The sequence below is a fragment of the Dendrobates tinctorius genome, unplaced genomic scaffold, assembly GCF_039654945.1.
Source record: "Dendrobates tinctorius isolate UK_male_01 unplaced genomic scaffold, ASM3965494v1 ptg000017l, whole genome shotgun sequence".
NCBI classification, from domain to species: domain Eukaryota; kingdom Metazoa; phylum Chordata; class Amphibia; order Anura; family Dendrobatidae; genus Dendrobates; species Dendrobates tinctorius.
The window spans coordinates 11,783,957-11,856,045 of record NW_027361685.1 but is presented as its reverse complement, the minus strand read 5'-3'; the positions used below and the strand labels follow the sequence as shown (position 1 = coordinate 11,856,045).

The 72,089-nt window shown below is 48.3% G+C and overlaps 1 protein-coding gene across 1 annotated transcript; it reads left to right on the top strand.

The window, feature by feature from the left end:
- The first annotated feature begins 51,413 nt into the window (after positions 1-51,413).
- LOC141082341 (uncharacterized) lies at positions 51,414-57,504 on the top strand. The gene is made up of 4 exons (XM_073566288.1): positions 51,414-51,546; positions 51,630-51,727; positions 51,926-52,016; positions 56,359-57,504. The coding sequence occupies exons 1-4, from the start codon at positions 51,414-51,416 to the stop codon at positions 57,498-57,500; spliced, it is 1,464 nt and encodes a 487-aa protein (XP_073422389.1). The 3' UTR covers positions 57,501-57,504.
- Positions 57,505-72,089: the final 14,585 nt, after the last annotated feature.

Below are 72,089 nucleotides of genomic sequence, written 5' to 3'. Positions count from 1 at the left end.
TATGGGGGTGCATAATACCCCTATGGGTTATATTATACCCCAATGGGGGTGCATTATACTGCTATATATGACTATGGGATGCATTATACAATTAGGGATGACTCTGGGGCAATATGCAGAGACATGAGGCAGAATGCGTGGACACGTGGGGTCCAGAATGTGGGATATTATTACTATAGGGGCTAATTAAAGGATATTATTTTTGAGGTTACTGTTTTCAGCGTGGGGGAGGAGAGGTCCTGTCACTATGCATGGCGACATGGTTGCTTTTTTCATCTGGCGTAGTATAGAAGTTGGGCAAAAATAGGGGAATGTACTATAGATTACTGTGCTATTTTATGCAGAGACGAGTCCTGGCTGGAAGAAGTGATCATGGTCTGAACTGGATGAAGAAGAGAAGCGAAGATGAAGGACTTTAACTAGAGATGTCACCGGTGAGTCAGTGTGTTACCTGTACACTGACACTATGTACTGTATACATAGCTCCTGTGCATAATGTCACTAGTGATCACAGTATTACCTGTACACTGAAACTATATACAGAGCTCCTGTGTATAATGTCACAGGTGATCACTGTATTACCTGTACATGGACACTGTATACTAAGTACAGATCCCCTATGTATAATGGCATTAGTACTATGTTTTTATTTTATTAATGATCAGTATTGTAATATTCAATCACTATGTTGTGGTAATATGTGATCTGGTCATGATGTGGTGGCATTTGTTCCTTGTATGTGCTATTATTCGGTCACTATGTGTTGGTAATATGTGGTCAGGTCATGGTGTGGCAGTATTTGTTCCTTATATGTGCTATTATTCGGTCACTGTGGTGGTAATATGTTGTCTAGTTATGTTGTGGTGGTATTTATTCCCTGTATGTGGTAATATTTGGTCACTATGTGGTGGTAATATGTGATCTGGTCATGGTGCGGTGGTATTTTTCCCTTGTATGTGATGTTAATGGTCATTTTAAAAAAATGATAAATAAAAATATACCTAAAATTGTATTGGATATTTTAACAATTATTTAATAAGTTACAGTAGAGTAGAGCCTGGCCAGAAGAGACTACTTTGTCGTGGAGGGGGGATTAAAAAATCTTTTGGCCAAAACAAAAGCTGCTGGCTATGTATGTGATCTGGTGATGTATAATTGGTGAGGATATGGTGCAGAAGTGGAGTTTTTCTAAGAGAGGTTGGTGGGACCGTGGAAGGTCCGAGGGGTGGAGGTGGGGCTATGGTGGAGCCTGCGCAGAGTTTCAAGGGGGCTCCGAAAATTTTGCCAATATGGGGCCCCGAAATTCCTAATGGCAACCCTGCAGTGGTGACTACCACCCAGGATCAGACAGCTGAACCTACAGCCAGAGCTATTTGTCAGGACTTCATTCGCATATATGATGCCCAAAGTGAATTCACTACTACCCAGGGTCCTGCTTCCAGGGGCAAGTGACGAACAAACTGTACTGCATCCATGGAATCAACAAATCCCAAACCAAACCATATCATCCACAGGGGAATGGGAATTGTGAGCACTTCAACCGAACCCTGTTGCAAATGTTGCGGAACCTGGAAGAGGACAATAAGATGAAGCGGCTCAAATTTGCCTCTGAGTTGTTGTGGGTTTGCAATAATTGTTTCCATGCGACTGCTAGTAACACCTCTTACATGCTACTGTTTGGCGGAGAGACCACTGAACTGGAGCTGGAGGCAGAGGATTCCTGTTCGGGCAGTAGTCCTAGTACCAGGATCCGAGAACACAGTCACAGATTTCAGACGGTAAGGAAGCTTGTTGAGCAGAAGCTTCAGGAAGTGGAACATTCAAGTCAATCCTCGATGTCAGATGGACCACTTCAGCCAGGGGACCATGTGTTGATGCCGGTCAAATGATCCGGAAACAAAATTCATCATCATTGGGAGGCGGTACTCTACCGAGTGGAGAGGAAGAATCACCTGAAAAACCCAGTCTATGAGGTTATACCTGAAGGGGATGATGCCACCTCAGGTGTTGCACAGGAATATGCTGTGACCCTGCTCTTCTGAAGCAGAAGACCATACCAGGCAGGGGCCCCAACTGAAGTGGCTGAGGTCCACAATGGGCAGTCTTAGAGGAAGAAGAATAATGGTTAACAGGGTCAAAAACTCAGAGTCGACTTGCCACACCCAGTGTTTGAGTCTCCAAGTACCCCAAATGCGCCTCAGCAGGAAGAGCTCTTCAGGGCTGAGCGAGCCAATGCCGGGATTACCCCTAACCAGTATGCTCAGGATGAATTTGTTTGATCCCAGAAGACCCAGGAATGCACGCAATTGTTGGCTGACATCGGCCTACCTGTGGGGAAACCTCAAACTCAAAAGAATTCACTCACCCGAGGACTGGCGAGCAAAAAGGGGGGAAGAAAGTAACAAAGTGATGAGACCAAGATGCAAGATGTGCCATTAATGAGGAAAGACTGATATCTGCTGGCCAGCCAAAATCAAGCGGAACCAAAGTGCGCTAGAAGATTTGCAGGATTAAGGACCTTGCAGGGCCAGACTGGCCATCTTGCAATTCTGGCAAATGGCAGAAGGGCCTGTCTGGTTGTGGGATGCCTTATCTGCTATGTTGCTAACAGAATTGGCTTCCTCAAGATGCGCATACTTTTAACAGTTGTGACGGAGCACAAAGTCACTGGCTTCGTCACTTACCCCAGCCAGCTGTGGGCGTCCCTTCTATCTTCGGCCTGCTGGAGTCCAGCACTAAGCAAGGAACATTGGCGGTGCAAAGATCCACTGCGAGAATCGATAGAAGAAGAGACAGACACTGCGGAGGATGAGGAATCTCGATTAGGTTAATATAGGGATTCTTTTTTCTTTTTTTCGGAGCTCTGGGGTACAATCGCACTATATAGGGTGCTGACAGTTGGAACATCATAGTATATAAGGGGCTGTATGATTCATCCATGAGGTAGAGACTGGGGACAAGGTCTATGTGAATGCCGGGTCCATTAGTTTTGACGATCCCTTTCAGGAATGGGACCGAGTGACATTTATTAAAGAACAAGGGCCCCGTGGACAGTATGCTGTGGTGGTGAAAATGGTCTCTAGCATCAAAGAGAGACAGGCACAGGAAGCGCGGTATTGCGTGCAGCCGTCTGCAATGATCGTAGTCCCTACAGAAAGTTAGAGGCGCCCTTAAAGGAAGCGGTGGCCACAATCGGGTCACAGGAGCAGGAAGCTTGCCTGATGTCGTTCTCGGGCAGCACGCACTGCGCATGCCCGAGAACCCTTGTCACAGCGCAGGCGCCGGGATTCAAATCAAGAGGAGGCAGGGACACAGGGGGCATCATGATGGACAGATGGTGGGCGGCGCCGAGGCGCCGCTCAGGCATGATTGACGGATGGTAGGCGGCTGATATGGGGGACACATCATACCTATGGGACACATTACAGGTAAGAGGAGCTAATTATAAAAGTCAATATTTTGGCATTACTGGGGATCCGAAAAAGAAGAGCCACCTTCACAGAATGCAGCCTTAGTGCTGCTGAAGGTGGCTCTTTAACTGAAAAACGCCCCTGGGGGGGAAACAGGTTCCCTTTAAGATGGGTCCCAGGAGCCAGGAGACAGGATGTTGAGAAGGCTGAACTTTTAAATTCCTATTTTGCATCTGTTTTCTCTCAGAAAGGAAATGTAACATCAACTGTTATTCACTGTCCTATTAAGGGAATAGAAGAATCCAGGATATCTATAAACAGAAAGATAGTGAGGAAACACTTAGCTAGCCTAAATGAATTCAAGTCTCCAGGTCCAGATGAATTACACCCCAGAGTACTGAAGGAGATAGCAGAAGAAATTTTTGAACCCCTCTCTATAATCTTTGAAAATTCTTGGAGAACAGGAGAAGTGCCAGAAGACTGGAGAAGAGCAAATGTTGTTCCTATCTTCAAAAAGGGGAAGAAGGTGGACCCAGGCAACTATAGGCCGGTGAGTCTGACTTCTATACCAGGAAAGATCTTTGAACAAATTATTAAACAACATGTATGTCAATACCTGGATAAGAATGAAGTGATTAAACAGAGTCAGCATGGGTTTGTAACTAATAAGTCATGTCAGACTAACTTAATTTCCTTCTATGACGGTATCACTGATTGGGTGGATCAAAGAAATGCTGTAGATATAGTATATCTTGACTTCAGCAAAGCATTTGACAAAGTCTCTCATACAATCCTTATTGAAAAAATGATTAAGTATGGAATGGACAAGGCAACTGTTAGGTGGATTCATAACTGGCTTAGTGATCGGACCCAAAGAGTGGTCGTAAATGGCTGCACATCCAGTTGGAAGAATGTCTCAAGTGGGGTACCACAGGGCTCTGTCTTGGGCCCTGTATTGTTCAACATCTTTATCAACGATTTAGATGAAGGAATTGAGGGTAAACTGATTAAATTTGCTGATGACACAAAGCTAGGAGGGATAGCTAATACTAGAGAAGAGAGAGAGAGGATTCAAAAAGATTTAAATAAACTGGAGAAGTGGGCAGCAACTAACAGAATGGTTTTTAACAGGGAGAAATGCAAAGTACTACATCTGGGCAATAAAAATGGAAAAAGCATATATAGAATGGGAGGAATAGGGCTAAGTGACAGCACATGTGAAAAAGACTTGGGTATACTAATAGATCACAGACTGAATATGAGTCAACAGTGTGATGCAGCAGCAAAAAAGGCAAATGCAATTCTAGGATGTATTAACAGAAGCATACAGTCTAGATCACGTGAAGTCATTATTTCCCTCTACTCCTCTTTGGTCAGACCTCATCTGGAATATTGTGTCCAGTTTTGGGCACCACATTTTAAAAAAGACATCAACAAACTGGAGCAAGTTCAGAAAAGAGCGACCAGAATGGTGACCGGTCTGCAAACCCTGTCTTATGAGGAAAGGTTGCAGGATTTGGGAATGTTTAGTTTGCAAAAGAGAAGTCTGAGAGGAGACTTAATAGCTGTCTACAAATATCTAAAGGGCTGTCACATTGTAGAAGGATCAACTTTATTCTCATTTGCACAAGGAAAGACTAGAAGCAATGGGATGAAACTGAATGGGAGGAGACACAGATTAGATATTAGAAAAAACTTTTTGACAGTTAGAGTGATCAATGAGTGGAACAGGCTGCCACGAGAAGTGGTGAGTTCTCCTTCAATGTAAGTCTTCAAACAGAGGCTGGACAGACATCTGACTGGGATGATTTAGCGAATCCTGCTTTGAGCAGGGGGTTGGACCAGATGGCCCAGGAGGTCCCTTCCAACTCTACGATTCTATGATTCTATGATTCTATGATTCTATGAGGTCAGTGGGACCCACACTAAAGGAACTTGAATTCTTTTGTTGCGGGGCTCTAACCAAGTGGAGCCAGGGTCACGTTTGACCCTCAGCAGCATTGGACATAGGCTGTACTAACTGTATATATGTTTTAAACAAAATTCTAACAGTTTTAAGCTTACAGGTGCCGCCATGTTCAGGGATGACCATATTTTAGGAGGGAGGAGTGTAAGGAGGTGGCGGGGACCCTCACATTCCTCCTCTTCCCTGGACGCTGTTCTCATGGTTACGTGTGGCACCTCATTGTTCACTAACGTTATTATACTTGTTATGTACTGTAATGTGATATATCTGTCATGTACGATGTATAGGCTTAGGGCCAGGATAGGATCTTAGATAGTATAGGACCATAGGGGGATTAGAATAGAGGGGGTCATCATAGAGAAAAGGAATAGAATAAAATAGATTAGGAGTGTTAGTTAGGTACAGTTAGCATAGAGGTTTGTCAGTAGGGAGGAGTCAGAGTTGAGCAGGGCAGAGCATAGGGATATAGTCAGGACACTTCCTGGATAGGCAGCAGAGCCCGGGCAGCCTTGCCTAGGGCAAGGTGCAAGGAGCAGTGAAAGAGACAGTCTGCCGGCTGTGGGGATAGAGCTACTACAGCAGGAAGGGGTCCCAGGCTGAGGATCGTGCAGGTGGGCACCAGCTTAAGGACTGTCTCAAGAAGGATCTGGGGTCTACGACCGAGGCAGGAGTAGCTGAGATGTCTTTCCTGGAACCTTTCCGTATTGGAACCGGACAAGGGAATGGCAGGGAGTTGGTGACACTGAAGGCATTGGATAACACCCGAGCATGCTTGGATCAGACGTTATCCGAACATGTTTGCTCAACACTAAAAACCATATACAGTGATTGACTTACAAGTTTAATTCGTTCTGTGGCCGAACTCTTAACTCAATTTGCTTGTATATCAAATTAAATGTCCACATTAAAATGAAATGCAATTAATCCGTTCTTCCAGCCCCCCCAAAACCACACCAATTATTTTATTAGGAGTTTTTAAAAAAGATTCATTAACAGCAAAATTAGCAGAAGAATGAACCAAAAAATAACCATTATCCTATGAACAGCCCCATGTCAAATACATGCAGCATGCAGTGCTTAAAATAGAGTCCACCTGAGGAAAATGGCAACGTTGGTAATACCAAAAACCTGTGTGCAGCAAAAGATGGTAAGGTCCTGAATCACAAGAACAGGTAAAAAGAACTGACAGGGCAACTCACTTTCTTAGGACCCATAGTCGAAGAATGAAGCAATGACAGAGGTGCTTGCACAGCAGGGTAACCACGAGGTGAGTGGTGTAAGCTCGCTAGCTTGTAACTCAGATCTCGGCTCACATCATAAAGCTGACAGAGCGACGGCTCGCATCTCGCAAAATTCATAAGTAGATGCACTCGTTAGTCAAGGTATTACTATAATGTACTGCTTTTTATAAATTTTATAGAAAACAGCAACTGCTTCTGTTATTTAGCCTTAATCCAGAGGCAGGTCTAGGGGAGGGCAGGAGGGGTATCTGCCCCCGGTTCAGCTGGCATGGGAACACCGTTGAGCTGACTCATCCGGTGGTCCGAGGAGATTTCCTGGAGGTTGCATTATGGGCCAGGCAGACTATGAGTCGGCTGTTCTCTGAGACGGATGTCAAGCTCAGAGAAGATGAAGTGCGCCGGATCCCAGTGATCAATTGTACTTGCATTTTTCAGACAGACTGAGCACAATTGAAGCCCTGACCACCGGGATATGGCGATGTCAGCAGCGTGATCAAGTCATGTGATCACCCTGTTGACGTCATTCGACGGCGCCTCAGAGGCGCAAACAGCATCGGTGCTAAGTGCTCCAATGGAACTGAAGAAACTGACGATTTATTGTAATGGGGTTGGGGAAGATTTGAATACACAGCTTGGGGGGCAAGGAAGGGATGTATGCGTATACAATATGGGGAGAGGGAAAAATCTGAGACAGCAAATAAACCCTAACTAAAGTCTACTAAAATATAACCTTTATTGAAAAATTATATAATGATAAGATTAAAGTGCAATTAGAAATACAATAGTTGCTGACAGTAGAGGGATACATTTAGCCAGACCATTAGCCAGCAGGATAGGTATACTGTATAAAGCAGTAGAGCTATCACTACTGGGATACAATTTCCCAGGTACTGGAATATAAGGTATTTATCTGGCCAATGGGATACAATTATCCAGATTTAGAGACACTGTATCAGTGACCATTCACTTACAGGATATAACTACACAGATTTAAGAGACAGAGGACTAAATAATAGTGTTAATAACAAGTCCCTACAGGGATACAGTTACCCCGGACAAAGCTCAACCTCTCTCTGTAGTGTTTCATATTGGTAATCGATGGTAATTGGTAATGCCAACTTGTCGGTTGTTATGTGCGGAGACTGATCGGAATACTGACGGGCATGTTGTAGCTCGTATTCAACTACTGCCCTCTGCTGCTCACAAACACTTGCCAACATATGTAATGTGGGGTTCCAGAGTATGGTCACGTCGCACACCAGTGTGTGAACTGGCACTTGCAAGAGCTGCTGAAGCACTGCTAGATCAGCGGCAGCTGTAGCTGTCTTGTGGAAATGTGCGCACACAAGGCGTTCCTTCACAAGTCGCTCAGGCAAATCGGGGTGTTATGCCTGTGTGGTAACTCACTTGGGAAATAGGTTATACACTAAATAGCTGCAACTGACCCTGATGGTTCTTGTACAGAATAGATCTCTTGGCACCGCAGTCCCTAGTGGTGCCTACGGGGCAGAGCTAGCCTAACCACAGACTAGGAGATGGCAACATGGACCTATCTGCCTAAAAGGCTGTCAAATTGCTTCATGTTCCTTCTAAAGAACTGGAGGGCAGAGCAGAATGTGAATTCAAGTAGTTATTCCTTCCAGATTAAATATTAGAACATCCATGGTACAAGATTAAAAACATGTTCATTCTGACACGTTTCTGGCTGAAGACCTTAGTCGTAAAATAATCTTGTACCATGAATGTTCTAATTTTTAACCTGGATGGAATAAAAGTGACTTGAATTTTATTTTATATTCTTCTGTTATACGCTTCCTTCTTGACTGTGTTGACCTAAAAGGAGGGGAAGGTAACCCCTTAACGCATTTCCTCAGCCCCTCTTAACCACTATTAATTAGACACTGAAAACGAATGATGGGTGAAAGTCGGTCACAGCTTTATTAAACTTCTTTTATAAAATTTAACAACCTTTTGTAAACAGGCACTTAGCTTTCTTAAAACGCGCTAGCCGCTCAATGCCCCGCTCCATAGACGCAGGCAAGTCAGCCGGCAAGCCGTAGCTTCGTGCAATAACTTCTCCAACGCCGTGACTTGTAATAACTACGAATAAAAGAACGAAATAACATAACATCAGCAAATTTGTAACAAAAAGGGGAGGGAGGGTGGGAAAAGCACTTCCAGGACCGCAGTGAACGGAGGAAGAGGAAGGGCTGCTAAAATCCCAGGATTTTATATACATAGGAAGGGGCTGTGCTAATCCCTTCTTTATCCAAATTGGCTCCCCATACTTAAATCCCACCTTCATTAAATCATGGAAGGGCAGCTGTCATGCCCGAACCAATCAGGGGTAAGGGGAGGGTAGGAAAGGCACACCCAGTCAGTGGCACTTTCCTTAATCAGATCAGTGCCCACCAGACTGTGTTGACCTAAAAGGAGGGGAAGGTAACCCCTTAACGCATTTCCTCAGCCCCTCTTAACCACTATTAATTAGACACTGAAAACAAATGATGGGTGAAAGTCGGTCACAGCTTTATTAAACTTCTTTTATAAAATTTAACAACCTTTTGTAAACAGGCACTTAGCTTTCTTAAAACGCGCTAGCCGCTCAATGCCCCGCTCCATAGACGCAGGCAAGTCAGCCGGCAAGCCGTAGCTTCGTGCAATAACTTCTCCAACGCCACGGAGGATCCTGACCTCAGACAGGACTCCGACCCCCACCCATCAACAGCAATGCCTGCTCAATGCCATCTTGGAGACCAGAGAGAAAAATATCGAGCCCGATATCATTCAAATGTACACCATCGGGTCTCAACAATGCAGCATTGTCCCCTTCCAACTGTCTATGCCTAACCACTACCCCAAAACGCTCGCGAACGAACTTAGAAATCCGAGCATTTATGTTCCTCCTGGTACGCTCCACGGCTATACCATCCCTTGCTCCTTGCCACACTGCCCTCGGAACAATTTCTGACCATACGAAAACCAATTCTTGAAAAAAACCATGAAATCGCTCCATGTCGGCTCGCATCATTGTAAGGAGCTCCGCCATTTTGTAGGAACATAAATCATTGACCCCTGCATGCAAAACCAAAAATGTCGGACCCCTGGTTCCTCTTGAAATCGACACCACTTCCGGGAGAACTTGCGGCCATTGCAACCCCCGGATGCCTCTCCACATGCAGGACACATCTCGAAAGCCTAAATGTCTCCCACCAGGGCGACATTCCGCTCGCTGCGCTGCCCAAAATATATACGAGTGTCCCAGCAGCCATACCGTTGGTCTAACCGGATCTGCAGAAAGAATTGAAGCGTTAGTACAATAAATCCGGACGAATGTACCTAGCAAAACACGCTGAACGCCACCTCCCGATCCGCTGAACTTCCTCATCAGGCAAACCTTCCTTAGCAGCCTCCGTAGCAGCCCCAATTCGAAAAGAATGTGTGCCGTAATCACGAACCGGCACTCCCACCCCCTTCAAACATTTATTGAATACCGCCTGGAATTGGAATCTCGTCAATGGCGATGAATCTACGTGCGTGAAGAAAAATTCACCACCGCATCTAACATCCAAGTATACCGTCAGCAAACCAACCGGGCACGTCGGGGAGTTTGAGGCATTCAGCAACACCCAAGAACCCCAACCCAATGTATCAGTCTTGGACTTCCTTATGCGTACCCGCACCGCTGTGTCCAAGAAAACCACATCCCCAACTAGTAATCCACATTCTGAACCGTATTTTCCACGCGGAACTAATACCCCAACCCTTAATGCTCCAAAAAATGCTAAACTGAACGCCGCGGATATGAGGGCCGCTTCGAACTTTGAGCTACAGACCTTTTGCGAAATCTCTATCAGCTGGCCCAGTAAGGCTAGCGAAATAGGACGCCGACACTCACTAGTAGGATGAATCCTCTTCCACCCTTTAATGGCCTGCCGAATAATAAAGGATTTCTTCACATCCCCCCAACCTAACAATTGAAAATGAAAGGCAATACCCGACAAACGCTGCTGTACTGATGTCCCCGACAAACCCCTATCCCTCAAATGGCAGAGGTACTCTATTACCACTTGCAATCTCGCCTCCCCGCAGTCTTGCATCGGCCTGGAACCCGCCACTAAACACCATTACTTCCACGCCTTACCGTAAGCTTGCCACGTAGACGCAGTCACCGATGAGCGAACCAGCGACATCAGCTGTTCGCGACCAACTCCCACAGGTGCCGCGGACATCGAAAAACCTCCTGGAGAGCATTGGGGCAAGAACCTGATAGCACCTGTAAATCAGGGTGAATGGAAGAGCTAGACATGCAAAGATCACTTTCTTGTACCAATTGAGCTCGAAGCCAGATATTAAATCTCAGACTCAATAAAGCCAACCGGCGCAGCAGGCTCAATACCGGCTGCGACTTGGACGACATATGATTGATACATCTAGCAACTCGCAAATCAGCAGTCTGCATATGAATCTCTTGGTTACTGAGTAACTCACCCCAAAGTTCAATTGAAACGACAATCGCAAAAATTTCACATAACGTCCCGTCCCAACATAACTCCGAACTCCGCCAAACCTCCGGCCACGGCTCCCTACACGTCCTGTTCTCGAAAACCCCCAAAAAACCAGCCTCTGTATCTCCTGTGAAACGTAATCCCATATCACGAGCCATGCGGCGGGGCAACATGAAACAGGTATGACCATTGAACTTTTCCAAAAACAAACGCCACACTTCCAAATCCGCCTTCATAGTCTTTGTAACCCGCACCCTGTGATGGGGGCTAGACGCACCTTTCGTAGCTAAGGATAGCCTCCGCGAAAAAACCCTGCCCACTGGCATGATTCTGCTGGCAAAAACCAAGAGACCTAACAGCGATTGCATCTGTAAAAGGGTCACCTTGTTAACAGACATGAATCCATCAATCAGCGACATCAATTTTTGAACTTTCTCACTGGGAAGACGGTACACCATTGCGACCGTATCAATTTCGATGCCCAAAAACGATAAAACTTGCTCCGGGCCGATGGTCTTCTCTTGGGACAATGGCACACCAAATCTGTCTGCCATGGTCGTGAAAGCCATAAGCAACCTGTTACACAAATCCGAGCCCTTTGGGCCAACAAAAAGAAAATCATCCAGGTAGTGGGTAACGGACCTGCTCCCCGATTCCCATCTCACTACCCATTCCAAAAATGAACTAAAAAGCTCAAAATAATAACAAGAGATAGAACATCCCATGGGGAGACACATGTCATAGTAAAATTCGCCGTCCACTTGGCAACCTAGCAAATGAAAACAATCCGGGTGCACTGGCAGCAAACGAAACGCCGAGTCAATATCCGATTTCGCCAACCAAGCACCTTCTCCCGCCGTTCTGATCAACGTTACCGCCCGATCAAACGATGCATAAGACACCGATGCATCTTCGGGCGAAATCCCATCATTGACGGAAAACCCTTTCGGATGCGATAAGTGATGTATCAATCGAAACGAACCCGGCTCCTTCTTCGGAATGACCCCTAACGGCGACACTCTAAACTCCGAAAACGGCGGTATTGAAAAGGGGCCAGCCATCCTACCAAGACGAACCTCCTTTTGTATCTTCTCGACAAGAACCTCTGGATGTTCCCGGGCTGATTTCAAATTCGCCGGGAAACCACTGCATTTTTGCAGTCGGAACGGGATGAAAAAACCCTCAGAAAAACCAAAACGCAGCTGACCAGCCGCTTCTTTATTAGGATAACGGTCTAACCACGGTCCCATCTCGACTACGCTCACCGGCGTCCTTCCTATCCGTTTGCTGCGGCTTAATGGGCAACTTTCCTGCTGGCCGCGAACATTTACATGCTGGATGGGAACCGCCACATGCCGAACATTCGTGCTTAAACTTACAAAGGCCGTAGAATCTGCAGTGCCCTTCATTGAACAACCAACAGGCACCGGGTCTTCGCACGACCACTGAACTGGAACCTGTTGCGCTTTGTCCAGCAGCCGCTGATGGAAAGGGAGATGGCCTTTGTGTCATCATCAACCTTAACCAAACCTCGGTCGCTTTCACCCCCCAACCAATATCTGGATGGAGAGCCAATCTCCTCCGGAATTCTTCGTCATACCGCCACCATGCCGATCCACCATGAGCCTTATAAGAGTTGTAAATCAAATCTTGGTAAATAAAAAGCTCCGAACAACGACCCGGATGCTTCTGACCCATAATGCAACCCAGCACTGCAAAAGCCTGCAACCAATTGTTCATCGTTTTCGCCACCTTCTGGCGCCCTTTATCCGTAAATCTCTCAAATGTTCTCCTCTCTTTATCCACCGTATGTTGATCCACAGAAATTAGCGACCAAATATCTATAAAACCATTATTCCAAATTTTTGTTTGAGTTTCCTCGTCGATGTGCGACCCAAGCGCACTCACCCCACAAAACATGGTATCTTTATATACTCCCGCTGGCGCGGTATCAACTTTTGCTTTGTTTTGTACAACATCGGATGTTAAGGGCAATTGCCCAAGCAACGCCTTCAGAGCTGAAAGAACCACAGCATTATCCGCACTTTTTAGTCCCAAAAGGGAACACTCACCCGCGTCCGCTGATGCAGGAGGGACTCCCATCGATGGAGGTACTCCGGCTCCTGGACACCTCTCCTGGCTGAAAGTGTTGCGACTTGAAGCCCTGGGAGGCACGGCCACCTCGACCAGGCTGAAAGTCCTTGACCGTGCCCTCGACTCCCGATGACCAGGAGGAGGGCCCTGGCCATGTTCAGGACTCGCAGACGTGCTGGACACCTCCGACACCGAAGATGGGGAGCCACGCCTCGAGGACCGATGATGATGACGACCACGAGAAGTTTCCCTGCGCCCCGACCGCCGGGACCTCTTCCTATTCCTCCGAGAAGTGCGACGCTCCCGCCGCGACTGTGGGGACGACGAATAAGAGGACGAGGATCTCCGGCGCCTACGCCTGTCCTCCCTCCTGCCTAGGAAACCCCTTAAATCAGCATTAACCCCTGCAACCCCTTCCGCAGCCACCCTGTTCTGGGCCTGCGAAAACTGGGCGTCATTAGACGTAGCCACAGTGTCATCCGTATGTAAGTTACCCCTTGTGGCACTAACAGCCATAATCAAGGGCGGCTGTGACGGGCTTGACCCCGGCTGCTGCTGAAAAGCTGGTGGTTGTCCCTGTCCCCCCCCTAATGGTACCGTGGCCTGTGCTCTAATTGCCTCCTCCACCGACCCTGCGGAGGAGGTGCTATTCCTGCCCCCCATAACGTGTCCCACCGCTGGGACCGACAGCTCCCCACTACCCTGACCCCACACCTCCCTCCCTGTGCCCGATTCCCTGGGTACCGCACGTGAGGCGCGCACGCTACCACTGCTGCGCGCTGCCGCCGGGGACCCAGTCACTATGTCCTGCAGCGCCGCCGACTCCTCCCGTGCTTCGGCGCCAGACCGGAAGTGAGGGGGTGGCGACTTCCGCCCTGCCGCCCACCGCCCACGCAGCCCAACAGGCACCGGTGAGGCCTCCCGGAGACGCAGAGGAGGGCGGGTACGGCGCCAGGACCGCCTGCCTCCTCCCTGCCCCCCCGCCGCCGGCCGCACACACTGAGCCGCAGCGGCCACGGCAGGGGTGACCGCCGCTTGAACCGCGCTATGGGGCATAACCGCCGAGGACAGGTGAGCGCTGATCCCTTCTATCACTGACCGAAGCCAGGGCTCACCCTCCTGCAGAACCCGAGCTCGCAGGGCCTCAATCAGAGGGTCTGCCATCTTCCTACCAGACAGTGCTAAAAAAGCACTTCCAGGACCGCAGTGAACGGAGGAAGAGGAAGGGCTGCTAAAATCCCAGGATTTTATATACATAGGAAGGGGCTGTGCTAATCCCTTCTTTATCCCAATTGGCTCCCCATACTTAAATCCCACCTTCATTAAATCATGGAAGGGCAGCTGTCATGCCCGAACCAATCAGGGGTAAGGGGAGGGTAGGAAAGGCACACCCAGTCAGTGGCACTTTCCTTAATCAGATCAGTGCCCACCATTCTTATGTATCTGTCACCAGTAGTCAACAGTTACTGGATTTAGTCATAACTGACTGACGAAGCGGCGATACGCGTGGGGCCTCTTCCCACTCTCCCTTCTTGTCCCCCTCGGGACTTCTTGCCGCCCCCATGTCTGTGTCTGGCTTTCTCATTTTGGGTGATCATACTTTTATTTCATTATAGCATTCTCAGTCAGTTGTGCCCATTTTTTGACGTCATCTGTATTGTCACGACTATTTTAGGGTGACTTCTTTGCATACATGCTTTGGTATATGTGGGAGTCTTTATTTTTTGACTGTTTATACCTGTGCAATGGGAAATGATGTTGATTAGTCGCATCCTGCATGTACCATCACCCATTCTGTTTATATTTGTAGTTATAGGTTCATTTATCATTATCACCGTATGACACATGTATTTTCTTTCTGCATATGCTGGGGGGCTGCCATTCACCCATTACATGGGTTGTATTTAAGGCTTATGGGCTTTTTGGGGAGTTTTGGGCTATTGGTTTGTTGTGTATTTTAAATGTTTTTAAAGTTACCATGTCCATGATGAAATAAAGGTTTTTCACTTTTTTTTATATACGGAGGTGTATACCGTGTTATTTGCCTTTTCTTTTTCTCCATGTCTTTTGGCTTCATTAGTTTATAGGCTAGGTGTTGTACTCTATTTGGGATTATTATTGACATTAGTGTACCCTTTTCTTGTTAGCGTTGGTCTCATACTACAGTCATATGTTAAAGTTTGGGCACCCCTATTAATGTTAACCTTTTTTCTTTATAACAATTTTGGTTTTTGCAACAGCTATTTCAGTTTCATATATCTAATAACTGATGGACTCAGTTATATTTCTGGATTCAAATGAGGTTTATTGTACTAACAATGTGCAATCTGCATTTAAACAAAATTTGACAGGTGCAAAAGTATGGGCACCCTTATCATTTTCTTGATTTGAACACTCCTAACTACTTTTTACTGACGTCCTGAAGCACTAAATTGGTTTTGTAACCTCATTGAGCTTTGAACTTCATAGCCAGGTGTATCAAATCATGAGGAAAGGTATTTAAGGTGGCCACTTGCAAGTAGTTCTCCTATTTGATTCTCCTATGAAGAGTGGCATCATGGGCTCCTCAAAACAACTCTCAAATGATCTGAAAACAAAGATTATTCAACATAGCTTTTCAGGGGAAGGATACAAAAAGTTGTCTCAGAGATTTAACCTGTCAGTTTCCACTGTGAGGAGCATAGTAAGGAAATGGAAGAACACAGGTACAGTTCTTGTTAAGCCCAGAAGTGGCAGGCCAAGAAAAATATCAGAAAGGCAGAGAAGAAGAATGGTGAGAACAGTCAAGGACAATCCACAGACCACCTCCAAAGACCTGCAGCATCATCTTGCTGCAGATGGTGTCACTGTGCATCGGTCAACAATACAGTGCACTTTGCACAAGGAGAAGCTGTATGGGAGAGTGATGCGAAAGAAGCCGTTTCCGCAAGCACGCCACAAACAGAGTCGCCTGAGGTATGCAAAAGCACATTGGGACAAGCCAGTTACATTTTGGAAGAAGGTCCTGTGGACTGATGAAACAAAGATTGAGTTGTTTGGTCATACAAAAAGGCGTTATGCATGGAGGCTAAAAAACACAGCATTCCAAGGAAAACACTTGCTACCCACAGTAAAATTTGGTGGAGGTTCCATCATGCTTTTGGGCTGTGTGGCCAATGCCGGCACCGGGAATCTTGTTAAAGTTGAGGGTCACATGGATTCAACTCAGTATCAGCAGATTCTTGACAATAATGTGCAAGAATCAGTGACGAAGTTGAAGTTACGCAGGGGATGGATATTTCAGCAAGACAATGATCCAAAACACTGCTCCAAATCTACTCAGGCATTCATGCAGAGGAACAATTACAATATTCTGGAATGACCATCCCAGTCCCCAGATCTGAATATCATTGAACATCTGTGGGATGATTTGAAGCGGGCTGTCCATGCTCAGCGACCATCAAACTTAACTGAACTGGAATTGTTTTGTAAGCAGGAATGGTCACAAATACCTTCATCCAGGATCCAGGAACTCATTAAGAGCTACAGGAAGGGACTAGAGGCTGTTATTTTTGCAAAAGGAGGATCTACGAAATATTAATGTCACTTTTATGTTGAGGTGCCCATACTTTTGCACAGGTCAAATTTTGTTTAAATGCAGATTGCACATTTTCTGTTAGTACAATAAACCTCATTTGAATCCAGAAATATAACTGAGTCCATCAGGTATTAGATATATGAAACTGAAATAGCTGTTGCAAAAACCAAAATTGTTATAAAGAAAAAAGGCTAACATTAATAGGGGTGCCCAAACTTTAACATATGACTGTATATACAAAGCACTATGTGAGGACTGATATTGAATATAGAGAGGACATGTGGGGGCTCAGACTATATATAGAGAGGCTAGGTGGGTTCTTACAGTGTATGTGGAGGGGCTATGTAAGGGCTCATACTGTATGTAGGAAGCTAGGTGTGAGCTCTTACAGTATATAGAGGTTTAAAGGGGCTGTATATGGGTTCATATGGTATGTAGGGGGTGTCAGCATATTTAATTCTACTCAATATTAAGTTACACAATTATTATTAATATAAAGTAATAATTGTAATTAATATGTTATGGTCTCTCATATAGCCACTTGGGAAAACTAATAGCCCAATCCTGGTATATAGTGACATTGTCTATAGTGTCCTCCCCTATTTACTGGCCATTTATCCTACAGTAGCATGTCCACCTCCACATCCAACCATCCATATCATCTAATCTTCTGTAATACTGGGATATATGGGTTATTATTGTTGATTTATCACTGTCCACATCAGTGGAAACTACTCCGGAATTACAATGTATGGTAATAATGACAATGTGGCATTTTTTGAAAGTTTTAAGAGGTCAAGATGGATAATTAGAGTCAATTTCATTTATATGGTAATGAATGGGTTGTATGGCCTGCTCTGGTCTCTGTAAATAACTGCTGCTCCTGCTGCTGATGTCACGGAATGTTGAGGTTTCTGGCTCCGCCCCCTTGCCTTATGACATCACACACATTGTGTATGGAGCTGCAGAGCCAACATTCCGTCTGACAGTTGCAGACGGTGGAGAGAGCGGTAAGTCGGCTCTATGTCATCTCTTGTTGTGTCCTTCGTTCTCTTCTATCATCTATTGCTCATGTATTTTTTATTCATTATGGAGTCTTTATTCTATATAATACAAGCAGGTCCAAAATAATTAGTGAACCCCTCAGATTAGGAGCTGTCCAAGCATTACAGCTCTTCCACCAATAGTAAAGGGAGATGTATAGGGTGTGACGGGATTTATCTTCAAGCCCAGAAATGACAGCGATTTACCGATTATCCATCACATGATTCTGGCTTCTGACTTTCTTGCTCATCAGCTCCATAGATTAGTTATAATTGAGAGGATCCCCTCAGCCAGAACTGGAACATGACGACTTCTCGATTTTTAGGCCATGTATTGTTAGAGAATCATCCAAATCTGGGAGATTAAAGTTATATCCTGTAAAGGGAACACGTGTAACATGAAGATAACTATGTAATTGTCGGATGTTATTGAGACATATAGTAATATACAGTCCAGATCAAAAATATAAATCCAACCAATATTGGGAAATCCTTGTACAACACCGATGTATATACATATTAGCTCCATATGCAGTGAAGCTAGTCAGATCTTCCCCCACATTGGAGGATTCATATCGTTTGACCTCTAGTATATTGGGCAATGTACTTCAATGGAAGTGAGGTTCTTGGCTCCGCCCACATTAGCTCTTATTTGTCATTTCACGGAATGTTTTGGTGGTTAGTTTTGCCCCCATAAGCTACTACTTGTGATGTCACCAAATGTTTTGGTTGTTGGCGTCACCTCCATTAGCTTCTACTTGTGATGTCACTAATGAGGATAGTAGCCCTTCAGAAGACAATGGCGCTTGACTGCCTGTTAGCAGGTGAAGGGGGCACTTGTGCTGTTATAGGTGAGCAATGCTGCTCCTAGAAGATGCACATGATTCAATAATGGATAAAGTAAAGGAGCTGCAGCAAAAAGCTGGAGATATATCCAAGGAGGGATGGAATCCCTTTTTCTGGATGGGGTCTATCACAGTTGGGTTAAACAATTTACTCTCAACTTTTCAAAAGCCCACACAGTATTGGTAGTGATAGGATTGGTTGTATTGAGCTTGATTGCCTGGAAATTATTAATGTGCAGGAAATTAATTATATATTGGAGCCACTGTTAGACACAGGCGGAAGAGGGACACTGTGCATGAACAATATATGGATCCTTTGCAGCCCAATAACTCATCATAGCGCCCAATTTCATCTGCTTTAGAGGTGGAAATGGGTCCCCTTACCTCTTGGCCCGTGGGCAGTTGCACAATTTGCACCAATAACATGTCCAACCCTGTCCACCCCTGAATGGAACCACAGCTACAGAGGTGACCGTCTGATAGCCTAGCTCGACTACCCACCTCTCCTGAAGACCCTTTCAGCTTTTTGAGACTTGGGTGGAGGACATCATCTCTGAAAATAGGGTCCCACAGCTGCACCCCAACAGTTTGAGCAGACACTCCTAGATGAGTAAATAGCCTGAGATCAGAAGGGGGCGCATAGCCCCTCACTGTGTCACTGAGGATGATAGCATTCTCCAGGGATTACTCTGGACTGTTTCTTGTGGTGGGATGCAGGTCTGGACGGCTGTCGTCATCATATTATATATATATTAATTCTTATCTATGTGTGTTTATGCTTTAAAGGTAATCTGTCACCCCCAGAGATGTATATGACCTATTAATTTGGGCATACAGGTAATAGAAATGTTACGCTAGTCCTACCTGTATGCCTCATATTAATGGTCTTGTTATGGAGAAATGTTACATTTTTTTAAAGTTAATGAGTTCTTCCAGGCACTGGGGCTTGCATTGCCTGGAAGAAATCCCTGCCTTCTCTCTTCATTGTAATACTAACCCCCTCTCATGCACGGCAGTTTTGGCCCTGGAATCCCACTCCTGCGCCCTGCACTCCCCCAGAAATACATATCTCATCCTCCCTTCTATGGGTACTGCACTCAGGGATCTTCTGCACAGGTGCCGGCGCCTTCCGCTCCAGTAATCTCTGGTGTGCGCGCCGACAAGGTGCATGACTGAGGCGCAGGATTCTGGGGCTATTACTGGCGCTGATGGGAGGAGGGTAGTATTGTAATGAGGAGAGAGGGCAGGGATTTCTTCCAGGCAGAGAATGTCCCGGAGCCTGGAAGAAATCATTAAAGTAAAGAGAGAATATAACATTTCTCCACAACAAGACCGTTAATATGAGGCATACAGGTAAGACTAGTACCTATTACATGTGTGCCCATATTAATAGGTCATATATGACCTTGGCGGGGTGACAGTTTCCTTTTAATATAGATTGACTGAATACGTAGATGAAATGGCAACTGTAGGTAGCCAGGAATGGATGCCTGACATCCCATGATCTATGTAGACTAGCTACATACTTCATGTAGGCAGGGACAGGGCCGCCATCAGGGCATTACTGCCCTTACTAGTGTATGGTGCCCGGTGAGCAGAAGCAAAGAGGGGGGGGTCGGAGCTGCTTCAGTTCCTTAGATTGTGTGCAATACTCTTTGTTGTTTTTATATTATGTTTCTCTGAACTCACAAAATGACCTTATTTTCATTGTGTTATATGTTATTGTTATATGTGTTGTTTTTGTTTTATCTGTTTTCTTTGTTTTCTCTTTTGTTATTGTCACTGTAATTTTGCACTTAATGTAATTGACCAAAGGACTTAACTAAATGACTCTTATGAAAATAGATTTAGTTAGCAAAATATTTAGTGGGAATGTGTTATGAAGCTTTTATGTTTTGGGCATTGTCCACTCTCTAGTTATTATTATTAACCAATGAGTATATTATTATTATTTATTATTATAGCACCATTTATTCCATGGCGCTTTACATGTGAGGAGGGGTATACATAATAAAAACAAGAAGAATAATCTTAAACAATACAAGTCACGACTGGCACAGGAGGAGCGAGGACCCTGCCCACGAGGGCTCACAATCTACAATTATATGAGATGATTAAAAGGCATTTAGTGCAGAAATTCAGTATACACTGCATCACTAGATCCTTATACAGAGGTATAATGAGGCCTCACTGTACAGGAGAGACCGGAGCGAGGAGCAGAGGCCTGATCACAAGAGCTAACAATCTGAGGACACAGCAATGCTGAATAACAGTCTACACTGCGTCACTAGATCCTTATACAGGGGTATAATGAGGCCTCACTGTACAGGAGAGACCGGAGCGAGGAGCAGGGGCCTGATCACAAGAGCTGACAATCTGAGGACACAGCAATGCTGAATAACAGTCTACACTGCGTCACTAGATCCTTATACAGGGGTATAATGAGGCCTCACTGTACAGGAGAGACCGGAGCGAGGAGCAGGGGCCTGATCACAAGAGCTGACAATCTGAGGACACAGCAATGATGAATAACAGTCTACACTGTGTCACTAGAGCCTTATACAGGGGTATAATGAGACCTCACTGTACAGGAGAGACCGGAGCGAGGAGCAGGGGCCTGAACACAAGAGCTGACAATCTGAGGACACAGCAATGCTGAATAACAGTCTACACAGCATCACTAGATCCTTATACAGGGGTATAATGAGGACTCACTGTACAGGAGAGAGCGGAGCGAGGAGCGGGGGCCTGATCACAAGAGCTGACAATCTGAGGAGACAGCAATGCTGAATAACAGTCTACACAGCATCACTAGATCCTTATACAGGGGTATAATGAGGCCTCACTGTACAGGAGAGACCGGAGTGAGGAGCAGGGGCCTGATCACAAGAGCTGACAATCTGAGGAGACAGCAATGCTGAATAACAGTCCACACTGCGTCACTAGATCCTTATACAGGGGTATAATGAGGCCTTACTGTACAGGAGAGACCGGAGCGAGGAGCAGGGGCCTGATCACAAGAGCTGACAATCTGAGGAGACAGCAATGCTGAATAACAGTCCACACTGCGTCACTAGATCCTTATACAGGGGTATAATGAGGCCTTACTGTACAGGAGAGACCGGAGCGAGGAGCAGGGGCCTGATCACAGGAGCTGACAATCTGAGGAAACAGCAATGCTGAATAACAGTCTACACTGCGTCACTAGATCCTTATACAGGGGTATATTGAGACCTCACTGTACAGGAGAGACCGGAGCGAGGAGCAGGGGCCTGATCACAAGAGCTGACAATCTGAGGACACAGCAATGCTGAATAACAGTCTACACAGCATCACTAGATCCTTATACAGGGGTATAATGAGACGTCACTGTACAGGAGAGACCGGAGCGAGGAGCAGGGGACTGATCACAAGAGCTGACAATCTGAGGACACAGCAATGCTGAATAACAGTCTACACTGCGTCACTAGATCCTTATACAGGGGTATAATGAGGCCTCACTGTACAGGAGAGACCGGAGCGAGGAGCAGGGGCCTGATCACAAGAGCTGACAATCTGAGGACACAGCAATGCTGAATAACAGTCTACACAGCATCACTAGATCCTTATACAGGGGTATAATGAGACGTCACTGTACAGGAGAGACCGGAGCGAGGAGCAGGGGACTGATCACAAGAGCTGACAATCTGAGGAGACAGCAATGCTGAATAACATTCTACACTGCGTCACTAGATCCTTATACAGGGGTATAATGAGGCCTCACTGTACAGGAGAGACCGGAGCGAGGAGCAGGGGCCTGATCACAAGAGCTGACAATCTGAGGACACAGCAATGCTGAATAACAGTCTACACAGCATCACTAGATCCTTATACAGGGGTATAATGAGACGTCACTGTACAGGAGAGACCGGAGCGAGGAGCAGGGGACTGATCACAAGAGCTGACAATCTGAGGACACAGCAATGCTGAATAACAGTCTACACTGCGTCACTAGATCCTTATACAGGGGTATAATGAGGCCTCACTGTACAGGAGAGACCGGAGCGAGGAGCAGAGGCCTGATCACAAGAGCTGACAATCTGAGGACACAGAAATGCTGAATAACAGTCTACACTGCGTCACTAGATCCTTATACAGGGGTATAATGAGGCCTCACTGTACAGGAGAGACCGGAGTGAGGAGCAGAGGCCTGATCACAAGAGCTGACAATCTGAGGACACAGAAATGCTGAATAACAGTCTACACTGCGTCACTAGATCCTTATACAGGGGTATAATGAGGCCTCACTGTACAGGAGAGACCGGAGTGAGGAGCAGAGGCCTGATCACAAGAGCTGACAATCTGAGGACACAGAAATGCTGAATAACAGTCTACACTGCGTCACTAGATCCTTATACAGGGGTATAATGAGGCCTCACTGTACAGGAGAGACCGGAGTGAGGAGCAGAGGCCTGATCACAAGAGCTGACAATCTGAGGACACAGAAATGCTGAATAACAGTCTACACTGCGTCACTAGATCCTTATACAGGGGTATAATGAGGCCTCACTGTACAGGAGAGACCGGAGCGAGGAGCAGAGGCCTGATCACAAGAGCTGACAATCTGAGGACACAGAAATGCTGAATAACAGTCTACACTGCGTCACTAGATCCTTATACAGGGGTATAATGAGGCCTCACTGTACAGGAGAGACCGGAGTGAGGAGCAGAGGCCTGATCACAAGAGCTGACAATCTGAGGACACAGAAATGCTGAATAACAGTCTACACTGCGTCACTAGATCCTTATACAGGGGTATAATGAGGCCTCACTGTACAGGAGAGACCGGAGTGAGGAGCAGAGGCCTGATCACAAGAGCTGACAATCTGAGGACACAGAAATGCTGAATAACAGTCTACACTGCGTCACTAGATCCTTATACAGGGGTATAATGAGGCCTTACTGTACAGGAGAGACCGGAGCGAGGAGCAGGGGCCTGATCACAAGAGCTGACAATCTGAGGAGACAGCAATGCTGAATAACAGTCCACACTGCGTCACTAGATCCTTATACAGGGGTATAATGAGGCCTTACTGTACAGGAGAGACCGGAGCGAGGAGCAGGGGCCTGATCACAGGAGCTGACAATCTGAGGAAACAGCAATGCTGAATAACAGTCTACACTGCGTCACTAGATCCTTATACAGGGGTATATTGAGACCTCACTGTACAGGAGAGACCGGAGCGAGGAGCAGGGGCCTGATCACAAGAGCTGACAATCTGAGGAGACAGCAATGCTGAATAACAGTCCACACTGCGTCACTAGATCCTTATACAGGGGTATAATGAGGCCTTACTGTACAGGAGAGACCGGAGCGAGGAGCAGGGGCCTGATCACAAGAGCTGACAATCTGAGGACACAGCAATGCTGAATAACAGTCTACACAGCATCACTAGATCCTTATACAGGGGTATAATGAGACGTCACTGTACAGGAGAGACCGGAGCGAGGAGCAGGGGACTGATCACAAGAGCTGACAATCTGAGGACACAGCAATACTGAATAACAGTCTACACTGCGTCACTAGATCCTTATACAGGGGTATAATGAGGCCTCACTGCACAGGGGAGACCGGAGCGAGGAGCAGGGGCCTGATCACAAGAGCTGACAATCTGAGGAGACAGCAATGCTGAATAACAGTCTACACTGCGTCACTAGATCCTTATACAGGGGTATAATGAGGCCTCACTGTACAGGAGAGACCGGAGCGAGGAGCAGAGGCCTGATCACAAGAGCTGACAATCTGAGGACACAGAAATGCTGAATAACAGTCTACACTGCGTCACTAGATCCTTATACAGGGGTATAATGAGGCCTCACTGTACAGGAGAGACCGGAGTGAGGAGCAGAGGCCTGATCACAAGAGCTGACAATCTGAGGACACAGAAATGCTGAATAACAGTCTACACTGCGTCACTAGATCCTTATACAGGGGTATAATGAGGCCTCACTGTACAGGAGAGACCGGAGTGAGGAGCAGAGGCCTGATCACAAGAGCTGACAATCTGAGGACACAGAAATGCTGAATAACAGTCTACACTGCGTCACTAGATCCTTATACAGGGGTATAATGAGGCCTCACTGCACAGGAGAGACCGGAGCGAGGAGCAGAGGCCTGATCACAAGAGCTGACAATCTGAGGAGACAGCAATGCTGAATAACAGTCTACACTGCGTCACTAGATCCTTATACAGGGGTATAATGAGGCCTCACTGTACAGGAGAGACCGGAGCGAGGAGCAGAGGCCTGATCACAAGAGCTGACAATCTGAGGACACAGAAATGCTGAATAACAGTCTACACTGCGTCACTAGATCCTTATACAGGGGTATAATGAGGCCTCACTGTACAGGAGAGACCGGAGTGAGGAGCAGAGGCCTGATCACAAGAGCTGACAATCTGAGGAAACAGAAATGCTGAATAACAGTCTACACTGCGTCACTAGATCCTTATACAGGGGTATAATGAGGCCTCACTGTACAGGAGAGACCGGAGTGAGGAGCAGAGGCCTGATCACAAGAGCTGACAATCTGAGGACACAGAAATGCTGAATAACAGTCTACACTGCGTCACTAGATCCTTATACAGGGGTATAATGAGGCCTCACTGTACAGGAGAGACCGGAGTGAGGAGCAGAGGCCTGATCACAAGAGCTGACAATCTGAGGACACAGAAATGCTGAATAACAGTCTACACTGCGTCACTAGATCCTTATACAGGGGTATAATGAGGCCTCACTGCACAGGAGAGACCGGAGCGAGGAGCAGAGGCCTGATCACAAGAGCTGACAATCTGAGGAGACAGCAATGCTGAATAACAGTCTACACTGCGTCACTAGATCCTTATACAGGGGTATAATGAGGCCTCACTGTACAGGAGAGACCGGAGCGAGGAGCAGAGGCCTGATCACAAGAGCTGACAATCTGAGGACACAGAAATGCTGAATAACAGTCTACACTGCGTCACTAGATCCTTATACAGGGGTATAATGAGGCCTCACTGTACAGGAGAGACCGGAGTGAGGAGCAGAGGCCTGATCACAAGAGCTGACAATCTGAGGAAACAGCAATGCTGAATAACAGTCTACACTGCGTCACTAGATCCTTATACAGGGGTATAATGAGGCCTCACTGCACAGGAGAGACCGGAGCGAGGAGCAGAGGCCTGATCACAAGAGCTGACAATCTGAGGAGACAGCAATGCTGAATAACAGTCTACACTGCGTCACTAGATCCTTATACAGGGGTATAATGAGGCCTCACTGTACAGGAGAGACCGGAGCGAGGAGCAGAGGCCTGATCACAAGAGCTGACAATCTGAGGACACAGAAATGCTGAATAACAGTCTACACTGCGTCACTAGATCCTTATACAGGGGTATAATGAGGCCTCACTGTACAGGAGAGACCGGAGTGAGGAGCAGAGGCCTGATCACAAGAGCTGACAATCTGAGGACACAGAAATGCTGAATAACAGTCTACACTGCGTCACTAGATCCTTATACAGGGGTATAATGAGGCCTCACTGTACAGGAGAGACCGGAGTGAGGAGCAGAGGCCTGATCACAAGAGCTGACAATCTGAGGACACAGAAATGCTGAATAACAGTCTACACTGCGTCACTAGATCCTTATACAGGGGTATAATGAGGCCTCACTGCACAGGAGAGACCGGAGCGAGGAGCAGAGGCCTGATCACAAGAGCTGACAATCTGAGGAGACAGCAATGCTGAATAACAGTCTACACTGCGTCACTAGATCCTTATACAGGGGTATAATGAGGCCTCACTGTACAGGAGAGACCGGAGCGAGGAGCAGAGGCCTGATCACAAGAGCTGACAATCTGAGGACACAGAAATGCTGAATAACAGTCTACACTGCGTCACTAGATCCTTATACAGGGGTATAATGAGGCCTCACTGTACAGGAGAGACCGGAGTGAGGAGCAGAGGCCTGATCACAAGAGCTGACAATCTGAGGACACAGAAATGCTGAATAACAGTCTACACTGCGTCACTAGATCCTTATACAGGGGTATAATGAGGCCTCACTGTACAGGAGAGACCGGAGTGAGGAGCAGAGGCCTGATCACAAGAGCTGACAATCTGAGGAGACAGCAATGCTGAATAACAGTCTACACTGTGTCACTAGATCCTTATACAGGGGTATAATGAGGCCTCACTGTACAGGAGAGACCGGAGTGAGGAGCAGAGGCCTGATCACAAGAGCTGACAATCTGAGGACACAGAAATGCTGAATAACAGTCTACACAGCATCACTAGATCCTTATACAGGGTATAATGAGGCCTCACTGTACAGGAGAGACCGGAGCGAGGAGCAGGGGCCTGATCACAAGAGCTGACAATCTGAGGACACAGCAATGCTGAATAACAGTCTACACTGCGTCACTAGATCCTTATACAGGGGTATAATGAGGCCTCACTGTACAGGAGAGAGCGGAGCGAGGAGCAGAGGCCTGATCACAAGAGCTGACAATCTGAGGAGACAGCAATGCTGAATAACAGTCTACACTGCGTCACTAGATCCTTATACAGGGGTATAATGAGGCCTCACTGTACAGGAGAGACCGGAGCGAGGAGCAGAGGCCTGATCACAAGAGCTGACAATCTGAGGACACAGCAATGCTGAATAACAGTCTACACTGCGTCACTAGATCCTTATACAGGGGTATAATGAGGCCTCACTGGACAGGAGAGACCGGAGTGAGGAGCAGAGGCCTGATCACAAGAGCTGACAATCTGAGGACACAGAAATGCTGAATAACAGTCTACACTGCGTCACTAGATCCTTATACAGGGTATAATGAGGCCTCACTGTACAGGAGAGACCGGAGCGAGGAGCAGTGGCCTGATCACAAGAGCTGACAATCTGAGGACACAGCAATGCTGAATAACAGTCTACACTGCGTCACTAGATCCTTATACAGGGGTATAATGAGACCTCACTGTACAGGAGAAATCGGAGCGAGGAGCAGGGGATTGATCACAAGAGCTGACAATCTGAGGACACAGCAATGCTGAATAACAGTCTACACTGCGTCACTAGATCCTTATACAGGGGTATAATGAGGCCTCACTGTACAGGAGAGACCGGAGTGAGGAGCAGAGGCCTGATCACAAGAGCTGACAATCTGAGGACACAGCAATGCTGAATAACAGTCTACACTGCGTCACTACTCACTAGATCCTTATATAGGGGTATAATGAGGCGTCACTGTACAGGAGAGACCGGAGCGAGGAGCAGGGGCCTGATCACAAGAGCTGACAATCTGAGGAGACAACAATGCTGAATAACAGTCTACACTGCGTCACTAGATCCTTATACAGGGGTATAATGAGACCTCACTGTACAGGAGAGACCGGAGTGAGGAGCAGAGGCCTGATCACAAGAGCTGACAATCTGAGGACACAGAAATGCTGAATAACAGTCTACACTGCGTCACTAGATCCTTATACAGGGGTATAATGAGGCCTCACTGTACAGGAGAGACCGGAGCGAGGAGCAGGGGCCTGATCACAAGAGCTGACAATCTGAGGACACAGCAATGCTGAATAACAGTCTACACTGCGTCACTAGATCCTTATACAGGGGTATAATGAGACCTCACTGTACAGGAGAAATCGGAGCGAGGAGCAGGGGCCTGATCACAAGAGCTGACAATCTGAGGACACAGCAATGCTGAATAACAGTCTACACTGCGTCACTAGATCCTTATACAGGGGTATAATGAGGCCTCACTGTACAGGAGAGACCGGAGTGAGGAGCCGGGGCCTGATCACAAGAGCTGACAATCTGAGGACACAGCAATGCTGAATAACAGTCTACACTGCGTCACTAGATTCTTATACAGGGGTATAATGAGGCCTCACTGTACAGGAGAGACCGGAGCGAGGAGCAGGGGCCTGATCACAAGAGCTGACAATCTGAGGACACAGCAATGCTGAATAACAGTCTACACTGCGTCACTAGCTCCTTATACAGGGGTATAATGAGACCTCACTGTACAGGAGAGACCGGAGCGAGGAGCAGGGGCCTGATCACAAGAGCTGACAATCTGAGGAGACAGCAATGCTGAATAACAGTCTACACTGCGTCACTAGATCCTTATACAGGGGTATAATGAGGCCTCACTGTACAGGAGAGACCGGAGCGAGGAGCAGGGGCCTGATCACAAGAGCTGACAATCTGAGGACACAGCAATGCTGAATAACAGTCTACACTGCGTCACTAGCTCCTTATACAGGGGTATAATGAGACCTCACTGTACAGGAGAGACCGGAGCGAGGAGCAGGGGCCTGATCACAAGAGCTGACAATCTGAGGAGACAGCAATGCTGAATAACAGTCTACACTGCGTCACTAGATCCTTATACAGGGGTATAATGAGGCCTCACTGTACAGGAGAGACCGGAGCGAGGAGCAGAGGCCTGATCACAAGAGCTGACAATCTGAGGAGACAGCAATGCTGAATAACACTCTACACTGCGTCACTAGCTCCTTATACAGGGGTATAATGAGGCCTCACTGTACAGGAGAGACCGGAGCGAGGAGCAGGAGCCTGATCACAAGAGCTGACAACCTGAGGAAACAGCAATGCTGAATAACAGTCTACACTGCGTCACTAGCTCCTTATACAGGGGTATAATGAGGCCTCACTGTACAGGAGAGACCGGAGCGAGGAGCAGGAGCCTGATCACAAGAGCTGACAATCTGAGGAAACAGCAATGCTGAATAACAGTCTACACTGCGTCACTAGATCCTTATACAGGAGTATAATGAGGCCTCACTGTACAGGAGAGACCGGAGCGAGGAGCAGGGGCCTGATCACAAGAGCTGACAATCTGAGGAGACAGCAATGCTGAATAACAGTCTACACTGCGTCACTAGATCCTTATACAGGAGTATAATGAGGCCTCACTGTACAGGAGAGACCGGAGCGAGGAGCAGGGGCCTGATCACAAGAGCTGACAATCTGAGGAGACAGCAATGCTGAATAACAGTCTACACTGCGTCACTAGATCCTTATACAGGGGTATAATGAGGCCTCACTGTACAGGAGAGACCGGAGCGAGGAGCAGAGGCCTGATCACAAGACCTGACAATCTGAGGAGACAGCAATGCTGAATAACAGTCTACACTGCGTCACTAGATCCTTATACAGGGGTATAATGAGGCCTAACTGTACAGGAGAGATCGGAGCGAGGAGCAGGGGCCTGATCACAGGAGCTGACAATCTGAGGAGACAGCAATGCTGAATAACAGTCTACACTGCGTCACTAGATCCTTATACAGGGGTATAATGAGGCCTCACTGTACAGGAGAGATCGGAGCGAGGAGCAGGGGCCTGATCACAGGAGCTGACAATCTGAGGAGACAGCAATGCTGAATAACAGTCTACACTGCGTCACTAGATCCTTATACAGGGGTATAATGAGGCCTCACTGTACAGGAGAGACCGGAGCGAGGAGCAGAGGCCTGATCACAAGAGCTGACAATCTGAGGACACAGCAATGCTGAATAACAGTCTACACTGCGTCACTAGATCCTTATACAGGGGTATAATGAGGCCTAACTGTACAGGAGAGATCGGAGCGAGGAGCAGGGGCCTGATCACAGGAGCTGACAATCTGAGGAGACAGCAATGCTGAATAACAGTCTACACTGCGTCACTAGATCCTTATACAGGGGTATAATGAGGCCTCACTGTACAGGAGAGACCGGAGCGAGGAGCAGAGGCCTGATCACAAGAGCTGACAATCTGAGGACACAGCAATGCTGAATAACAGTCTACACTGCGTCACTAGATCCTTATACAGGGGTATAATGAGGCCTCACTGTACAGGAGAGACCGGAGCGAGGAGCAGAGGCCTGATCACAGGAGCTGACAATCTGAGGACACAGCAATGCTGAATTACAGTCTACACTGCGTCACTAGATCCTTATACAGGGGTATAATGAGACCTCACTGTACAGGAGAGACCGGAGCGAGGAGCAGAGGCCTGATCACAAGAGCTGACAATCTGAGGAGACAGCAATGCTGAATAACAGTCTACACTGCGTCACTAGATCCTTATACAGGGGTATAATGAGGCCTCACTGTACAGGAGAGACCGGAGCGAGGAGCAGAGGCCTGATCACAGGAGCTGACAATCTGAGGAGACAGCAATGCTGAATAACAGTCTACACTGCGTCACAAGATCCTTATACAGGGGTATAATGAGGCCTGACTGTACAGGAGAGACCGGAGCGAGGAGCAGAGGCCTGATCACAAGAGCTGACAATCTGAGGAGACAGCAATGCTGAATAACAGTCTACACTGCGTCACTAGATCCTTATACAGGGGTATAATGAGGCCTCACTGTACAGGAGAGACCGGAGCAAGGAGCAGGGGCCTGATCACAAGAGCTGACAATCTGAGGACACAGCAATGCTGAATAACAGTCTACACTGCGTCACTAGATCCTTATACAGGGGTATAATGAGGCCTCACTGTACAGGAGAGACCGGAGCGAGGAGCAGAGGCCTGATCACAGGAGCTGACAATCTGAGGAGACAGCAATGCTGAATAACAGTCTACACTGCGTCACTAGATCCTTATACAGGGGTATAATGAGGCCTCACTGTACAGGAGAGACCGGAGCGAGGAGTCGGGGCCTGATCACAAGAGCTGACAATCTGAGGAGACAGCAATGCTGAATAACAGTCTACACTGCGTCACTAGATCCTTATACAGGAGTATAATGAGACCTCACTGTACAGGAGAGACCGGAGCGAGGAGCAGGGGCCTGATCACAAGAGCTGACAATCTGAGGACACAGCAATGCTGAATAACAGTCTACACTGCGTCACTAGATCCTTATACAGGGGTATAATGAGGCCTCACTGTACAGGAGAGACCGGAGCGAGGAGCAGAGGCCTGATCACAGGAGCTGACAATCTGAGGACACAGCAATGCTGAATAACAGTCTACACTGCGTCACTAGATCCTTATACAGGGGTATAATGAGGCCTCACTGTACAGGAGAGACCGGAGCGAGGAGCAGGGGCCTGATCACAAGAGCTGACAATCTGAGGAGACAGCAATGCTGAATAACAGTCTACACTGCGTCACTAGATCCTTATACAGGAGTATAATGGGGCCTCACTGTACAGGAGAGACCGGAGCGAGGAGCAGGGGCCTGATCACAAGAGCTGACAATGTGAGGAGACAGCAATGCTGAATAACAGTCTACACTGCGTCACTAGATCCTTATACAGGGGTATAATGAGGCCTCACTGTACTGGAGAGACCGGAGCGAGGAGCAGGGGCCTGATCACAAGAGCTGACAATCTGAGGAGACAGCAATGCTGAATAACAGTCTACACTGTGTCACTAGGTCCTTATACAGGGGTATAATGAGGCCTCACTGTACAGGAGAGACCGGAGCGAGGAGCAGAGGCCTGATCACAAGAGCTGACAATCTGAGGAGACAGCAATGCTGAATAACAGTCTACACTGTGTCACTAGGTCCTTATACAGGGGTATAATGAGGCCTCACTGTACAGGAGAGACCGGAGCGAGGAGCAGGAGCCTGATCACAAGAGCTGACAATCTGAGGAGACAGCAATGCTGAATAACAGTCTACACTGCGTCACTAGATCCTTATACAGGAGTATAATGGGGCCTCACTGTACAGGAGAGACCGGAGCGAGGAGCAGGGGCCTGATCACAAGAGCTGACAATGTGAGGAGACAGCAATGCTGAATAACAGTCTACACTGCGTCACTAGATCCTTATACAGGGGTATAATGAGGCCTCACTGTACTGGAGAGACCGGAGCGAGGAGCAGGGGCCTGATCACAAGAGCTGACAATCTGAGGAGACAGCAATTATGAATAACAGTCTACACTGCGTCACTAGATCCTTATACAGGGGTATAATGAGGCCTCACTGTACAGGAGAGATCGGAGCGAGGAGCAGGGGCCTGACCACAAGAGCTGACAATCTGAGGACACAGCAATGCTGAATAACAGTCTACACTGCGTCACTAGATCCTTATACAGGGGTATAATGAGGCCTCACTGTACAGGAGAGACCGGAGCGAGGAGCAGGAGCCTGATCACAAGAGCTGACAATCTGAGGAGACAGCAATTATGAATAACAGTCTACACTGCGTCACTAGATCCTTATACAGGGGTATAATGAGGCCTCACTGTACAGGAGAGATCGGAGCGAGGAGCAGGGGCCTGACCACAAGAGCTGACAATCTGAGGAGACAGCAATGCTGAATAACAGTCTACACTGCATCACTAGATCCTTATACAGGGGTATAATGAGGCCTCACTGTACAGGAGAGACCGGAGCGAGGAGCAGAGGCCTGATCACAGGAGCTGACAATCTGAGGAGACAGCAATGCTGAATAACAGTCTACACTGCGTCACTAGATCCTTATACAGGGGTATAATGAGGCCTCACTGTACAGGAGAGACCGGAGCGAGGAGCAGAGGCCTGATCACAAGAGCTGACAATCTGAGGAGACAGCAATGCTGAATAACAGTCTACACTGCGTCACTAGATCCTTATACAGGGGTATAATGAGGCCTCACTGTACAGGAGAGACCGGAGCGAGGAGCAGAGGCCTGATCACAGGAGCTGACAATCTGAGGACACAGCAATGCTGAATAACAGTCTACACTGCGTCACTAGATCCTTATACAGGGGTATAATGAGACCTCACTGTACAGGAGAGACCGGAGCGAGGAGCAGGGGCCTGATCACAAGAGCTGACAATCAGAGGAAACAGCAATGCTGAATAACAGTCTACACTGCGTCACTAGATCCTTATACAGGGGTATAATGAGGCCTCACTGTACAGGAGAGACCGGAGCGAGGAGCAGGAGCCTGATCACAAGAGCTGACAATCTGAGGAGACAGCAATGCTGAATAACAGTCTACACTGCGTCACTAGATCCTTATACAGGGGTATAATGAGACCTCACTGTACAGGAGAGACCGGAGCGAGGAGCAGAGGCCTGATCACAAGAGCTGACAATCTGAGGAGACAGCAATGCTGAATAACAGTCTACACTGCGTCACTAGATCCTTATACAGGGGTATAATGAGGCCTCACTGTACAGGAGAGACCGGAGCGAGGAGCAGAGGCCTGATCACAGGAGCTGACAATCTGAGGAGACAGCAATGCTGAATAACAGTCTACACTGCGTCACTAGATCCTTATACAGGGGTATAATGAGGCCTCACTGTACAGGAGAGACCGGAGCGAGGAGCAGAGGCCTGTTCACAAGAGCTGACAATCTGAGGACACAGCAATGCTGAATAACAGTCTACACTGCGTCACTAGATCCTTATACAGGGGTATAATGAGGCCTCACTGTACAGGAGAGACCGGAGCGAGGAGCAGGAGCCTGATCACAAGAGCTGACAATCTGAGGACACAGCAATGCTGAATAACAGTCTACACTGCGTCACTAGATCCTTACACAGGGGTATAATGAGGCCTCACTGTACAGGAGAGACCGGAGCGAGGAGCAGAGGCCTGATCACAGGAGCTGACAATCTGAGGAGACAGCAATGCTGAATAACATTCTACACTGCGTCACTAGATCCTTATACAGGGGTATAATGAGGCCTCACTGTACAGGAGAGACCGGAGCGAGGAGCAGAGGCCTGTTCACAAGAGCTGACAATCTGAGGACACAGCAATGCTGAATAACAGTCTACACTGCGTCACTAGATCCTTATACAGGGGTATAATGAGGCCTCACTGTACAGGAGAGACCGGAGCGAGGAGCAGGAGCCTGATCACAAGAGCTGACAATCTGAGGACACAGCAATGCTGAATAACAGTCTACACTGCGTCACTAGATCCTTACACAGGGGTATAATGAGGCCTCACTGTACAGGAGAGACCGGAGCGAGGAGCAGAGGCCTGATCACAAGAGCTGACAATCTGAGGAGACAGCAATGCTGAATAACAGTCTACACTGCGTCACTAGATCCTTACACAGGGGTATAATGAGGCCTCACTGTACAGGAGAGACCGGAGCGAGGAGCAGGAGCCTGATCACAAGAGCTGACAATCTGAGGACACAGCAATGCTGAATAACAGTCTACACTGCGTCACTAGATCCTTACACAGGGGTATAATGAGGCCTCACTGTACAGGAGAGATCGGAGCGAGGAGCAGGGGCCTGATCACAAGAGCTGACAATCTAAGGAGACAGCAATGCTGAATAACAGTCTACACTGCGTCACTAGATCCGTATACAGGGGTATAATGAGGCCTCACTGTACAGGAGAGACCGGAGCGAGGAGCAGGGGCCTGATCACAAGAGCTGACAATCTGAGGACACAGCAATGCTGAATAACAGTCTACACTGCGTCACTAGATCCTTACACAGGGGTATAATGAGGCCTCACTGTACAGGAGAGACCGGAGCGAGGAGCAGAGGCCTGATCACAAGAGCTGACAATCTGAGGAAACAGCAATGCTGAATAACAGACTACACTGCGTCACTAGATCCTTATACAGGGGTATAATGAGGCCTCACTGTACAGGAGAGATCGGAGCGAGGAGCAGGGGCCTGATCACAAGAGCTGACAATCTAAGGAGACAGCAATGCTGAATAACAGTCTACACTGCGTCACTAGATCCTTATACAGGGGTATAATGAGGCCTCACTGTACAGGAGATAACGGAGCGAGCAGCAGGGGCCTGATCACAAGAGCTGACAATCTGAGGAGACAGCAATGCTGAATAACAGTCTACACTGCATCACTAGATCCTTATACAGGGGTATAATGAGGCCTCACTGTACAGGAGAGACCGGAGCGAGGAGCAGGGGCCTGATCACAAGAGCTGACAATCTGAGGACACAGCAATGCTGAATAACAGTCTACACTGCGTCACTAGATCCTTATACAGGGGTATAATGAGGCCTCACTGTACAGGAGAGACCGGAGCGAGGAGCAGGAGCCTGATCACAAGAGCTGACAATCTGAGGAGACAGCAATGCTGAATAACAGTCTACACTGCGTCACTAGATCCTTATACAGGGGTATAATGAGGCCTCACTGTACAGGAGAGATCGGAGCGAGGAGCAGGGGCCTGATCACAAGAGCTGACAATCTAAGGAGACAGCAATGCTGAATAACAGTCTACACTGCGTCACTAGATCCTTATACAGGGGTATAATGAGGCCTCACTGTACAGGAGAGACCGGAGCGAGGAGCAGGGGCCTGATCACAAGAGCTGACAATCTGAGGACACAGCAATGCTGAATAACAGTCTACACAGCATCACTAGATCCTTATACAGGGGTATAATGAGGCCTCACTGTACAGGAGAGACCGGAGCGAGGAGCAGAGGCCTGATCACAAGAGCTGACAATCTGAGGAGACAGCAATGCTGAATAACAGTCTACACTGCGTCACTAGATCCTTATACAGGGGTATAATAAGGCCTCACTGTACAGGAGAGACCGGAGCGAGGAGCAGGGGCCTGATCACAAGAGCTGACAATCTGAGGAGACAGCAATGCTGAATAACAGTCTACACTGCGTCACTAGATCCTTATACAGGGGTATAATGAGGCCTCACTGTACAGGAGAGACCGGAGCGAGGAGCAGAGGCCTGATCACAAGAGCTGACAATCTGAGGACACAGCAATGCTGAATAACAGTCTACACTGCGTCACTAGATCCTTATACAGGGTATAATGAGGCCTCACTGTACAGGAGAGACCGGAGCGAGGAGCAGAGGCCTGATCACAAGAGCTGACAATCTGAGGAGACAGCAATGCTGAATAACAGTCTACACTGCGTTACTAGATCCTTATACAGGGGTATAATGAGGCCTCACTGTACAGGAGAGACCGGAGCGAGGAGCAGGAGCCTGATCACAAGAGCTGACAATCTGAGGAAACAGCAATGCTGAATAACAGTCTACACTGCGTCACTAGATCCTTATACAGAGGTATAATGAGGCCTTACTGTACAGGAGAGACCGGAGCGAGGAGCAGGGGCCTGATCACAAGAGCTGACAATCTGAGGAAACAGCAATGCTGAATAACAGTCTACACTGCGTCACTAGATCCTTATACAGAGGTATAATGAGGCCTTACTGTACAGGAGAGACCGGAGCGAGGAGCAGGGGCCTGATCACAAGAGCTGACAATCTGAGGAGACAGCAATGCTGAATAACAGTCTACACTGCGTCACTAGATCCTTATACAGGAGTATAATGAGGTCTCACTGTACAGGAGAGACCGGAGCGAGGAGCAGAGGCCTGATCACAAGAGCTGACAATCTGAGGAGACAGCAATGCTGAATAACAGTCTACACTGCGTCACTAGATCCTTATACAGGGGTATAATGAGGCCTCACTGTACAGGAGAGACCGGAGCGAGGAGCAGGGGCCTGATCACAAGAGCTGACAATCTGAGGACACAGCAATGCTGAATAACAGTCTACACTGCATCACTAGATCCTTATACAGAGGTATAATGAGACCTCACTGTACAGGAGAGACTGGAGCGAGGAGCAGAGGCCTGATCACAAGAGCTGACAATCTGAGGAGACAGCAATGCTGAATAACAGTCTACACTGCGTCACTAGATCCTTATACAGGGGTATAATGAGGCCTCACTGTACAGGAGAGACCGGAGCGAGGAGCACGGGCCTGATCACAGGAGCTGACAATCTGAGGAGACAGCAATGCTGAATAACAGTCTACACTGCGTCACTAGATCCTTATACAGGGGTATAATGAGGCCTCACTGTACAGGAGAGACCGGAGCGAGGAGCAGGGGCCTGATCACAAGAGCTGACAATCTGAGGACACAGCAATGCTGAATAACAGTCTACACTGCGTCACTAGATCCTTATACAGGGGTATAATGAGGCCTCACTGTACAGGAGAGACCGGAGCGAGGAGCAGGAGCCTGATCACAAGAGCTGACAATCTGAGGAGACAGCAATGCTGAATAACAGTCTACACTGCGTCACTAGATCCTTATACAGGGGTATAATGAGGCCTCACTGTACAGGAGAGATCGGAGCGAGGAGCAGGGGCCTGATCACAAGAGCTGACAATCTAAGGAGACAGCAATGCTGAATAACAGTCTACACTGCGTCACTAGATCCTTATACAGGGGTATAATGAGGCCTCACTGTACAGGAGAGACCGGAGCGAGGAGCAGGGGCCTGATCACAAGAGCTGACAATCTGAGGACACAGCAATGCTGAATAACAGTCTACACAGCATCACTAGATCCTTATACAGGGGTATAATGAGGCCTCACTGTACAGGAGAGACCGGAGCGAGGAGCAGAGGCCTGATCACAAGAGCTGACAATCTGAGGAGACAGCAATGCTGAATAACAGTCTACACTGCGTCACTAGATCCTTATACAGGGGTATAATAAGGCCTCACTGTACAGGAGAGACCGGAGCGAGGAGCAGGGGCCTGATCACAAGAGCTGACAATCTGAGGAGACAGCAATGCTGAATAACAGTCTACACTGCGTCACTAGATCCTTATACAGGGGTATAATGAGGCCTCACTGTACAGGAGAGACCGGAGCGAGGAGCAGAGGCCTGATCACAAGAGCTGACAATCTGAGGACACAGCAATGCTGAATAACAGTCTACACTGCGTCACTAGATCCTTATACAGGGTATAATGAGGCCTCACTGTACAGGAGAGACCGGAGCGAGGAGCAGAGGCCTGATCACAAGAGCTGACAATCTGAGGAGACAGCAATGCTGAATAACAGTCTACACTGCGTTACTAGATCCTTATACAGGGGTATAATGAGGCCTCACTGTACAGGAGAGACCGGAGCGAGGAGCAGGAGCCTGATCACAAGAGCTGACAATCTGAGGAAACAGCAATGCTGAATAACAGTCTACACTGCGTCACTAGATCCTTATACAGAGGTATAATGAGGCCTTACTGTACAGGAGAGACCGGAGCGAGGAGCAGGGGCCTGATCACAAGAGCTGACAATCTGAGGAAACAGCAATGCTGAATAACAGTCTACACTGCGTCACTAGATCCTTATACAGAGGTATAATGAGGCCTTACTGTACAGGAGAGACCGGAGCGAGGAGCAGGGGCCTGATCACAAGAGCTGACAATCTGAGGAGACAGCAATGCTGAATAACAGTCTACACTGCGTCACTAGATCCTTATACAGGAGTATAATGAGGTCTCACTGTACAGGAGAGACCGGAGCGAGGAGCAGAGGCCTGATCACAAGAGCTGACAATCTGAGGAGACAGCAATGCTGAATAACAGTCTACACTGCGTCACTAGATCCTTATACAGGGGTATAATGAGGCCTCACTGTACAGGAGAGACCGGAGCGAGGAGCAGGGGCCTGATCACAAGAGCTGACAATCTGAGGACACAGCAATGCTGAATAACAGTCTACACTGCGTCACTAGATCCTTATACAGGGGTATAATGAGGCCTCACTGTACAGGAGAGACTGGAGCGAGGAGCAGAGGCCTGATCACAAGAGCTGACAATCTGAGGAGACAGCAATGCTGAATAACAGTCTACACTGCGTCACTAGATCCTTATACAGGGGTATAATGAGGCCTCACTGTACAGGAGAGACCGGAGCGAGGAGCACGGGCCTGATCACAGGAGCTGACAATCTGAGGAGACAGCAATGCTGAATAACAGTCTACACTGTGTCACTAGATCCTTATACAGGGGTATAATGAGGCCTCACTGTACAGGAGAGACCGGAGCGAGGAGCAGGGGCCTGATCACAAGAGCTGACAATCTGAGGACACAGCAATGCTGAATAACAGTCTACACTGCGTCACTAGCTCCTTATACAGGGGTATAATGAGGCCTCACTGTACAGGAGAGACCGGAGCGAGGAGCAGAGGCCTGATCACAGGAGCTGACAATCTGAGGAGACAGCAATGCTGAATAACAGTCTACACTGCGTCACTAGCTCCTTATACAGGGGTATAATGAGGCCTCACTGTACAGGAGAGACCGGAGCGAGGAGCAGAGGCCTTATCACAATAGCTGACAATCTGAGGAAACAGCAATGCTGAATAACAGTCTACACTGCGTCACTAGATCCTTATACAGGAGTATAATGAGGCCTCACTGTACAGGAGAGACCGGAGCGAGGAGCAGAGGCCTGATCACAAGAGCTGACAATCTGAAGAGACAGCAATACTGAATAACAGTCTACACTGCGTCACTAGATCCTTATACAGGGGTATAATGAGGCCTCACTGTACAGGAGAGATCGGAGCGAGGAGCAGAGGCCTGATCACAAGAGCTGACAATCTGAGGAAACAGCAATGCTGAATAACAGTCTACACTGCGTCACTAGATCCTTATACAGGAGTATAATGAGGCCTCACTGTACAGGAGAGACCGGAGCGAGGAGCAGAGGCCTGATCACAAGAGCTGACAATCTGAGGACACAGCAATGCTGAATAACAGTCTACACTGCGTCACTAGATCCTTATACAGGGGTATAATGAGGCCTCACTGTACAGGAGAGATCGGAGCGAGCAGCAGAGGCCTGATCACAAGAGCTGACAATCTGAGGACACAGCAATGCTGAATAACAGTCTACACTGCGTCACTAGATCCTTATACAGGGGTATAATGAGGCCTCACTGTACAGGAGAGACCGGAGCGAGGAGCAGAGGCCTGATCACAAGAGCTGACAATCTGAGGACACAGCAATGCTGAATAACAGTCTACACTGCGTCACTAGATCCTTATACAGGGGTATAATGAGGCCTCACTGTACAGGAGAGATCGGAGCGAGCAGCAGAGGCCTGATCACAAGAGCTGACAATCTGAGTAGACAGCAATGCTGAATAACAGTCTACACTGCGTCACTAGATCCTTATACAGGGGTATAATGAGGCCTCACTGTACAGGAGAGACCGGAGCGAACAGCAGAGGCCTGATCACAAGAGCTGACAATCTGAGGACACAGCAATGCTGAATAACAGTCTACACTGTGTCACTAGATCCTTATACAGGGGTATAATGAGGCCTCACTGTACAGGAGAGACCGGAGCGAGGAGCAGGAGCCTGATCACAAGAGCTGACAATCTGAGGACACAGCAATGCTGAATAACAGTCTACACTGCGTCACTAGATGCTTATACAGGGGTATAATGAGGCCTCACTGTACAGGAGAGACCGGAGCGAGGAGCAGGGGCCTGATCACAAGAGCTGACAATCTGAGGACACAGCAATGCTGAATAACAGTCTACACTGCGTCACTAGATCCTTATACAGGGGTATAATGAGACCTCACTGTACAGGAGAGACCGGAGCGAGGAGCAGAGGCCTGATCACAAGAGCTGACAATCTGAGGAGACAGCAATGCTGAATAACAGTCTACACTGCGTCACTAGATCCTTATACAGGGGTATAATGAGGCCTCACTGTACAGGAGAGACCGGAGCGAGGAGCAGAGGCCTGATCACAGGAGCTGACAATCTGAGGAGACAGCAATGCTGAATAACAGTCTACACTGCGTCACTAGATCCTTATACAGGGGTATAATGAGGCCTCACTGTACAGGAGAGACCGGAGCGAGGAGCAGAGGCCTGTTCACAAGAGCTGACAATCTGAGGACACAGCAATGCTGAATAACAGTCTACACTGCGTCACTAGATCCTTATACAGGGGTATAATGAGGCCTCACTGTACAGGAGAGACCGGAGCGAGGAGCAGAGGCCTGATCACAGGAGCTGACAATCTGAGGACACAGCAATGCTGAATAACAGTCTACACTGCGTCACTAGATCCTTATACAGGAGTATAATGAGGCCTCACTGTACAGGAGAGACCGGAGCGAGGAGCAGGGGCCTGATCACAAGAGCTGACAATCTGAGGAGACAGCAATGCTGAATAACAGTCTACACTGCGTCACTAGATCCTTATACAGGAGTATAATGAGGCCTCACTGTACAGGAGAGACCGGAGCGAGGAGCAGGGGCCTGATCACAAGAGCTGACAATCTGAGGAGATAGCAATGCTGAATAACAGTCTACACTGCGTCACTAGATCCTTATACAGGGGTATAATGAGACCTCACTGTACAGGAGAGACCGGAGCGAGGAGCAGAGGCCTGATCACAAGAGCTGACAATCTGAGGAGACAGCAATGCTGAATAACAGTCTACACTGCGTCACTAGATCCTTATACAGGGGTATAATGAGGCCTCACTGTACAGGAGAGACCGGAGCGAGGAGCAGGAGCCTGATCACAAGAGCTGACAATCTGAGGAGACAGCAATTATGAATAACAGTCTACACTGCGTCATGATAGGAACTGAAGGAGTTAAATTGAGTTCTGTCTATGTTGCATTCTCTTGTTTAAAACCTTATCTGTTCTTCGAGGAGATGTCTCAGACATCTCCCTTGTGAACCAAGGTCAAATACCTCTGCTTTTTCGCCTAAATGACTTTCTTTGTCGAAAACAAGTTGTAAAATCATTTGTACTGCGCATGTCTGTAAAATGTTTAAATTCTTTACTATAAAAGACGGAAGCCTAACTGATAAGCCAGAGGCGTCTTGGAGGCATCCTGAGTTGTACCATACAGCTGGTGTTTGTATAGTTCTTCTCGATGGAGCTGATTTAATTAGAGACATATGATGCTTCACACCTAAGAACATCGGTCCTTCAGATGAAAGAGTAATCTGAGGGATTCCGACAGTTTCCTGGCGCCCGAAACAGGGACCTGATATAGGCACCTCTCCAAGACTACCCGATCTACAGACCACTCCAGTTACTGATGAAATTGTGAACAGCAGACCTAAACACCTGGCCAGGTAAGAGATCAATTTTTCTCTTCTCTGCTCTTCATAATCTATCATTATAACTAAGGTCCGTATAAAGGGGAATCTAGTAGAGGAGGGGGCCATAAAATCAGGTCCATATAAGAACTCTGAGGAAATCGGGTGTGACACGCATATGTAATTTCTGCTCGAATGAGAGGTTACTGTAGGTTCTGTGTGTGCACAGCTATTTTTAGAAAAAGAGCTGATGCAAATCAAAATGGGAGAGGTCTGACATTACGGAATATAAGGCTGGGTGAACAGTTCATACTGCGCAGCCCGGACGGACAAGTTTTTCACAATAGACGGTTCCGCACTAGGAATAGAGGAGGTTGTTGAATGGCTACTTTGATTTGAAAGGTTGTGGAAAGTAGAAAAATAAGCTGCACAGTAGGTATTCGTTCAAAGAGTGGTGATATTGCCTAACTGGGTCATGTGACAGCGTCCTTTCGGGGAGGTCACCGCCTAAGCTTAAATCAACACCCTTTACGAATAAACCTTGTGACAGATAAGAGTGTGACCGAATGAGCACAGGACCGTGAAATGAGCCTGTGACAGGATATGACTGAAGAACCCCAGTAGATGGACACTTTATTTACAATCCTGTGTGTTGTGGGAGTATTTCTGTTCGGATGCTACATAGCATATAAGTACACGAAACACGTAGTACACCGAGGAACAGACACTCCATTTAGCCTGTTAGCACCTTAGGAAGAAGGTAACGAGGTATAGTAGAGCCTAGTCTTGAGCTTACCCAATACACCACCTAAGGCAGGGGACTAACAGGAAGACAACAAGAGAAACAGGATAAGAATAAAAGATAAAATGGGGAACAGTCAGGGAAAGACACCTGAAGAAGGAAATCGGTTATGTGATATAATTGAGGATAGATATGGAAGTAGTGCAGCAAAGAACCTGGAAAAAGTATTAATCAAATCCAAAGTGCAAGATAGGCAGGCTGTGTGAATCCTTGTATATATGTCTATGAGAACCTCTGAATAAGATGAGAGATGAGTAATTGAGTATAAAAAAAAAAAAAAATCAGTGAATGAGCACGTATGAATGAATCATCACACATCATTTTTGTGTCAAGAGATTTGTGACCTTTCTAGTTGTGGTGGAATCCCGGACAGATGCGTTATAGATATTTCAAATCTACATCTGAGACTGAATGAATTGAGTAATGATATAGTTCGTGTTATATGTGGCATTACATTGTAAAGTTTCCTGAATGCATTTGGCCAGAAAAAGGGCAAGACATGGTTAATCTCATTATACAGTTATCTGCCCTTACAGTGAAATCCCGTGATTTTGAGTTTCTTTGTAGAAATTGATTTTGATAAGTCTAAAGAACTACAGAATTCTGTGAAGGACGACGCTGCATTCTGACGGGAGGGGTGAAGGATGGCGCTGCGTAGTTTTTCTTCTCCCTTCGCTCTTATCTCTGCTGAGTGTGAGCTGTGCTCAAAATTCTCTGTAATTCTATCCGTAAGGTACACGCTGAAAGATTTGTGCATTTTAAAGCAACAGTACTTAATTGAAGATTGGAAGTTAAAAGTAAGATATGGTGCCTAATTTAGAAGGGAATTGTAAGTGATTGCTTGGTCATTAATGTGTTTGAACCTGCTTCTAGTTGTGTGATTGATTTGTATAGCAAATTGTGTCAAATTACAAAATACAGAGAAGGAAGGAAGCAGTAAAACAAGTGGGACAAATATTGAAAAAGGCAAAAATACCAGAGTGTGAATGTTTGGATGTACAAAAAGGCACAGACAAGGGAAGAAAATAGCAAGTGAATAAATGATGCTTGAGAATGTGCAGCAGTGTGGAAGGTGTATTATGAATGTTTGATTGACAAAGTGTAACCAGAGACCCAGACAAAACAGATGGACTTGTAAACACTGTGGTCAGACTCAGACAAACCCAGACTGAATAGCTACTTGTGTGACCTGTGCTACTGACCTAAGAGAATTGCACTAAATCTTATCCAGACAAGATCATAAGAAGCTGACATAATAGTGTGGATAGTGGGTAGTGGGGACATTGGCCCTTGAGGAGTAAGCTGACAGTAGACATCAGACGGCCAACCCCAGCAGGACCTAGAAGTGTGACTAGAATAAGAAAGATACAGGTGTATTATCCCTGGAGCCCCTCTGACCAGCTAGCTTTGCTGAAGCAGCTGCCTGCCCCTGAAGACCAACCATTCCCGTTTTACAGACACATAAAGGAAGTACAGCAGACATATAAGTGTACCTGGGCAGACCTAGAGAGGTTGATGAGTTTAAAGGCAGGTGACGCACTAGATCATATAATTAAGACACACACAGATGTGACAAAGAATCAGGCTTGGGGCATGGATGATAAATCTGCACGATCTGGGGAGACGTACTGTGAGTCACTAAGACAATGGGCTGCAGTGGAACAATCAGAGCAGTCTGTACTCCTGACTAATGTGACACAGCAAAGAGGAGAGAGAGTAGAGATATACCTTGGACGGTTACAGCTGAAATGGGCAGACATGGGGTACATTTGCATAAACCCACTTGATGTTAGAATACTGGTGAATGCATTCATTGACGGTATGAACAAAGACTTACGAGACGCAGTACAGACAGCCAGACCTGAATGGAGACATGTAGATCCGAAAGACCTCCTTAAGGTAGCTAAAGATATTGAGCAAACAAGGACAATAAAACGACCTGTCATGTATGCTGGAGCACAAGGAAAAAAGTGGAGACGTAATAGGGAAGGCATGTGAGATGACACTGACGTTTCTTTTGACAATCTATTCCCCACATGACATCCATGCCATACTCCTACAAGTTCAACCAAAACATCTGTCTATGGCCAGACAGCTCCGACTTGAGTGTGCTCTACTAATTCCTGAGTATGTCACTCCTCAAAAGATGTAACGTTCTGAATCCAGCCACCCTCCTGCCTGTGGATTCAGAAAAGGGGGAATTGGTGACCATATTGGCAAGTGAGGAAGGATACTTTGACATGACGCATGAACATGTCTGCATAGAACTGATGAGTCAGGAGACAGTTGGGTTTGCACACATTCATGAAAAACCTGTTCCTAATGCAGACTTTGAGTTTCTTTTTTGTAGATGGCCCCAGATACCACCAGGATGGACGATTCTACACTGGATATGCAGTAGTATCCTCACATGAGGTAATCCGAGCGGAACCACTCTCTCCTCACATGTCGGCGCAGGAGGCAGAGTTGAAGGCACTCACTGAGGCGTGTAGAGCCGCTGCAGGTAAAGTCGCTAATATTTTCACAGATTCGAAGCCCATTAAAAATGCAGAGCTGGTGAAACAATTGATGGAGGCATTGATGTTACCAGTCCAGGTTTGCATTGTCAAGGTAAAAGCACACACAAAGGTGACTCCGTGGAGGTAGAGGGCAATAGAAGGGTGAACGAGGCTGCTAAAATAGCACAAGGCGGCCTAGAGAGAGCAGTGGACGGTGGCGGGGAGTCAGCATATTCCAGCCACATTGGGTCTAGATGTCCTGAAATCCCTCCAGCAAAAGGCTGCCCAAACAGAGAAGGTACACCGGGGGAGACTGGGAGCTGAGCTGAACTCAAATGGAGTATGGGAGAATAAGGATAAAATGTGCCCACCAAAGTCCCTGTTCCCAATCATGGCGCAAGCAGCACATGGCCCCAATCACACCTCAAAAAGTCACATGTGTGCCATGGTAGATGCCTTCTGGATCGCTCCTGGCTTCAGTTGCGCAGCCGCGAAACTTGTACAATCATGCCTCATCTGTGCACAGCACAACCCAGGTAAAACAGTAAAAGTCCCTAAGAAAGCGACACCTAGGCCTCTCTACCCGTTTCAGAGACGGCAGATTGACGACATACAGCTACCAAGGTAGGAGTGTATGCAAATATCCTAGTATGTGTAGATCTCTTCTCTGGATGGCCAGAGGCCTACCCGGTGAAAACGGCTACAGCTCGAGCCACTGCAAAGAAACTGGTGATGGAACTAGTACCACGATTCGGTGTCCCTGAAACAATTGAATCAGACAGAGATCCAGATAGTGTGGAAGGAACTCACTGTCTACAACCTGGTGATTACGTATATGTCAAGAAACACTCCAGAAAGACCCTTGAACCCCGATATCAAGGACCTTACCAAGTACTCCTAACAACGCCTACTTCTGTTAAGTTGGAAGGACGACCAACCTGGATCCACGCATCGCATTGCAAACTAGCCACAGGAATTAACAAAGCATAAGAGTGCATAATGTTTTGGTTTGGTTTTGTTGCATTATCTGTAATAATGGTAGCTGCGTGGGACAATCTAAATTCTCCAATGTCCTTGAATAATAAGTTTATACAACATCATGAAAAAATACTAAATGATTGGTCAAATCATTTGCTGGATCTGCACACATTCACCAGTATCAGCCACTAGTATTCCGTTCCTTGTTATTCCTATGCCACCCGAGGAATTATTTGCCTGGACCAGTTGTTCTGATACACTTGCTAATAATGCCACAAATAATGTGAAGTTATGGAACACAACTGTTGGAATACCTATTGTGGGATGGGTAGGATACCCTTGGTGGCAGGGTAATCTTTCAGGAAGTAATACATACCTTCAATATCTGGCATATAAAGGGGGGGCTTGGGTACCCAGGAATAGAACTCGATTAACCTACCTGGGGCAAATTCCAATGTATGGCCTACAAGTTAGTTTTAATGTAACTTCCCACTCTACTGATGCCTTCAAACCAATACTGCTAGAAAGAAGGTTGCATAACACGTCCTGGGAGTATTCCAATTTATTTCCCCAGGGCAATAATGAAACTTGTTTTAATATTTCAGGTAATATACCTTGCAACGAGTCATCTGGATATGAGAAAGGAACTCCCACCTGTGGAAATCCCGATGTAGGGTATTGTAGCCCTTTAGGACAACTTCCAAATTGGTGTATGCTTCAGAATGTATCTGCGTTCATAGATTTAGTTCATAGACTGGTATTACAACATTCAGCCCTATGGGACCTACCTAGTGACATGTACTGGGTATGTGGAGACAATGCATATAAATGGTTGCCAGTAGGGGTAAAAGGTGCTTGTACCCTGGGTCGTTTGACTCCAGCTACCTTTGTTATTCCGAATGACCAGTTGAATACTCAGAGCATACCTAAACACACGTTGTACAAAAGAGCTGCTGACAATACACCTCGCCTCTCTGGGAGACCACATATAGTGCAGATGAGTGTGGCCAATAAAATTGTCAGCTCTATTTTTATTTATCCTATGATCACTCAAATGTGGGATAAATTAGTCAGGGCTACAGATTACTTAGATGACCAAATATGGGATATATTGGATATATTGAACACCACCGTTGCTGTCCAAAATCAGCTCATCATAGCCACTAATCAGCATACCATAGTATTAGATTATTTAACTGCAGCACAAGGAGGTATGTGTCAAGTCATCGGACCCGCTTGCTGTCATTATATAGATCCCAACAGCATTATAAAGTTAAGATCAAAAATAGAGGATGTTCAAAGACTTAGAGATCAGTACGATAAAGACAATGATCGTACTAAGGATAGTTGGTGGTCAGATACATTCTCCTTTCTTAATCCAGCTAATTGGTTTAAGGGTATTGGAGGCTGGATAACTGGGATTATACTAAGTCTATTACGTATTGTTGTTTGTATCTTCGTAATATATGTGCTATTGAAACTTGTTTTTTGGTGTATCTCTGTATGCAAGAAAAGATGTAGAAATAGATAAGGAAGTTTGACTGTAAACAACAAGAATTTAACTATTATTCCTTTGAGTCCTAGATTGACATCTCATTTCTGGCATGAAGGAGCGTACTCTTGCAATGATGGACGTGGCTTCAGTATCTGGGGGATGGAGAAGGTAGAAGACCTGTCTCCCTTGGGCAACCCGTCGGCCTGGGATAGTACCTGGTGAACGAGCCACTATCCGCTGTTGTTGCAGGATCCAGTGTTCCAGATTGTGGAAAATGAAGATGTCAAAGGGGGGAATGATAGGAACTGAAGGAGTTAAATTGAGTTCTGTCTATGTTGCATTCTCTTGTTTAAAACCTTATCTGTTCTTGAGGAGATGTCTCAGACATCTCCCTTGTGAACCAAGGTCAAATACCTCTGCTTTTTCGCCTAAATGACTTTCTTTGTCGAAAACAAGTTGTAAAATCATTTGTACTGCGCATGTCTGTAAAATGTTTAAATTCTTTACTATAAAAGACGGAAGCCTAACTGATAAGCCAGAGGCGTCTTGGCAGGCATCCCGAGTGGTATTATACAGCTGGTGTCTGTGTAGTTCTTCTCGACGGAGCTGATTTAATTAGAGACATATGATGCTTCACACCTAAGAACATCGGTCCTTCAGATGAAAGAGTAATCTGAGGGATCCCGACACTGCTCTGTTCTGTACACACGTGGCTCCGCTCCGTACACCTCGCACACACGCGGCTCCACTCCATACACCTTGTACACATGCGGCTTCGCTCCGTACACCTCGTACACACAGGGCTCCGCTCCGTACACCTCGTAGACACACGGCTCCGCTCCGTACACCTCGTACACATGCGGCTCCACTCCGTACACCTTGTACACATGCGGCTCCGCTCCGTACACCTCGTACACACAGGGCTCCGCTCCGTACACCTCGTAGACACACGGCTCCGCTCCGTACACCTCGTACACATGCGGCTCCACTCCGTACACCTTGTACACACGTGGCTCCGCTCCGTACACCTCGTACACATACGGCTCCGCTCCGTACATCTTGTACACACACGGCTCCGCTCCGTACACCTCGTACACACACGGCTCCGCTCCGTACACCTCGTACACACACGGCTCCGCTCCGTACACCTCGTACACATACGGCTCCGCTCCGTACACCTCGTACATATACGGCTCCGCTCCGTACACCTTGTACACACGTGGCTCGGCTGCGTACACCTCGTACACACGCGGCTCCGCTCCGTACATCTTGTGCACACACGGCTCTGCTCCATACACCTCGTACACACACGGCTCTGCTCCTTACACCTTGTACACACACGGCTCTGCTCCTTACACCTCGTACACACACGGCTCTGCTCCTTACACCTCGTAGACACACGGCTCTGCTCCATACACCTCGTACACATACGGCTCCGCTCCGTACATCTTGTACACACACGGCTCCGCTCCGTACACCTCGTACACACGCGGCTCCGCTCCGTACACCTCGTACACACACGGCTCTGCTCCTTACACCTCGTACACACACGGCTCCGCTCCGTACACCTCGTACACACACGGCTCTGCTACATCCACCCTGTAAACCCCTCCTGACCCCACACATAAAGTTCCCCTCATCCAGCACCATGACAACCAGCACAGCAGAGTCCTGCACACACTGAGGCCCCTGATCATGTGACCCCTGACTCCTCCCCTCCTGTGACCTCATCACAGGTCCTGTGTGCACAGAGCAGCTGTAGAAATCTCCGGCCTCGGGGGTCTCACCAGACTTCGCTCTTTTCTTGCAGGGGCCGCAGTGGATTTCATCCTGGATCCATAGAGCTGAATAGAGGAGCGATGTTCCTTCACTCTGGTGGTAAATGATGGTGACGTTTGTCCAACGTCCACGTTACCGAGTAAATCCCCCCAGGACTGCAGCCGGTAAAGACCCCGATATCCACAGGTGTCCCCTCTAATTGGGGGAAAGGGATAGAAAAGCCTCTTATCCCGAGGGGAAACCCTGTACATGGAGACATCGGCCTCAGATCTCTCCTGTCCTGTTCTTCCAGAAAAGCCTCAAACTTCTGTGTGTGACTCAGAGCTGAGATCTAACGTGAGAGAGGATTCCAGTGCGGGGAAGACGGGAAACCTTCATATAGACGGCCGGTGGGGATGGAGGCAGTGACCGACTCTGGCCACATCTGTCTCTAGAGCCGCAGTAGAAGATGAAGATGTCGTCCTCATCATGAAGGAGTTATTTCTCATGTTGTGTGTAATGAATATCTCCTGCAGTATTGCTAATGCCGATTCCAGTGTCGGTAATGAGACGAGAATTAGCGTTATGGAAGATGAGTCTATGAGGAACGTGTTCAGCTGCCGACTCCGAGGAGGAAACTGCTTGTTGTCTGTGGCCTAAATATATAGGTTTTATTAGTAGATGTCAGGGAAGAAAACTAAACCCTGTAAGATAATAAATCTCCTCATATGTTTCCCTTATTATCTCCAGTAATTGTATTATTACACAGGATTCTTATGATGTTACATCGGATCATCTTCTTCTCATTCAGGTCTCTACAATATCGGATCCTCTCAGTGAAGATCTTCTACAGAAGAGAATTTTCCTGATTTACCCATCAAGGATGGATATGGACAGAGACAAGATGGTGGAGAGGATGTTACACCTCACCCTAGAGATCCTCTTCCGTCTCACTGGAGAGGTGAGAGATTCTGATGACGTCACATTACATCATTCTTATCTATGGGAATAACAGGAGGACAGAACTGGAGAGGTGAGGACTCTGGAAATGTCTGTAGTGAGATTTATTACTGTGTCTCTCCATAACCAGGATTACACAGTGGTGAAGAAGACCTCTAGTGATCGCTGTCAGGACCCTGTGTCTGAGGGATGGAGAAGACCCCTGAGCCCAATCACGGGGCCTCCACCTCACCCCCTGATCCATGAGGACATCAATGACCAGAAGATCCTAGAACTCATCTACAAGATGATGGAGCTGCTGACTGGAGAGGTGACACTGCTGGGAATGCTGGGACATTATACAGTAACACTATGAAGGGATCGGGGGGATGACGATATCATTGTATGTGTCAGGTTCCTATAAGGTGTCAGGATGTCGCTGTCTATTTCTCCATGGAGGAGTGGGAGTATTTAGAAGGACACAGATATCTGTACAAGAACGTCATAATGGAGGTTCCCCAGCCCCTCACATCTCCAGGTAATAGACAGGACTAAATACACACGGCCTATAATTATCTGTATGTAGAGAATGAATTCAGTCCCTGTATGTGTTTCCTCCAGATCTATCCAGTAAGAGGACAACACCAGAGAGATGTCCCCGTCCTCTTCTTCCACAGGACTGTAAACAAGAAGATCCCAGTGCTCCTCAGGATCATCAGGTAGATGGAGAGAAGGTGTCAGGAGATCTCCCCTGTGATGTGTAGACGGCTGTGAAGGTCTTGTGCTCAGTCTTGTTTTATCCACCAGTATTCTGTGTTTTATACTTGTGTAATGAGAACGGTGGAGATGGCAGGATTAGAGCTGATCATAGATGGGACTTCTCCATCTGTCGGTGACTTTTACAATATTTGTTTCAGGGTGAAGATCTGACTCCTATTAATCCTACAGAGACATATGTGAGGGATGATGAGCGGTGTAAAGAGGAGATTCCCACATATGACTACCCAGGTGAGTAGGAACCACTGAATGCAGAGAAGTCACAGATTCCTCTCAGTCACCGGCTGTGGCTGCTTTATCGGTGGTGTAGTCCGGCCGTATTACCATGATCACCATTTTGCCTCTAGATCACAACATTCTCCTCCACCCAAAACTGTTCAATTGACTTGGTTACAGGAAAGATGTATATATTTGTACCGTGTTAGCCAGTAGATAGAAGAATATTTAGAATTGAGAGTCCTCAGTAGTTGATACCTTTTAATGGCTAACTGAAAAGGTGGTAACACATTGCAAGCTTTCGAGACTACTCAGGTCTCTTCATCAGGCTAGACTAATACAACATCTGAAAAATCACATATTTATACACAAAACAACACAGAAATAACGCAATAGATAAGACAAGTAACATTTAGCAGAATTGTCATTATGGGAGAGGTATAAACATAAATATTGGAACAGTTTATAGATTAGGAGTGTGAAGGTTTTATTGCCCTCTGATTGGGGTCTGGTTCTGTGTTGTGTGATGACCCCAGAAGTTCTGAAGAGCAAATTCCTTAATTGATGTAAAAAGACATAAATCCATGTGACACATTCATTCCTGCACTGAGTGTGTCAAACGTTGTCATAAATTTATACTCCCAGACCCTCCTGTCTCTCTGAGAGTTGAAGTTACCTTTTAATACAAGTAATTTAATGTCCATCGTGCTATGACCGAGGATATAAAAATGTTTTGCCACAGGTAGATCCCTTCTTTTTTCTCTTATTGTGTGGCGATGAGAAGTCTCCCTCACATGCAGACCCCAGTTGGACATTTAGTACAAATAATTAAGTACACCCCATTAGATGTAATGCAGGTGAGAGTACCTGGGATCTTGTAGTCCTGATGTGAGTTGGGGATCTTTATCTTGTCCGTGGTCATTATAAGTGGACAGGTTTTACATTTTTTCTGGTTGCAAGGAAAGGTTCCTGCAGCTGTTGGAGAGGACAGGGAGCTTCTGACAATGATGCTTCTTAGATTTGGGGGCTGCCTAAAACACAGCAGTGGGGGGTCTGGAAACATGGATTGTAATCGGGCATCTTTTTGCAGTAAAGGTTGTAATTTCCGTGCCGCTCCCCTTAGCACCTCCAGATTTGGGTTGTAGGTGACCACTAGAGGCACCCGGTTATTTTCTTCTCTAGCTTTGTAATGTGGCAGGTGATTCCTTGACATTCTGGTGGCTCTTGTAATTTGGTTTTCTATTGTTCTTGGATGGTAGCCCTGACTCAAAAAGGTCTTTCTGAGGCGACCAAGGTGTTTGTCTCAATCCATGGGGTTGGAACATGCGTTATATGTTATATATTGTTAACGTATGATATTCCGATCACACTCAGTAATGCAATACAATGAGTGCGTGGAAAACATTGGACTGCACTCTGATGACATAATGGAGAAGCGTTTGTTTTCCATCTTTGCCTCAGTGTTCTCTGATTTTCTCATCCTAGACAATCGGACCACACTGTGCTGACACTCGGGTCAGATCCTGATCCAAGTGTCAGCTGTACAGTATAATTGGCCGATTCTCTCAGATCAGAGGATACATATGGCCGTCTGCATTGGCCCTTAGAAATCCATGTAGCCGCACGCTCCGGTCCGAGTGCCGGGGGTAGTGCCGGGTGTTGTTTCTCGCATCACACACCCTAGTGTGACCCCGGCCTTAGAATGATTCATGTACTGAGCGTTTGCCGGGTGCTGTAGCCTAGTGTTTGTAACTAGGGTATGCTAATTATGCAAATTGTCTCTTCAGAGAGGAAGAGGACTAGAACTCTAGTGCCACCTATTGGAGGTAGCAATCCTAGAAGTCAAGGTTGACCCTTTAATGAGCCTTGTCAAATGACGTAGGATAAAAGCCAAGCCAGAATCTCAATTTGCAGACACTGTGTTTCGGGGTACTGCCCCTCATCAGTGCAAAGTGTGAGATCTGGTTTGGCTGTGAGAGAGGCGTCTGACCGATATCCAAGAAGTATCATTTCTCCTTGCGGAGAACTAGGGTATGTGCACACAGTTTTATTTCAGGGGGCAGAGCTGCTTCAGGAAAGTGTCTCCGGTCTTTTACCTGAAGGCGCCATGTTTTTTGTGCCACCGGTGTCTTTTCTCAATAGTTTCTATTATAGTTGCAGGTGACAGAATGTGCTACTTGTATTAATGGCCTCAGTTTCCAAGCACTGAAGCATTATTTAAATAATTTAAAAAACAGTGTTGGGACCCCTCTATTCTTGATAACCAGCCTTGCTGAAGCTGACAGCTGAGGGTTGCAGCCCCCAGTTGTGAGTTTTCCATACTGGTTATAGGAAATACAGGGGAATCCTCGCCAGTTTTTTCAGTCATTTACTTAGTTATAGCACAGGTGTCAGGTGAGGAATGCTCCTGCTGTCACTGTTCTTAGCAGCAGGTGTAGGTTGATGGGAGTAATAGTCCCAAAAGCCGCCACCTGCTGTCATCATTCTGACTTTAATATAACTCTCATCATTCTCCCCACCGGCAGAGCAGAGGAGAATGATGAGAGCACCTTCAGCACCCGCCACCGGGGAACAGCGATTAATGTAGCGCTTCTTCCCTGCCAGCCGTCCATGTAGTACTGATGCTGCACACAGGCGGCACACGGTTGTCACACTTGTGCCACGAATATTACACACATGGACATCTCCGGTACCGGAAATATCAGGACGTGTGAAACCGGCCTTATACACAGTTCTCTTTAAATGCCTAATATTTCTTCTTGAAACTCATCTGACAGAAAATATTGGAGCTTAGGATAGTATAGATTGTGAAGTCTCCGAGCCCCATACTCTAATTACACCAGAGAGGTTTCATCACTAGTTACTCATTTATTACTGATGGAGACTGTGGAGTTTGATCATTTCAGTAGTTCCTAATCAGGCCCCATTATTAATATCTGACGTGTGTCACTTTATGTGGTGGTAAGTTTGGAATTCTGCACAAAGGATAATAGAAAACAAATGGATCTTACAAATTATTTTCCAGCTTCGCACTATACCCTATATACGGTTGTACACTACTGTCTGGGCACATGGCAGTGTTCAGAAGGGAAGGAGCGCCATTTAGCTATTTGAATACAGATCTAGCTGGAATAGATTGCAGACACAATGTATTCGTGGTCAACTGGCAGATCAAAAGATGTCCACCATGAACATGCTTGGCGCTATCTTTTCTGCTTTCCATATCCCAAGGATTGCCTTGCTCATCGCCCTTTAACACAATTACATGGAATCTGGACTTACACTGGGACCCCTAGGCTTGGACCATGGTGTTACCTGCTATTCTGTGGTGTTAGATGGCAAGAAGAATAGTCAGGTAGCCAGGTCAGAACCAGAAGGACAGAATACAGAATCAGAAGACACAAGAGTAGTCAGTAAACGGGCCACGGTCACAGCAGGAAACAAATACACAAGTCACAAGCTGAGCACAGAGGACTGAACCAGAGGAGAACAGCACTGTATCTGGCAGATTCCGGCCATGTGCTTTGCGCTTTAGTAGGGTGTGGTACTTTCCAATTGGCTGAAGTAGGGAGCAGATTACTCCAGCTGGACAGCAGGAACAGATCCCAGATGAGATTGGACACACCATATGCAGAAGCCCTAATATAACTAAATGACAGAAAACCAGAACAGTCGAAATCACCATAAAGTGATTCCATGTTATTAATTAATTCACTGAGGGTTATAATCCTTAGGAGGAGTGAATATTTTGACTCCACAGCCACTTTCTGGAAATTAACACGCAGTGGATGTTGGAGAGTGAAAATTACACATTTGCCATTTTATTACCCAGCACATAGTGCCCAGATTGTGTTCCAGGAGACACACACCAAAAATTAAGTGGATTCTTCTCACTATAATATTGCTAAATACAGGGATCCTAAATGTTGTTTGCGCACACTGCAAGACTCCGAAGGGAGAGCGGATTTTGCTGGATTGGTTTATAGAAACCTTGTTGCTTTTCAGCAGCCTTTGAGCCACTAATAGTGTGGGAACCTCTGTTTTTCCACTGACAGATGATGGACCTGAGTGGGGACTTGTTTTTTGTGAGATGAGAATTGGTATTATTTTCACCTACATAACATTGATTGGTTTCGTTTTATTCTATATTTGGGAGGCAGAATGAACAAACAGTTGAACACCGCACACTACTGGCTCATCCAACAAGGTTTTCTATTAGACTGTGAACTGTCATTGTCTTGGTAAATAATTATAGTTTTTTACATAGCTTGCCATTTTTATGAACAGTTTAAGTAGAAATGTTCAAAAATATAAAACTCAGTATTTCATTAAAAATATTTTTTTTTTATCTTAGCAGATGACTGTACCAGGAGATCAGAGGGACAGCTGACATCTTCAATTTTTAAATCTGATGATCTTGAGATCCTACAAGATACAACTGAAGTGACTGCTATTACTCCAGATATACCATCATCCATTCACAGCAAAGATCTGTCATCTGATCCTATGAAACAGGTCCCATCTTCTGATTCATTACTGACTACTAAGGAAAATCAAAGTCACAAAAGAAGCAATAAAAAACAAACTTCTCCTAAAGCAAAGAAGTCATTTTCATGTTCAGAATGTGGGAAATGTTTTAGCAATAAATCAGATTGTGTTAAGCACCAGAGAACTCAGACAGGGGAGAAGCCCTTTTCATGTTCAGAATGTGGGAAATGTTTTGCACATAAATCACAATTTGTTACCCACCAAAGAACTCACACAGGGGAGAAGCCTTTTTCCTGTTCAGAATGTGGGAAATATTTTGCACAGAAATCAAATTTTGTTACCCACCAGAGAACTCACACAGGGGAGAAGCCTTTTTCATGTTCAGAATGTGGGAAATGTTTTAACAATAAATCACATTGTGTTAAGCACCAGAGAACTCACACAGGGGAGAAAATATTTTCATGTTCAGAATGTGGGAAATGTTTTGTACATAAATCACATTTTGTTATCCACCAAAGAACTCACACAGGAGAGAAGCCTTTTTCATGTTCAGAATGTGGGAAATGCTTTAACAATAAATCAAATTTTGTTAAGCACCAGAGAACTCACACAGGAGAGAAGCCTTTTTCATGTTCAGAATGTGGGAAATGTTTTAGCAAGAAATCAAATTGTGTTAAGCACCAGAGAACTCACACAGGGGAGAAACCTTTTGCATGTTCAGAATGTGGGAAATGTTTTAACAATAAATCAAATTGTGTTAAGCACCAGAGAACTCACACAGGGGAGAAGCCATTTTCATGTTCAGAATGTGGGAAATGTTTTAGCAAGAAATCAAATTGTGTTAAGCACCAGAGAACTCACACAGGGGAGAAGCCATTTATATGTTCAGAATGTGGGAAACATTTTAACCAGAAAGCGCTTCTTGAACGCCATCAGAGCAGTCACACAGAGGAGAAGCCATTTTATGTTCATAATGTTGAAGTAGTTTTAACCAAAATTGAATCTTCTTAAATGAGTTGTCTCTTGTCATTCCTTATATTTGTTGACAAAAGGATAAATCTAAACTTTATTTTCTCCTAATTTAAAACTATACCCATAATTCACCCTCTGAAGGTTAGTCAGAAAGTGACTAATAGAAAAAACATGTACCCCACGTCTCAGTATATAGGGTGAGGTGACATTTACACACTCTCCAAGCCTCTCATTTCAACGGTTTTCATCGTCCTCACCAAAGACGACTCATCAGGAGACTATTTAATATTGACCTATATTCAAGCGAGACTAAGCGAAAAAAAAAACAAAAAACTAAAATCATGCATCATGTTATTCGAAACAGTCAGAAAACTAGCCACATATTGGCAGATCCCAGACCTCAATCTATATACTTCGGAAGTTTATAAGCCACTCCAGTGTCAGGAATAGATAGTATGAATTTGAATTTACCAAATGGCTGCAATGAAACAATTTAAAAATGCAAAGGGGTGTGAATACTTTCCATACCCACTGTATCAGTAAAAATAACTCCTCTTTATTAGGTAAATTATAAAAGAATTGCACCATTTTCCGATACCCGTCGCGTCTCCATTTTTCATGATCTCGGGTTGGGTGAGGGCTTATTGTTTGCGCGGCGAGCTGACGTTATTAATGGATACCATTTTGGTGCAGATACGATCTTTTGGTCTTTCCTTTATTGCATTTTAGATCGGGCGATTCTGAATGCGGCTATAACAAATATGTGTATGTTTGTTTTTTTTATTTCATTTTGAAGGGGCGATATGAACTTTTATATTTTTTAAAATATTTTTTAAAACTTTTTTTTACTTTTGGCTTTTTTTATATTTTTAAAAACATTTTTTTTTTACTTTTGGCATTTTAAAGACATACAGCATTGTTTCTTAATTAACCAAGTTATCTGTATGTTGGCTTTAAATTTAAGTGTTGATTTCTAGTTGGTCAAGAAAACACTTTTGCTTGTGTAAGCCGGTAATATTGACTTTTATTGTGCGCTTATCCTTGATCACTAGTGATGTTTGCTGATATGCTATTTATGCATTGTGTTATGGAGCCAGTTTGTTGACTTCTAAAGCAAAGAGGGAAAAACTATGCAAATAGTTTAAATAATCAAGTAATGCTATAATAATCTCATCTCCATTCTTACCCTTTATGTAAATACTGAATGAGGGACACTTGTTAAGTCTAAAAGTAGGTTACATGCCTCTGTATAAAGAGACTGAGAGAGAGAAACAGCCAGAGAGATTCTGCCAAGACATCTATACATCCAAAGGACAAGAGACAGGACAGAAGCCACAACATCACAAGGGACACGGCTCTATCATGCTATAGGAAACAACCTAGGGGTTTTCAGCCTCGGTTGGAAGAATACAGATCTGCTCCATTGACCATCACTGAACCATGGATACGTTTGGAGAAGCCAGGTTGTGATCTTTGGATCAACTGGCCTTGTACCTTGTATGGACTCAATGGACTGTCACCTTCCTACACTTGTTGTTACCTCCTCTGTGTGTATGTGCCACAGGTGGAGTACTCGACTCTGGAAGATGTAGCCAGGTTGTGATCCTCGGATCAACTGGCCTTGTATGGACTGTCATCTTCCTACGCTTGTTGTTACCTCCTCTCTGTGTGTGTGCCACAGGTAGTGACCCTGGAAGATCTGAAGTCACAGCTGCTATTATCCCGGTAAGTCAGCAGAAGGGTGAGACTCTGTAATGTGCCCCATCTTGGGTATTTTGCTGGGACTGTTCTATGTGTTAGCATACAAAGAGATGAACTGCACCGCAGGGAAATCACGGCCGCCACATGTGCTAGGTGCGATACTGCTCAGTGAGCCATGACGACCTCATGTAACTGGACACTGTGGGTACACACCAAGTAAAGAAAGTGTGAACCCATAAAAGTGCAGAAGCGCAAAATGGCCGTCGTCACTCACATACTCCATCTCCCATTCTCCCCATGTTGTAGCGCCATCTAGTGGCTATGTGCAAAAGTGCCATCATAGAGTAAAATGTATCCTAAGAGAGTGTCACTATCAAGGTGGAAATGAGATAAGTGCACCGTATTTATTGAGTAAAAGATAAATCCATACATAGATATATGTAAATGAATTGTAGATTTTAATAAAGTGAAATGAAAAACAAGACATTAAAATCATGTCAAACTTTTATTAAAAAAGTAGAGAACGAATTCTACCAACCCCCTATAGGAAAGGGGAGAAGCTGAGAACTTCATTTACACCATTGGGATGTAAAGGATTTAATTGTCAGATACATTTAGTTTCTGATTGTGACCAGATCTTTTTCCAGTCACCCCCCTATTGATAACCAGGACCCTATCGATGCCAGAGACACAGGGGAAACCAACTGCAGCAAAAGAAACCCTAAAAAATAACTTTTATTCATTATTTAAAAACTATCAAATTTTACAAGAAATAACCAAGAAAAATCTTTCCAATGTAAAGGAGTAATGGGGGGTCTGGTGGTAGTAATGGGGGGTCTGGTGGTGGTAATGGGGGGGTCTGGTGGTAGTAATGGGGGGTCTGGTGGTGGTAATGCCGGACAGCTGGAGTCACCAAGATACAATAATAACGGATTGATTTAGCACTAATTAAATAACACAGGGGAAATATCTCGGGAAGATAGGTTGTGCATGACCCTATGTAGATGTCCCTTCCTTACAGCGGAGGGTGGCACCCTGGGTAGTGATTTGGCGCCTCCGCTCCACATCCACTGATCCTTATTGACCCTTAGCAGGACTCCTTACCAAAAGCCATTGTCAAACACCTCTAACAAATAAAGTGCTAGTGGGGCAAGAAGTACAACTGACCCCTTGTGCTTAATGTGCACTGAGCACAGATGTGGCTCCATGTTACAGAGAAGATGCCACATCCATATATCCTCCGTATGTCTAATATCTTGTAGTGATAGAGAAATAACAAGATGTCATGGATCAGAGACAAAAGACATCGATCATATAGACCTACTGCTCAAACGCAAGACGCCTATAATAACAAAGCAGAAGGCCCAAAAGGAAATCTATCATTCTCTGCAGCAACTGAAGATCTAATGTGTAAGCATGTAACATCCGCAGCACAATGGATGATCTAAAAAGCACAAGACCGTTCCCACAATACAGGCCACACTTCTGCCTTTATATGGCCCCAATAGCATCATATTATATAAGCAGGTGTCATCTCAATAGCACAAGGGATTCTTCATAGCACAGAAACATGCCCAATATACAGGAGAGCCCTTATATTGGAGGGGCTAATACCCCACCCTGTATATGCAGATAAATGGCCCAATCAGCAGAGAGGAAAACATCAGAAGCCACGCCCATAGGAGGTGGACACTTATCTCCAAAAATTAAAAAGGGCAGGTACGGACTGGGGCTGAAATCCAGCCCTGGCATTGGCAATCATACAGGCCCATGTTGTCCCCGTCTCCAAGTGTGACACCCCAGAGTCCGGTTGTCACAGTGACATTACCTCCCTCTAATGGGTAAAGTCATGCTTGGAGGCAAAAAGGGACCCCATGCCAGGCAGCATAAATAAATCACAATTTCCTGCTGCAGGTCAGAAAAGGGAGATGCCTTATAAATTCTGGCCAGCAGAGGGGGTTGGTGAGTCAGCTAGGCATCAGCTGAGGAGTTGTCATGGAAACAAAGCAGCTGTGAGCTGTGAGGAGAAATGACAGTTAAACGTGAGGAGGTGAGGTGAAAAGATCTTTCTAGAAGATCCTGTCAGAGAGATGAAGACAGGGAGCTGATCTGTGAAGAGAGAAAGGACAAAAGCAGAGATTGAGAGACTCTAGGGAAGCTAAAATACTGCATATAGCAGACCCTTGAGTGAAGCGCTAATATAGAGAAAAGGGACATCAGAGTCCTAGGCTGACAGGAGCTGTAAGTCCTGATCGCCGAATCTGAAAGTACAGTGGATTGTAAATTCCTGTGCACCTTGAATAAATGAGGGCACGGCATCAGATAAGGAGCCCGGGGCCGACGGTGAAGAGAACGGTACCCGTATAATAGGCTTACGCTGACAGCCGTACAGGTTGGTGAAGCCATCACGAATAGAGGGTCGCAGCATAGTTATATACAGCGGAGACCCACACACATAGCACAGAAGGAAGGCCCTAAATCCCCACCTGACAAGGTGGATCCCCTGAGTGCCTCCAGGCGAGCCGGACTCCTTCCATCACCTGTATGTGGTACTCCGGACTGCAACCTATTACCAGCAGTGGCGGATTATAATGAGGTCAATTTGGGCAGTTGCCCCGGGCCCAGTGGGGTTAAGGGGCCCACAGCCCAGGCCAGTAAATTGCCCCATTATAATCCGCCACCGCGCAGGGCCGGATTATAGGCAGGGCAGGCGGGGCTTCAGCCCCGGGGCCCCCACCACAAGAGCTTCTAAGGGGGCCCCCACCACATTCCTGCTGGCTGCTGCAATGGCACTCCATCTTCTCCCCACCTAAAAGTGAGTGACCGTGGGGGCGGCATTATGTGCTCTGCTACCAGCAGCATCTACAAGTAGCCTGAACGCTGATGCTGCTGGTAGCGTGCAAAGGCTTGTGATGAGATCACAGGAGGGAAGGTGTCAGGGCCCCCGATCATGTGACCCCTGTCTCCTCCCCTCCTGTGACCTCATCACAGGTCCTGTGCGCACAGCACTGAGAGCAGCCATGTATGTGGAGTGCGGCTCTGCGGGTGGAGGTCGGTGCTGGAGGCTCCATTATTCTCTATGTGGAGTGCGGGTGGAGGTCGGTGCCGGAGGCTCCATTATTCTCTATGTGGAGTGTGGCTCTGCGGGTGGAGGTCGGTGCTGGAGGCCCCATTATTCTCTATGTGGAGTGCGGCACTGCGGGTGGAGGTCGGTGCTGGAGGCCCCATTATTCTCTATGTGGAGTACGGCTCTGCGGGTGGAGGTCGGTGCTGGAGGCTCCATTATTCTCTATGTGGAGTGTGGCTCTGCGGGTGGAGGTCGGTGCTGGAGGCCCCATTATTCTCTATGTGGAGTGCGGCTCTGCGGGTGGAGGTCGGTGCTGGAGGCTCCATTATTCTCTATGTGGAGTGAGGCTCTGCGGGTGGAGGTCGGTGCTGGAGGCTCCATTATTCTCTATGTGGAGTGTGGCTCTGCGGGTGGAGGTCGGTGCTGGAGGCCCCATTATTCTCTATGTAGAGTGCGGCTCTGCGGGTGGAGGTCGGTGCTGGAGGCTCCATTATTCTCTATGTGGAGTGAGGCTCTGCGGGTGGAGGTCGGTGCTGGAGGCTCCATTATTCTCTATGTGGAGTGTGGCTCTGCGGGTGGAGGTCGGTGCTGGAGGCTCCATTATTCTCTATGTGGAGTGCGGCTCTGCGGGTGGAGGTCGGTGCTGGAGGCTCCATTATTCTCTATGTGGAGTGCGGCTCTGCGGGTGGAGGTCGGTGCTGGAGGCCCCATTATTCTCTATGTGGAGTGCGGCTCTGCGGGTGGAGGTCGGTGCTGGAGGCTCCATTATTCTCTATGTGGAGTGAGGCTCTGCGGGTGGAGGTCGGTGCTGGAGGCTCCATTATTCTCTATGTGGAGTGTGGCTCTGCGGGTAGAGGTCGGTGCTGGAGGCTCCATTATTCTCTATGTGGAGTGCGGCTCTGCGGGTGGAGGTCGGTGCTGGAGGCTCCATTATTCTCTATGTGGAGTGTGGCTCTGCGGGTGGAGGTCGGTGCTGGAGGCTCCATTATTCTCTATGTGGAGTGTGGCTCTGCGGGTGGAGGTCGGTGCTGGAGGCTCCATTATTCTCTATGTGGAGTGTGGCTCTGCGGGTGGAGGTCGGTGCTGGAGGCTCCATTATTCTCTATGTGGAGTGCGGCTCTGCGGGTGGAGGTCGGTGCTGGAGGCTCCATTATTCTCTATGTGGAGTGCGGCTCTGCGGGTGGAGGTCGGTGCTGGAGGCTCCATTATTCTCTATGTGGAGTGCGGCTCTGCGGGTGGAGGTCGGTGCTGGAGGCCCCATTATTCTCTATGTGGAGTGGGGCTCTGCGGGTGGAGGTCGGTGCTGGAGGCCCCATTATTCTGTATGTGGAGTGCGGCACTGCGGGTGGAGGTCGGTGCTGGAGGCCCCATTATTCTCTATGTGGAGTGGGGCTCTGCGGGTGGAGGTCGGTGCTGGAGGCTCCATTATTCTCTATGTGGAGTGTGGCTCTGTGGGTGGAGGTCGGTGCTGGAGGCTCCATTATTCTCTATGTGGAGTGCGGCTCTGCGGGTGGAGGTCGGTGCTGGAGGCCCCATTATTCTCTATGTGGAGTGCGGCTCTGCGGGTGGAGGTCGGTGCTGGAGGCCCCATTATTCTCTATGTGGAGTGCGGCTCTGCGGGTGGAGGTCGGTGCTGGAGGCTCCATTATTCTCTATGTGGAGTGTGGCTCTGCGGGTGGAGGTCGGTGCTGGAGGCTCCATTATTCTCTATGTGGAGTGTGGCTCTGTGGGTGGAGGTCGGTGCTGGAGGCTCCATTATTCTCTATGTGGAGTGCGGCTCTGCGGGTGGAGGTCGGTGCTGGAGGCCCCATTATTCTCTATGTGGAGTGCGGCTCTGCGGGTGGAGGTCGGTGCTGGAGGCCCCATTATTCTCTATGTGGAGTGCGGCTCTGCGGGTGGAGGTCGGTGCTGGAGGCTCCATTATTCTCTATGTGGAGTGCGGCTCTGCGGGTGGAGGTCGGTGCCGGAGGCTCCATTATTCTCTATGTGGAGTGCGGCTCTGCGGGTGGAGGTCGGTGCTGGAGGCCCCATTATTCTCTATGTGGAGTGTGGCTCTGCGGGTGGAGGTCGGTGCTGGAGGCTCCATTATTCTCTATGTGGAGTGCGGCTCTGCGGGTGGAGGTCGGTGCTGGAGGCTCCATTATTCTCTATGTGGAGTGTGGCTCTGCGGGTGGAGGTCGGTGCTGGAGGATCCATTATTCTCTATGTGGAGTGTGGCTCTGCGGGTGGAGGTCGGTGCTGGAGGCCCCATTATTCTCTATGTGGAGTGTGGCTGTGCGGGTGGAGGTCGGTGCTGGAGGCTCCATTATTCTCTGGAGTGCGGCTCTGCAGGTGGAGGTCGGTGCTGGAGGCCCCATTATTCTCTATGTGGAGTGCGGCTCTGCGGGTGGAGGTCGGGGCTGGAGGCCCCATTATTCTCTATGTGGAGTGTGGCTCTGCGGGTGGAGGTCGGTGCTGGAGGCTCCATTATTCTCTATGTGGAGTGCGGCTCTGCGGGTGGAGGTCGGTGCTGGAGGCTCCATTATTCTCTATGTGGAGTGCGGCTCTGCGGGTGGAGGTCGGTGCTGGAGGCTCCATTATTCTCTATGTGGAGTGTGGCTCTGCGGGTGGAGGTCGGTACTGGAGGCCCCATTATTCTCTATGTGGAGTGCGGCTCTGCGGGTGGAGGTCGGTGCTGGAGGCCCCATTATTCTCTATGTGGAGTGCGGCTCTGCGGGTGGAGGTCGGTGCTGGAGGCCCCATTATTCTCTATGTGGAGTGCGGCTCTGCGGGTGGAGGTCGGTGCTGGAGGCTCCATTATTCTCTATGTGGAGTGTGGCTCTGCGGGTGGAGGTCAGTGCTGGAGGCTCCATTATTCTCTGGAGTGCGGCTCTGCAGGTGGAGGTCGGTGCTGGAGGCCCCATTATTCTCTATGTGGAGTGCGGCTCTGCGGGTGGAGGTCGGGGCTGGAGGCCCCATTATTCTCTATGTGGAGTGTGGCTCTGCGGGTGGAGGTCGGTGCTGGAGGCTCCATTATTCTCTATGTGGAGTGCGGCTCTGCGGGTGGAGGTCGGTGCTGGAGGCTCCATTATTCTCTATGTGGAGTGCGGCTCTGCGGGTGGAGGTCGGTGCTGGAGGCCCCATTATTCTCTATGTGGAGTGCGGCTCTGCGGGTGGAGGTCGGTGCTGGAGGCCCCATTATTCTCTATGTGGAGTGCGGCTCTGCGGGTGGAGGTCGGTGCTGGAGGCTCCATTATTCTCTATGTGGAGTGTGGCTCTGCGGGTGGAGGTCGGTGCTGGAGGCCCCATTATTCTCTATGTGGAGTGCGGCTCTGCGGGTGGAGGTCGGTGCTGGAGGCCCCATTATTCTCTATGTGGAGTGCGGCTCTGCAGGTGGAGGTCGGTGCTGGAGGCTCCATTATTCTCTATGTGGAGTGTGGCTCTGCGGGTGGAGGTCGGTGCTGGAGGCTCCATTATTCTCTATGTGGAGTACGGCTCTGCAGGTGGAGGTCGGTGCTGGAGGCTCCATTATTCTCTATGTGGAGTGTGGCTCTGCAGGTGGAGGTCGGTGCTGGAGGCTCCATTATTCTCTATGTGGAGTACGGCTCTGCAGGTGGAGGTCGGTGCTGGAGGCTCCATTATTCTCTATGTGGAGTGTGGCTCCGCGGGTGGAGGTCGGTGTTGGAGGCTCCATTATTCTCTATGTGGATTGCGGCTCTGCGGGTGGAGGTCGGTGCTGGAGGCTCCATTATTCTCTATGTGGAGTGCGGCTCTGCGGGTGGAGGTAGGTGCTGGAGGCTCCATTATTCTCTATGTGGAGTGTGGCTCCGCAGGTGGAGGTCGGTGCTGGTGGCCCCATTATTCTCTATGTGGAGTGTGGCTCTGCGGGTGGAGGTCAGTGCTGGAGGCACCATTATTCTCTATGTGGAGTGGGGCTCTGCGGGTGGAGGTCAGTGCTGGAGGCTCCATTATTCTCTATGTGGAGTGGGGCTCTGCGGGTGGAGGTAGGTGCTGGAGGCCCCATTATTCTCTATGTGGAGTGCGGCTCTGCGGGTGGAGGTCGGTGCTGGAGGCTCCATTATTCTCTATGTGGAGTGCGGCTCTGCGGGTGGAGGACGGTGCTGGAGGCTCCATTATTCTCTATGTGGAGTGCGGCTCTGCGGGTGGAGGTCGGTGCTGGAGGCTCCATTATTCTCTATGTGGAGTGCGGCTCTGCGGGTGGAGGTCGGTGCTGAAGGCTCCATTATTCTCTATGTGGAGTGTGGCTCTGCGGGTGGAGGTCGGTGCTGGAGGCTCCATTATTCTCTATGTGTAGTGCGGCTCTGCGGGTGGAGGTCGGTGCTGGAGGCTCCATTATTCTCTATGTGGAGTGCGGCTCTGCGGGTGGAGGTCGGTGCTGGAGGCTCCATTATTCTCTATGTGGAGTGCGGCTCTGCGGGTGGAGGTCAGTGCTGGAGGCCCCATTATTCTCTATGTGGAGTGGGGCTCTGCGGGTGGAGGTCGGTGCTGGAGGCTCCATTATTCTCTATGTGGAGTGCGGCTCTGCGGGTGGAGGTCGGTGCTGGAGGCTCCATTATTCTCTATGTGGAGTACGGCTCTGCGGGTGGAGGTCGGTGCTGGAGGCCCCATTATTCTCTATGTGGAGTGGGGCTCTGCGGGTGGAGGTCGGTGCTGGAGGCTCCATTATTCTCTATGTGGAGTGCGGCTCTGCGGGTGGAGGTCAGTGCTGGAGGCCCCATTATTCTCTATGTGGAGTGGGGCTCTGCGGGTGGAGGTCGGTGCCGGAGGCCCCATTATTCTCTATGTGGAGTGCGGCTCTGCGGGTGGAGGTCGGTGCTGGAGGCTCCATTATTCTCTATGTGGAGTGTGGCTCTGCGGGTGGAGGTCGGTGCTGGAGGCTCCATTATTCTCTATGTGGAGTGTGGCTCTGCGGGTGGAGGCCGGTGCTGGAGGTTCCATTATTCTCTATGTGGAGTGTGGCTCTGCGGGTGGAGGTCGGTGCTGGAGGCCCCATTATTCTCTATGTGGAGTGCGGCTCTGCGGGTGGAGGTCGGTGCTGGAGGCCCCATTATTCTCTATGTGGAGTGTGGCTCTGCGGGTGGAGGTCGGTGCTGGAGGCTCCATTATTCTCTATGTGGAGTGCGGCTCTGCGGGTGGAGGTCGGTGCTGGAGGCTCCATTATTCTCTATGTGGAGTGTGGCTCTGCGGGTGGAGGTCGGTGCTGGAGGATCCATTATTCTCTATGTGGAGTGTGGCTCTGCGGGTGGAGGTCGGTGCTGGAGGCCCCATTATTCTCTATGTGGAGTGTGGCTGTGCGGGTGGAGGTCGGTGCTGGAGGCTCCATTATTCTCTGGAGTGCGGCTCTGCAGGTGGAGGTCGGTGCTGGAGGCCCCATTATTCTCTATGTGGAGTGCGGCTCTGCGGGTGGAGGTCGGGGCTGGAGGCCCCATTATTCTCTATGTGGAGTGTGGCTCTGCGGGTGGAGGTCGGTGCTGGAGGCTCCATTATTCTCTATGTGGAGTGCGGCTCTGCGGGTGGAGGTCGGTGCTGGAGGCTCCATTATTCTCTATGTGGAGTGCGGCTCTGCGGGTGGAGGTCGGTGCTGGAGGCTCCATTATTCTCTATGTGGAGTGTGGCTCTGCGGGTGGAGGTCGGTACTGGAGGCCCCATTATTCTCTATGTGGAGTGCGGCTCTGCGGGTGGAGGTCGGTGCTGGAGGCCCCATTATTCTCTATGTGGAGTGCGGCTCTGCGGGTGGAGGTCGGTGCTGGAGGCCCCATTATTCTCTATGTGGAGTGCGGCTCTGCGGGTGGAGGTCGGTGCTGGAGGCTCCATTATTCTCTATGTGGAGTGTGGCTCTGCGGGTGGAGGTCAGTGCTGGAGGCTCCATTATTCTCTGGAGTGCGGCTCTGCAGGTGGAGGTCGGTGCTGGAGGCCCCATTATTCTCTATGTGGAGTGCGGCTCTGCGGGTGGAGGTCGGGGCTGGAGGCCCCATTATTCTCTATGTGGAGTGTGGCTCTGCGGGTGGAGGTCGGTGCTGGAGGCTCCATTATTCTCTATGTGGAGTGCGGCTCTGCGGGTGGAGGTCGGTGCTGGAGGCTCCATTATTCTCTATGTGGAGTGCGGCTCTGCGGGTGGAGGTCGGTGCTGGAGGCCCCATTATTCTCTATGTGGAGTGCGGCTCTGCGGGTGGAGGTCGGTGCTGGAGGCCCCATTATTCTCTATGTGGAGTGCGGCTCTGCGGGTGGAGGTCGGTGCTGGAGGCTCCATTATTCTCTATGTGGAGTGTGGCTCTGCGGGTGGAGGTCGGTGCTGGAGGCCCCATTATTCTCTATGTGGAGTGCGGCTCTGCGGGTGGAGGTCGGTGCTGGAGGCCCCATTATTCTCTATGTGGAGTGCGGCTCTGCAGGTGGAGGTCGGTGCTGGAGGCTCCATTATTCTCTATGTGGAGTGTGGCTCTGCGGGTGGAGGTCGGTGCTGGAGGCTCCATTATTCTCTATGTGGAGTACGGCTCTGCAGGTGGAGGTCGGTGCTGGAGGCTCCATTATTCTCTATGTGGAGTGTGGCTCTGCAGGTGGAGGTCGGTACTGGAGGCTCCATTATTCTCTATGTGGAGTACGGCTCTGCAGGTGGAGGTCGGTGCTGGAGGCTCCATTATTCTCTATGTGGAGTGTGGCTCCGCGGGTGGAGGTCGGTGTTGGAGGCTCCATTATTCTCTATGTGGATTGCGGCTCTGCGGGTGGAGGTCGGTGCTGGAGGCTCCATTATTCTCTATGTGGAGTGCGGCTCTGCGGGTGGAGGTAGGTGCTGGAGGCTCCATTATTCTCTATGTGGAGTGTGGCTCCGCAGGTGGAGGTCGGTGCTGGTGGCCCCATTATTCTCTATGTGGAGTGTGGCTCTGCGGGTGGAGGTCAGTGCTGGAGGCACCATTATTCTCTATGTGGAGTGGGGCTCTGCGGGTGGAGGTCAGTGCTGGAGGCTCCATTATTCTCTATGTGGAGTGGGGCTCTGCGGGTGGAGGTAGGTGCTGGAGGCCCCATTATTCTCTATGTGGAGTGCGGCTCTGCGGGTGGAGGTCGGTGCTGGAGGCTCCATTATTCTCTATGTGGAGTGCGGCTCTGCGGGTGGAGGACGGTGCTGGAGGCTCCATTATTCTCTATGTGGAGTGCGGCTCTGCGGGTGGAGGTCGGTGCTGGAGGCTCCATTATTCTCTATGTGGAGTGCGGCTCTGCGGGTGGAGGTCGGTGCTGAAGGCTCCATTATTCTCTATGTGGAGTGTGGCTCTGCGGGTGGAGGTCGGTGCTGGAGGCTCCATTATTCTCTATGTGTAGTGCGGCTCTGCGGGTGGAGGTCGGTGCTGGAGGCTCCATTATTCTCTATGTGGAGTGCGGCTCTGCGGGTGGAGGTCGGTGCTGGAGGCTCCATTATTCTCTATGTGGAGTGCGGCTCTGCGGGTGGAGGTCAGTGCTGGAGGCCCCATTATTCTCTATGTGGAGTGGGGCTCTGCGGGTGGAGGTCGGTGCTGGAGGCTCCATTATTCTCTATGTGGAGTGCGGCTCTGCGGGTGGAGGTCGGTGCTGGAGGCTCCATTATTCTCTATGTGGAGTACGGCTCTGCGGGTGGAGGTCGGTGCTGGAGGCCCCATTATTCTCTATGTGGAGTGCGGCTCTGCGGGTGGAGGTCGGTGCTGGAGGCTCCATTATTCTCTATGTGGAGTGCGGCTCTGCGGGTGGAGGTCAGTGCTGGAGGCCCCATTATTCTCTATGTGGAGTGGGGCTCTGCGGGTGGAGGTCGGTGCCGGAGGCCCCATTATTCTCTATGTGGAGTGCGGCTCTGCGGGTGGAGGTCGGTGCTGGAGGCTCCATTATTCTCTATGTGGAGTGTGGCTCTGCGGGTGGAGGTCGGTGCTGGAGGCTCCATTATTCTCTATGTGGAGTGTGGCTCTGCGGGTGGAGGCCGGTGCTGGAGGTTCCATTATTCTCTATGTGGAGTGTGGCTCTGCGGGTGGAGGTCGGTGCTGGAGGCCCCATTATTCTCTATGTGGAGTGCGGCTCTGCGGGTGGAGGTCGGTGCTGGAGGCCCCATTATTCTCTATGTGGAGTGTGACTCTGCGGGTGGAGGTCGGTGCTGGAGGCCCCATTATTCTCTATGTGGAGTGCTGCTCTGCGGGTGGAGGTCAGTGCTGGAGGCCCCATTATTCTCTATATGGAGTGCGGCTCTGCGGGTGGAGGTCAGTGCTGGAGGCCCCATTATTCTCTATGTGGAGTGCTGCTCTGCGGGTGGAGGTCGGTGCTGGAGGCTCCATTATTCTCTATGTGGAGTGTGGCTCTGCGGGTGGAGGTCGGTGCTGGAGGCTCCATTATTCTCTATGTGGAGTGCGGCTCTGCGGGTGGAGGTCGGTGCTGGAGGCTCCATTATTCTCTATGTGGAGTGTGGCTCTGCGGGTGGAGGTCGGTGCTGGAGGCTCCATTATTCTCTATGTGGAGTGCGGCTCTGCGGGTGGAGGTCGGTGCTGGAGGCTCCATTATTCTCTATGTGGAGTGTGGCTCTGCGGGTGGAGGTCGGTGCTGGAGGCCCCATTATTCTCTATGTGGAGTGCGGCTCTGCGGGTGGAGGTCGGTGCTGGAGGCCCCATTATTCTCTATGTGGAGTGCGGCTCTGCGGGTGGAGGTCAGTGCTGGAGGCCCCATTATTCTCTATGTGGAGTGCGGCTCTGCGGGTGGAGGTCGGTGCTGGAGGCCCCATTATTCTCTATGTGGAGTGGGGCTCTGCGGGTGGAGGTCGGTGCTGGAGGCCCCATTATTCTCTATGTGGAGTGGGGCTCTGCGGGTGGAGGTCGGTGCTGGAGGCTCCATTATTCTCTATGTGGAGTGCGGCTCTGCGGGTGGAGGTCGGTGCTGGAGGCTCCATTATTCTCTATGTGGAGTGTGGCTCTGCGGGTGGAGGTCGGTGCTGGAGGCCCCATTATTCTCTATGTGGAGTGGGGCTCTGCGGGTGGAGGTCGGTGCTGGAGGCTCCATTATTCTCTATGTGGAGTGGGGCTCTGCGGGTGGAGGTCGGTGCTGGAGGCCCCATTATTCTCTATGTGGAGTGGGGCTCTGCGGGTGGAGGTCGGTGCTGGAGGCTCCATTATTCTCTATGTGGAGTGCGGCTCTGCGGGTGGAGGTCGGTGCTGGAGGCCCCATTATTCTCTATGTGGAGTGGGGCTCTGCGGGTGGAGGTCAGTGCTGGAGGCCCCATTATTCTCTATGTGGAGTGTGGCTCTGCGGGTGGAGGTCGGTGCTGGAGGCTCCATTATTCTCTATGTGGAGTGTGGCTCTGCGGGTGGAGGTCGGTGCTGGAGGCTCCATTATTCTCTATGTGGAGTGGGGCTCTGCGGGTGGAGGTCGGTGCTGGAGGCTCCATTATTCTCTATGTGGAGTGCGGCTCTGCGGGTGGAGGTCGGTGCTGGAGGCCCCATTATTCTCTATGTGGAGTGCGGCTCTGCGGGTGGAGGTCAGTGCTGGAGGCTCCATTATTCTCTATGTGGAGTGCGGCTCTGCGGGTGGAGGTCGGTGCTGGAGGCCCCATTATTCTCTATGTGGAGTGCGGCTCTGCGGGTGGAGGTCAGTGCTGGAGGCTCCATTATTCTCTATGTGGAGTGCGGCTCTGCGGGTTGAGGTCGGTGCTGGAGGCCCCATTATTCTCTATGTGGAGTGCGGCTCTGCGGGTGGAGGTCGGTGCTGGAGGCCCCATTATTCTCTATGTGGAGTGTGGCTCTGCGGGTGGAGGTCAGTGCTGGAGGCCCCATTATTCTCTATGTGGAGTGCGGCTCTGCGGGTGGAGGTCGGTGCTGGAGGCCCCATTATTCTCTATGTGGAGTGCGGCTCTGCGGGTGGAG

Bases quoted from the DNA above. Each gene is read 5' to 3' on its own strand.
- LOC141082341 (XM_073566288.1), top strand. From the start codon at position 51,414: ATGTGTCAGGTTCCTATAAGGTGTCAGGATGTCGCTGTCTATTTCTCC. The intron at 51,728-51,925 runs GTAGATGGAGAG...TATTTGTTTCAG, and splicing joins GTGCTCCTCAGGATCATCAG to GGTGAAGATCTGACTCCTAT. The intron at 52,017-56,358 runs GTGAGTAGGAAC...TTATCTTAGCAG, and splicing joins TCCCACATATGACTACCCAG to ATGACTGTACCAGGAGATCA.